This window comes from Bos indicus, chromosome 4 (assembly GCF_029378745.1).
Source record: "Bos indicus isolate NIAB-ARS_2022 breed Sahiwal x Tharparkar chromosome 4, NIAB-ARS_B.indTharparkar_mat_pri_1.0, whole genome shotgun sequence".
Lineage (NCBI taxonomy): Eukaryota > Metazoa > Chordata > Mammalia > Artiodactyla > Bovidae > Bos > Bos indicus.
The window spans coordinates 23,749,582-23,818,470 of NC_091763.1; the positions used below are offsets into that span (position 1 = coordinate 23,749,582).

Consider the following 68,889-nt stretch of genomic DNA (forward strand, 5'->3'; position numbering starts at 1 on the left):
TTGGAGTTTCAGCTTCAACAGCAGTCCTTCCAATGAATATTCAGGACTGATTTCCTTTAGGAAATCTTAAGGAATACTTTGAAAAAAATGAAGTGCTTTAAAGTATTTAAGAACAAATAGCTCTATTTGGCCTTTCCCACACTTTTCCGATACATTTTGTTAATGGGAAGAAGTTAAAAGTCTTCAGATCAATGCTTTTGCTTAGAGGAAACTTAACATCTTTATATTTGAATCTTGTAGACTTGTTGCAAATCACAGTAATAAATGATGTCAAACTTATACTTGTAATTAAATGTTCTTCAGGCCTGAAATATTATTTGCAGTTTATCCTCTGGTAAGTCACTATTTTCAACTCTATGTATGTGTGTGTGTTATTTCATCACACACACACATATGTATATATGCATTCATCCATAAAAAGACAGAATTGTCGATTAATCTACTAAAAACGAGGTGAGAGGAGATAATTATAATAATTTGCTTATTCCTTGAGTAAACGGAATTTGACATAAGAAATGATTTGCTTGAAATGTTGACACTTAGGCATTAGTTGGTAGCATTACTGATCCCACTGTCAACAATATGCTGGTTTACTAAAAATGAATATATATGAACCTTAAACTATTTGGTAAAAAACTACTTAGTATACTAATGGTCCCCTTTAGGCAAAGAGTCTGATAATTCATTCAGATAATGGAGAGTCAATGTTGAAAAAGCTATTTATTCAGATATCGGTAAAAAGAGTATGTTTGTTCTTAAATATATCAAGAGATAAAATCAGCTTTTTAGATAAAATAAATAGGGAAGGATAGAATACATTCAAATAAATTTTTTAGAACTCTTCTTTTAATTGAACTTTTATTACCATCTTAATATTTGGCAAAAGATACCACAATCCACAGAGTGGAAAAAATATTTGCAATATATATACTCTAACAAAAAACATATTTAAAATAAACTTATTATAGGAGAAAGACAAAAATCTAACAGAAGAATGTACAAAAGACTTGAACAGATATTTGCAAAAGATACCAGATATTTAAAAGCCAATAAATATCTGAAAAGGTATTCCTTACTGTTATCTATAAATGTTTAGGTTGACTAAAATGGAATATCCTTACAAAAAGATACTACACAGTAACAGGAATGAATGATTTGCAACTAAAGGCAAAAGCATGGATAAATTTCACAAGTAAAATGTTGAAACAAAGAAGTCAGAAACAGACGGGCACATAATGTATGATTCCATTAATAGCAAAAAGAAGCAGAACTAATCTAAGCTCTTAAGTCAGGACAGCAGTCACCTTTATCGTTAGGGTTATTAAGTGAAATGGGGTACTCAAGAAAGATTTTTGGTATCTTAATAATGCCCTACCTCTCAATCTGGGGGGCAGTTCCATTACTGTGTTCAGCCTGGTGAAGACTCATTGACTTTGACCCTTGAGATATGGTCTTTGCTTGACAAAATTTCAAAAATGAAAGTTTATCTCCTGAACACTTCCATGAGAAGAAAGAAAGATATGATATTGTGGACGAAATTATATTTATGAAAAATAATATATATAATAAAATATGAAACTATTCACCTATAACTCTTACTGTTTTAAAGATATATGTATGACAAGCTTCTTTAAACCATAAGTTTCTTTCCAAATAATTACCATTCATAATTAAAATAAAAAATGAGTTTTATTATACCTGTATTTGATTTTAGTTTAAAAATATATCAATATATAATATAGCAATGTATCTACATAAAAAAAGTGAAGGATTCACTATGATTGGCCTCCATTATATCCCCTTCTGAGCTTCCCTGGAGGCTTAGATGTTAAAGAATCTGCCTACAATACAGGAGACCTGGGTCCAATCCCTGTGTCAGGAAGATCCCCTGGAGGAGGAAATAGCAACCCACTCCAGTATTCCTCCCTGGAAAATTCCATAAACAGAGGAGCCTGGTGGGCTACAGCTCATGGGGTTGCAAAGAGTGGATAGGACTGAGCAACTAACACAGACAGACACAGACATATCCCCTTATATGTTCACTTATATGGCCTCTGGTTAAAACCATATGGATTACAGTAGATGATGATGTAAAGGGCTATAGTGTTATTAATATGGCAGTCTTAAATAAAACTACCATGTCTCATATGGAATGATTCATTTTCGCACATTCTTTGGCACTTATTCTGTAGAAATTGATTTGACAAAAATTTTCCTCTTCAAAGCTTCCACAAGCCTCTTATCCTTATCCATCAGAGGGCAGACAGAACGAAAACCACAATTACAGAAAACTAACCAAACTAATTACTTGGATCACAGCCTTGTCTAACTCAATGAAACTATGAGCCATGCTGTGTAGGGCCATCCAAGACACATGAGACATGGTGGAGAGTTCTGACAAAACGTGGTCCACTGGAGAAAGGAATGGCAAACCACTTCAGTATTCTTGCCTTAAGAACCCCATGAACAGTATGAAAAGGTAAAAAGATATGACATTGAAAGATTAACTACCCAGGTTAGTAGGTGCCCAATATGCTACTGGTGAAGAGTGGAGAAATAGCTCCAGAAAGAATGAAGAGGCTGAGCCAAAGCAAAAATGAAGCCCAGTGGTGATGGAAGTAAAGTCCAATGCCATAAGGAACAATATTGCATAGGAACCTGGAATGTTGCGTCCACGAATCAAGGTAAGTTGGAAGTGGTCAAATAGGAGATGGTAAGAGTGAACAGTGACATTTTAGGAATAAGTGAACTGAAATGGACCAGAATGGGCAAATTTAATTCAGATGACTATTATATCTACTACTTTGGGCAAGAATCCCTTATAAGAAATGGAGACGCCATCATAGTCAACAGAAGAGTCCAAAATGCAATCTCAAAAATGACAGAATGATCTCTGTTCATTTCCAAGGCAAACCATTTAATATCATAGTAATCCAAGTCTATGACCCAACCACTAATGCTGAAAAAGGTGAAGTTGAACACTTCTATGAAGACCTACCCAAGACCTTCTAGACCTAACACCAATAAAAGATGTCCTTTTCGTCATAGGGGACTGGAATGCAAAAGTAGGAAGTCAAGAGATACCTGGAGTAGAAGGAAAGTTTGGCCTTGTAGTACAAAATGAAGCAGGGCAAAGGCTAATAGAGTTTTTCCAAGAGAACACAATGGTCATAGCAAACAGCTTTGTCTAACAACATAAGAGATGACTCTACATATGGACAACAACAGATGGTCAATACCGAAATCAGATTGATTATATTCATTGCAGTCAAAGATGGAGAAGCTCTATACAGTTAGCAAAAATAAGACCAGGAGCTGACTGTGGTTCATATTATGAACTCCTTGTTGCAAAATTCAGACTTAAATTGAAGAAAGTAGGGAAACCACTAGGCCTTTCAGGTATGACCTAAATCAAATCCCTTACATTATACAGTGGAAGTGACAAATAGATTCAAGGGATTAGAACTGATAGACGAAGTGCCTGAAGATCTATGGACAGAACTTCATAACATTGGACAGGAGGCTGTGATCAAAACCGTCGCCAAGAAGAAGAAGTGCAAAAAGGCAAAATGGTTGTCTGAGGAAGCCTTACAAATAGCTATGAAAAGAAGAGAAGCAAAAGACAAAGGAGAAAAGAAAAGATAAATCCATTTTAATGCAGAATTCTAAAGAACAGTGAGCAGAGATAAGAAAATCTTCCTAAGTGATCAAAGCAAAGAAATAGAGGAAAACAATACAGTGGGAAAGACTAGAGATCTCTTCAAGAAAATTAGAGATACCAAGGGAACATTTCATGTAAAGATAGATATAATGAAGGACAGAAACTGTATGGACCTAAGAGAAGCAGAAGATATTAAGAAGAGGTGGCAAATACACAGAAGAACTATACAAAAAAGATCTTAATGACCCAGATAACCACAATGGTGTGATCACTCACCTAGAGCCAGAGATGGAGCACAAAGTCAAGTGGGCCTTACGAAGCATCCCCATGAACAAAGTTAGTGGAGGTGACAGAATTCCAGCTGAGCTATGTCTATTCCTAAAAGATGATGCTGTGAAAGTGAGGTACTCAATATGCCAGCAAATTTGGAAAACTCAGCAGTGGCCACAGAACTGGAAAAGGTCTGTTTTCAGTCCAATCCCAAAGAAAGGCAATGACAAAGAATGTTCAAACTATAGCACAATTGTACTCTTTTCACACACTAGCAAAGTAATGTTCAAGATTCTCCAAGCTAGACTTCAACAGTACATGCACAGAGAACTTCCAAATGTTCAACCTGGATTTAGAAAAGGCAGAGGAACTGGAGATCAAATTGCCAAGGTCTGTTGGATCATATAAAAAGCAAAAGAACTCCAGAAAAACATTTGCTTCTGCTTCATTGACTATGGTAAAGCCTTTGACTGTGTGGATCACAACAAACTGTGGAAAATTCTTAAAGAGATGGGAATACCAGCCCACCTTATCTGCCTCCTGAGAAATCTGTATGCAGGTCAAGAAGCAAGTGTTAGAACCAGATATGGAACAATGGACTAGTTCCAAATTGGGAAAAGAGTATACAAGGCTATATATTGTCACCTTGCTTATTTAACTTATATGTAGAGTATATCATGCAAAATCCTGAACTGGATGAAGCACAAGCCAGAATCAAGATTGCCAGGAGAAATATCAATAACCTCAGATATACAGATGACACCACCCTTATGGTAGAAAGCGAAGTGGAACTAAAGAGCCTCTTGATGAAAGTGAAAGAGGAGACTGAAAAAGCTGGCTTAAAACTCAACATTCAAAAAACTAAGATCATGGCATCCGGCCCCACCACTTTATGGCAAATAGATGGGGAAACAATGGAAATAGTGACACACTTTACTTTCTTGGGCTCCAAAATTACTGCAGATGGTGACTACAGTCATGAAATTAAAAGACGCTTGCTCCTTGGAAGAAACACTGTGACAAATCTAGACAGCATATTAAAAAGCAGAGACATTACTTTGCCGACAAATGTCCATCTAGTCAAAGCTATGGTTTTTCCTGTAGTCATTTATGGGTGTCAGACTTGCACCAAAGTGAAAGCTGAGCACCAAGCCTTGATGTTTTTGAACTGTGGTGTTGGAGGAGACTCTTGAAAGTCCCTTGGACTGCAAGGAGATCGATCCAGTCAATCCTAAAGGAAATCAGTCCTGAATACTCATCGGAAGGACTGATGCTAAAGCTGAAGCTCCAATACTTTGGCCACTTGATGCTAAGAACTGACTCACTGGAAAAGACCCTAAAGCTGGGGAAAGACTGAAGGCAGGAGGAGAACAGGATGACAGAGATGAGATGGTTGGATGGATGACTCAGTGTGCATGAGTTTGAACCATTACAGGATGACAGAGATGAGATGGTTGGATGGATGACTCAGTGTGCATGAGTTTGAACCATTTCTGGGTGTTGGTGATGGACAGGGAAGCCTGGCGTGCTGCAGTCTATGTGGTCGCAAAGAGTCGAACATGACTGAGTGACTGAACTGAACTTTCTTCTTGAGCTCCATGATAGGGAGCCCAAAAGCAGCTTACTTTTATATGTTAAAGCCAACAGTGCAACTTCAATGTAGAACTCAGATGAATTCTCTTCTTCTATCATAATATACACACATAGGCTTTGATTTTCTTTGATACGCCATACAAAATTACACATGATGTTCTTATATGTGGTCTACAGAACATCATAGACAATCTACTGTATTGGAGCAGGACCCTATGGGGCCATCCTGGGACAGGCCTTCTCCCATAATCTGCTTTAGCTCCTCTCTGAAGTACTTAGACAACAGTATTTGATGCAAATCTCCTGAACTGTTTTGCAGATGTGAAAACCCCCTACCAAAAGGAATATGTTAACTACCTGATGGGTGAGCACAAAGCCCCAGGCTTCCTAGAGCCTAAGGACTGATAATCTTAACCCCTGTGACACCACCCTGTTCCCTCATCATCAGTCAACCAGAGAAATGTGCACAATCTGATCATGCACCCGTGACCTCTTTCTCCCTCACCTGGCTATTAAAAAATGCTTTACCAAAACCCATGGGAGAATTCAAGGCTTTTTAGTGCAGGAGCCACCTCAGCTCCTTGTATGGCCTTGAAATAAACTTTTCTCCACTCCACACTCCCATGTTTCAGGCTTGGTTGGCCTCACTGTGTTGTCTGGCACACGACTTGTGTTAACAAAACCGTTGACCTCAGACTGAGACTTGAACCCATGTGCTGGGACTCAAATCCAGCCAATACGCAGGTTGAGACTCAAACCCACATGACCAGGACTTGAACCCAGCCAAGACCCACGGTGCCTGGTTTCAGGACCTATTGGACCTCAGGTTCTTGATGTCTCATCACAGAAGGTACTCAGTGACAGATAAAGTGGATTTATTCAGATTCAAAGACAAGCACACCCCACAGACAGAGTGTGGACCATTACAGAGGGCCAGTCTGGCACAAAATGTGGCATGGTTAGCTTTTATGGGCTGGGTAATTTTGGGCTAATGAGTGGGAGGATTATTCCTATTACTTTGTCTAAGGGGTGGAGATTTTCAAGAGTTGGGCCACTGCCAATTTTTGGTCTTTTGATGGTGTCTTGGAACTATCATGGGCTTCCCTTGTGGCTCAGCTGGTAAAGAATCTGCCTGTAATGTGGGAGACCTGGGTTCAATCCCTGGGTTGGGAAGATCCCCTGGAGAAGGGAAAGGCTACCCATTCCAGTATTCTGGCCTGGAGAATTCCATGGATTGTATAGTCCATGGGATCACAAAGAGTCAGACACAACTGACTGACTTTCACTCACTGAAACTGTCATGGTGCTTCTGGGTGTGTCATATACCTTGCTGATGGAGGATCAAGACAAGTTGACTGTCTTCCATCTTGGACTCACTTGATTCTAATCAGTTTATGTTGTGTTACTGGGCTATACTATTCTTTCAAAAGTTGAGCCCTGCTCAATGTTTTGTTGTTGTTGTTGTTGTCTGACTCCTTGTGACCCCATGGACTGCAGCATGCCTGGCTTTCCTGTCCATCACCATCTCCCAGAGCTTGCTCAAACTCATGTTCATTGAGTCTGTGGTGCCATCCAACCATCTCATCCTCTGTTGTCCCCTTCTCCTGCCTTCAATCTTTCCCAGCATCAGGATCTTTTCCAAAGAGTCAGCTCTTCACATCAAGTGGCCAAAGTACTGGAGCTTCAGTTTGGGCACCAGTCTTTCTAATGAATATTCAGGGTTGATTTCCTTTAATATTCAGGGTTGATTTTCCTTGGTTTGATCTTCTTGCAGTCCAAGGGATTCTCAAGAATCTTCTCCAACACCATAGTTCGAAAGCATCAATTCTTTAGTGCTCAGCCTTCTTCATGACTACTGGAAAAAAAACATAGCTGTTAACTAGAAGTAACACCACATTGATCCTGATGAGCAAAATGCTACATGTATCCTAGATCACCTAGTAATTCATTATCAGAATATAAAAGAGATTTCATGCAGCTGTCCTGCAACAGCTTTTGAGATCCAAATGTGTGTATCTCTTCCCAAGTATGGATTCTGAAATGCACTTTGATAATTTGAAATAAGCCATGGTGATGATGCTGAGTAGGGCCCTGTGGGACTCCTGGGCATAAAGGCCTTTTTGTTCCCCATCCTTGCAGGCAACACTCTAGCCTCCATGACCTTCTCTGAGTTCCAAAGGGCAGAACAGTCACTAATCAAAGGAGAAGCAACAAGGAAACCATATAAGACAAGGTAAAGTGACCAGAGAAGCACATCAAGTTTAGGAGACAACCTAAGATCCTGCAAACACCATAAGCTTGTCAACAACCCCACCCTTTCAAAATTTTGCAGAAAAGAAATGAGGATTATGACTGCCTTGATCCTTATCACATACCTCAGCTAGGGGAAGCACAATGACCGAAACCACCCACCCTGGTCAGGCACCATAGTAACCATTTGCATGAGTTATTTTATGACAGGAGGTCCTAGTGGCAGAGCAATTCTCCCAGGTTCCCTTATGTTACTGCTCCCGGGTGCTCCTTACCCAAAAAACCTCTTCCTTTATCAGCATGTAGGGCTGACATGCTTGGAAATGAATTGTCCAAGTGTTAGACAAGAGCCCACTCTCAGGCCCTGAAGGGATCCCTCTTCCTGCAACACTCCTGTTAGACAAGAGCCCAAGTGTTAGACAAGAGCCCACTCTCAGGCCTTGAAGAGGTCTCTCTTCCTGCAACACTCCTGCCTGACTCTATAACCTCTCCCTATTCCCCAGGAAGGAGGGCACAGTTTTTGAGGTGCTAGCACCCTTTGCCTGGCAAATTAATGAAGCCAATCTTTCCTTCTCCATAACTCTCTGTATTTCAGTTTGGCATTGGTGCACAGAGAGCCAAATTTTGGCAATAGTGGAAGTAGTTCTATAAAAGAATTTACATATCTAAAAAAGAGTACTTTTTTTTTTCTTTGCTAGAGAGCTAATTGTTAAACATTTCAGTTCAGTTCAGTTCAGCTGCTCAGTTGTGTCTGACTCTTTGTGACCCCAAGGACTGCCACATGCCAGGCCTGCCTGCTCATCACCAACTCCCAGAATTTACTCGTTGAGTTGGTGATGTCATCCAGCCATCTCATCCTGTTGTCCCTTTCTCCTCCCATCCTCAATCTTTCCCAGCATCAGGGTCTTTTCCAATGAGTCAGTTCTTCACATCAGGTGGCCAAAGTATTGGAGATTCAACTTCAGCATCAGTCCTCCCAATGAATATGCAGGACTGATCTCCTTCAGAATGGACTGGTTGGATCTGCTTGTAGTCCAAGGGACTCTCAAGAGCCTTCTCCAACACCACAGTTCAAAAGCATCAATTCTTCAGTGCTCAACTTTCTTTATAGTCCAACTCTCTCATCCATTCATGACTACGGGAAAAACCATAGCTTTGACTAGACAGACCTTTGTTGGCAAGGTAATGTCTCTGCTTTTTAATATGCTGTCTAGGTTGGTCATAACTTTTCTTCCAAGGAGTAAGCGTCTTTTAATTTCATGGCTGAAGTCAATGACTGCAGTGATTTTGGAGCCCCCAAAATAGTCTGTCACTGTTTCCACTGTTTCCCCATCTATTTGCCATGAAGTGGTGGGGCCAGATTCCATGAGCTTAGTTTTCTGAGAGTTGAGTTTTAGGCCAATTTTTTCACTCTCCTCTTTCACTTTCATCAAGAGACTCTTTACTTCTTCTTTGCTTTCTGCGATAAGGGTGGTGTCATCTGCATATCTGAGGTTATTGATATTTCTCCCGACAATCTTGATTCCAGCTTGTGCTTCATCCAGTCCAGCATTTCTCATGATGTACTCTGCATAGAAGTTAAATAAGCAGGGTGACAATATACAGCCTTGACCTACTCCTTTTCCTATTTGGAACCAGTCTGTTGTTCCATGTCCAGTTCTAACTGTTAAACATTTACCAACACACTACTGGAGAAACTCTATAGATATTGAGGGGTCTGGATGACAACTGTCTGTGATGTTCTTGGATATTTAAGATAAAAAGAAAGATTTTACATTGTATTGTACTTCCTGACACTAACAACTAAGACAACAGCTTTAGGTCTTTTGAGATTTCAGAAGTAGCATACAATATACTTGATAATAATATCCCAACTCATTTATTATTATCAGTTGTGAATAGTTGCTAGCTGTGAGTGGATCCCAGTGGAAAGGGATCTGAAGCAAGTTCAAAACTGCATCCATAATCTACATGTTACTGTGTTACTAAGTCATGAAAACATGGGTTATTTCAGAAAATCATCATGCAGTGGAGATCATCTAATCAGGACAGAACTAACAACATTCTAAAAAATATGAGAAAATTACATGAACAGGCAGTTTCACAAACAGACACATCCATTACCTCAGCCAAACAGGATACAAATACTATCTTTCAGAAAAGTATGGAAAGGGTAATTTAACTTATTTGCATATCCGTTATTCTGAAGAAGGGAATGGCAACCTGCTCCAGTATTCTTGCCTGGAGAATGCCCATGGGCAGAGGAGCCTGGTTGGCTACAGTCCATGGGGTCGCAAAGAGTCAGACATAACTGAAAGACTAACACTACTGTATCGATCATTTCACTCCCCCACACCTTCCCCCACCTCCAATGCTGGTCAAAGTCGAATTTCATGACAAGAGGAGCTAATATCCCTGATTTCAGGTGTATTACCTGGTCGTTCTCCAGCAATTGCAGAAGTCAACTTCTGGAGGAGGGAATGGCAAACCACTCCAGTATTCTTGCCTTGAGAACCCTAAGAACAGTATGGAAAGGCAAAAAGATAAGACATTGGAAGATGAGCCTCCTAGTTCAGAAGGTGTCCAATATGCTACTGAGGAAGAGTGGAGAACTAGCTCCAGAAAGAATGAAGAGGCTGGCTGAGCCAACGTGGAAACAACACCCTGCTGTGGATGTGTCTGGTGGTGAAACTAAAGTCCAATGCTGTAAACAACAATATTGCACAAGAACTTGGAATGTTAGGTCCCTGAATCAAGGTAAATTGGACATGGTCAAGCAGGAGATGGCAGGATTAAACATCAACATCTTAGAAAATCAGTGAACTAAAATGAATGGAAATGGGCGAATTTAATTCAGATGACCATTATATCTACTACTGTGGGCAAGAATCCCTTAGATGAAATGCAGCAGCCCTTGTAGTCAACAGAAGAGTCTGAAATGCAGTTCTTGAGTACAATCTCAAAAATGACAGAATGATCTTGGTTCATTTCCAAGGTAAACCATTCAATATCACAGTAATCCAAGTTTATGCCCCCAACCACTGATGCCGTGGAAGCTGAAGTTGACCTGTTCTATGAAGACCTTCAAGACCTTCTAGAAGTAACACCAAAAAAGATGTCCATTTCATCATATGGGATTGGAATGCAAAAGTAGGAAGTCGAGAGATACCTGGAGTAACAGGCACGTTTGACTTTGGAGTACATCTGTAAGTAGTGGGAGGATAATGAGACTTTGGGCTTCAGTCTCAAATGGGTGGAAGACCAAGGGCACATGGGTTAGTTGTCCTGGTAGCATCTGCTGGAGCAAGGGAACAGACCAGGAGGCAGGTAAGGATAAAGGGATCTGACATCCACCATGACTGAGATATGCCCAGCGTACATACATTTACAAAAACTGATAGTCTCACACAAAATTTAAATATATAGCTAAATTTTGCTTACTTGAAACAAAATACTACTGTCAAATACTTATATCAAGTACTTTTCTAAGTGATTTACATATATTAAGTAATTTACTCTGCATCAAACCTGTGTCATGGACACTGTTGACTTAGAAGCTTAAAAGAAAAGAATCTACATAAGAAAATCATGAAAAATAAAGAGGTGAATTATAATTTTTAAGCAAAGTAGCATGCACGGCAGAAAACAATAAATGTGGAAAGAAGTCACACTATAATATAAGCAAGTATGTATATTGCAAAGGCATAAGGATTAAAAACATATGCCAGCAATGGAGCAATAATATTATATACCTAGTGAAAATGAGCCCAAATTCAGGCTATATATGTCAAAACAAATCAAGTAGCAACAAATCAAAATGAAAAATTATATTCAATACAAATAACACCCTCATATAGTCTGATGACAGAGAATGCTAAGGCTTTAATACAGAAGGAGAAAAGTAATTCACCAGAGAGCACCATATAATCTTTCAGACTATCATGTCATTTCCTTCTCGTGGACAGGCTTATGGGAATGAAAGCAGATGATGAAAAGCTGTACCGAAGACAGAAGAAGGAGCCTAAGCTATGCGTGTTATAATTGCTTTCTAAAAGGAATTTTTAAGTCTTTCCTTACCACCAGTGCTTTCAAATGATTTATAGAGCAATGAGATTATCTAGTTTGAAGGACTGGTAGAATTCCTTTGTGAAACCATTTGAGCCTGGCACTTACACGATAGTTCCTTAATCATTTTCTTGATTAGGGAATTGCCCTGTTGAAGCTGTCTAACTCGACTAGGGTTATTTTTGTTAATGTGTATTTCCCTAAGAAATTATCCATTTCATTGAGGTCTTCAAATTTATTTTAATTGAAAATATACAAACTTATTTAAATTTAAATTTCTTATGTTTCAGTAGCCATCTCTACTTATTATTTCTTATTTTGAATGTTTATGCCTTCTTCTGTTTTTTCTTCATCAATTGAGCAGCTAATGGTAGGTTTGTTTTAATACCATATATTCATCATGAATGAAAAATTTACTGTAGTTGCCTTATGACAATTTTTTGCTGCTTTAATCTAGAAATTCATGAATACCTATCAGGAAATCTATGAATATGCTTCACTGCTTAATGGTTCAAAGGAGGAAAAAAATATGAATTAAAGAAATCTCAAATTTTATAAAATAAATCACCATCCATTTGTGATTTTAAAACAAATAAAATTCTTAGTAAAATATCAATAGAAGAGATATTTCTATTAACTGAAAAATACTACAATATATTAATATTAGGCAATATAACTATTTTATTTACCTGAAAATGTTAGCTAATATTCTGCTGGCTCAGATGATGAAGAATCTGCCTGCCAATGCAGGAGACGTGGGTTCAATCCCCAGGTTGGGGAGATCCCCTGAAATAGGAAGTGGCAACCCACTCCAGTATTTATGCCTGGAGAATCCCATGGACATGGGAGCCTAGTGGGCTACAGTCCATGGGATTGCAAAGAGGTGGACACAACTCAGCAACTAACACTTTCACTTTCAGGACTGCTTTTATTTACCTGAAAATGTTAGCTAATATTAAAAGTGAGTGAAAGTCGTTCAGTCCTGTCTGATTCTTTGCTGTAGAGTCCATGAAATTCTCCAGACCAGAATACTGGAGTGGGTAGCCTTTCCCTTCTCCAGCAGATCTTCCAGACCCGGGAATTGAACCGGGGTCTCCTGAATTGCAGGCAGATTCTTTACCAACTGAGCTATGAGGGAAGCCCTTAGCTAATATAGATTAGAGAAAAATAAGAGCTAAAATATTTAATCAATGGCGAAATTATTAAAGTCTCACAAAGCAAATCAGTGATTCTAAAAATTTTGTGCAACAGTCTCCCTTCCTGGGGGAAAAATGTCATATAATTGACAAAGTTAGAAAATTTTGCATGAAAATATTTTATACCTTTAAAATTCAGTTATTATCTACATATAATATACAGACAATATTATGAAGACACATTTCTCCTTTTTTTTAATCAAAAAAAAAAAAGGAGATTACCACTTCAGAAAAAAAAGGAAATTAATACAAGCTATCAGTCAGTTCAGTTGCTCAGTCATGTCCGACTCTTTGCGACCCCATGAATTGCAGCATGCCAGGCCTCCCTGTCCATCACCATCTCCCGGAGTTCAGTCAAACTCACGTCCATCGAGTCAGTGATGCCATCCAGCCATCTCATCCTCTGTCGTCCCCTTCTCCTCCTGCCCCCAATCCCTCATACCATCAGAGTCTTTTCCAATAAGTCAGCTCTTCACATAAGGTTCCAAAGTGCTGGAGTTTCAGCTTCAGCATCATTCCTTCCAAAGAATACCCAGGACTGATCTCCTTTAGGATGGACTGGTTGGATCTCCTTGCAGTCCAAGGGACTCGCAAGAGTCTTCTTCAACAGCACAGTTCAAAAGCATCAATGCTTCGGCGCTCAACTTTCTTCACAGTCCAACTCTCACATCCATACATGATTACTGGAAAAAACCATAGCCTTGACTAGATGGACCTTTGTTGGCAAAGTAATTTCTCTGCTTTTCAATATGCTATCGAGGTTGGTCATAACTTTCCTTCCAAGGAGTAAGCGTCTTTTAATTTCATGGCTGCAGTCACCATCTGCAGTGATTTTGGAGCCCAGAAAAATAAAGTCTGACACTGTTTCCACTGTTTCCCCATCTATTTTCCATGAAGTGATGGGACCAGATGCCATGATCTTCATTTTCTGAATGCTGAGCTTTAAGCCAACTTTTTCACTCTCCTCTTTCACTTTCATCAAGAGACTTTTAAGTTCCTCTTCATTTTCTGCCATAAGGGTGGTGTCATCTGCATATCTGAGGTTATTGATATTTCTCCCAGCAATCTTGATTCCAGCTTGTGCTTCTTCTAGCCCAGTATTTCTCATGATGGACTCTTCATATAAGTTAAATAAGCAGGGTGACAATATACAGCCTTGACGTACTCCTTTTCCTATTTGGAACCAGTCTGTTGTTCCATGTCCGGTTCTAACTGTTGCTTCCTGACCTGCATATGGGTTTCTCAAGAGGCAGGTGAGGGGGTCTGGTATTCCCATCTCTTGAAGAATTTCCCACAGTTTATTATTTTTTTTTTCTTTTTTTTTTTATATAGCAATAATCGCGCCTCGGATAAACCTCATTGGCTACGATACTGCCACTGCGCAAAGCTCCCACAGTTTATTGTGATCCACACAGTCAAAGGCTTTGGCATAGTCAATAAAGCAGAAATAGATGTTTTTCTGGAACTCTCTTGCTTTTTCCATGATCCAGCAGATGTTGGCAAATTTGATCTCTGCTTCCTCTGCCTTTTCTAAAACCAGATTGAACATCGGGAAGTTCACGGCTCATGTATTGCTGAAGCCTGGCTTGGAGAATTTTGAGCATTACTTTACTAGCATGTGAGATGAGTGCAATTGTGCGGTAGTTTGAGCATTCTTTGGCGTTGCCTTTCTTTGGGATTGGAATGAAAATGGACCTTTTCCAGTCCTGTGGCCACTGCTGAGTTTTCCAAATTTGCTGGCATATTGAGTGAAGCACTTTCACAGCATCATCTTTTAGGATTGAAATAGTTCAAATGAAATAGCTCAACTGGAATTCCATCACCTCCACTAGCTTTGTTCTTAGTGATGTTTTCTAAGGCCCACTTGACTTCACATTCCAGGATGTCGGGGTCTAGGTGACTGATCACACCATCGTGATTATCTTGGTCATGAAGCTGTTTTTTGTACAGTTCTTCTGTGTATTCTTACCACCTCTTCTTAATATCTTCTGCTTCTGTTAGGTCCATACCATTTCTGTCCTTAATTGAGCCCATCTTTGCATGAAATGTTCCCTTGGTATCTCTAATTTTCTTGAAGAGATCTCTATTCTTTCCCATTCTGTTGTTTTCCTCTATTTCTTTGCATTGATTGCTGAGGAAGGCTTTCTTATCTCTCCTTGCTATTCTTTGGAACTCTGCATTCAAATGGGTATATCTTTCCTTTTCTCCTTTGCTTTTTGCTTCCCTTCTTTTCACAGCTATTTGTAAGGCCTCCCCAGACAGCCATTGTGCTTTTTTGCATTTCTTTTCCATGGGGATGGTCTTGATCCCTGTCTCCTGTACAATGTCACAAACCTCCCTCCACAGTTCCTCAGGCACTCTGTCCATCAGATCTAGTCCCTTAAATCTATTTCTTACTCCCACTGTATAATCATAAGGGATTGATTTAGGTCATACCTGAATGGTCTAGTGGTTTTCCCTACTTTCTTCAATTTAAGTCTGAATTTGGCAATAAGGAGTTCATGATCTGAGCCACAGTCAGCTCCCGGTCTTCTTTTTGCTGACTGTATAGAGCTTCTCCATCTCTGGCTACAAAGAATATAATCAACCTGATTTCGGTGTTGACCATCTGGTGATGTCCATGTGTAGAGTCTTCTCTTTTGTTGTTGGAAGAGGGTGTTTGCTATGACCAGTGTGTTCTCTTGGCAAAACTCTATTAGCCTTTGCCTTGCTTCATTCCATATTCCAAGGCCAAATTTGCCTGTTACCCCAGGTGTTTCTTAACTTCCTCCTACTTTTGCATTCCAGTCCCCTATAATGAAAAGGACATCTTTTGGGGGTGTTAGTTCTAAAAGATCTTGTAGGTCTTCATAGAACCATTCAACCTCAGCTTCTTCAGCATTACTGGTTGGGGCATAGGCAATTCAATCAATTCAATTCAATTAAACTGTACTTAAAGTTAAAAAAATAATAACTTGAAAAATCAAGAAATCCTGTATAACTAAGAGCTAGTATGATACTAGAATCTTTTACATTAATATTAGAATATTGCTGTCAATAGTATTAAGTCCTTCATTTAAAACATCTGGTCAAAAAAATTTTTTTTCAAAGAATATTGTAGCAATGAAAAGAAAGAATCTATATTTTTGTGCTGTTTTGTTTATGCAAATCTATACCTGAATGAGTTCATCTAGAAAATCCAAGCAATGATTTGGAAAATTATAAAAATTAAAATTGATGATTTCAGTAAAGTGGATCATAATCAGGGTTGGCAAACAATTCTCTGCAGACCAAATCAGCCTACTGACCATATTTGTAAATAAAGTTTTCTTAGAACATAACCATGCCCATTCCTTTAGGTGTCATCTATGACTGGTTTTACAGGTAGAGTTAGAGTACTTATGCCAGAGACTCTATGGCCTTCCAAAGTCTAAGATATTAATATTTAGCCCTTTATAGAAACATTTGATAACCCTGATGAAGATAAATATTTGATAATCAAAAATTTTAACCAGCAATTAATAGTTCCAGAAAGAGATAACAAAGAAAGATACAGAGAGGGAGATTTCTTGGACCTGAATCCTATGGGTTTTCAGATTATATATAAGGACTGTCTGATTACTCCATAGAAAGAAAAACATCACAGTAAGCCAGCCAAGATCATAATGATACTTCAGACCTATATTCAGATCTTTTTTCCAGAGAAGGAAAAAGGTTACATATAAAATTTGCAGGGTATTTCAACCTACAGGTATTCAGTGTATTTCTAGAAGATCAACCTAGAAAATTAAAAGTCAATGAAATAATTCCAGCCTACAATTTAAGGTCAAGTCATGATTACACATATGAGGTCTTTAAATGCTTTACTCCTGATCTCTTAGAAAATACTCCACCTAAATTAGGAAGTAAATACCAAAATGGAACACATGAGATCCAATAGAGAAGTCAGAGGAAGAAAATTCTCAGGATGATGAAAACATGGTAATATTCAAAGCCATATGTGCAGTGGGTTTTGTGAATAAACAGGTCAGATGGGAGCAAGGGAAACAGAGAGATCCAGGAACGACATATCAAGGGAAAAATAGTAAAACTTACAGATGTATATTAAGTATTAGATCATATTGAAAATAATTTTACAGTTCTTTGAAAGCATTTGGGTGCTGAGTTAGTGTTAAGTATATAGCAAAAAGCAAATGAAGTGAGTGAGGTAACTCCAAGATAAAGAAAAACTCATACAAGAAATGAAGTGTTAGTGTCTTTAGCATAGAAATGAAGTGTGAAAGTTCTGACAATGACTCAACTGAGAGCAATATTTGCAAAACCATAAAAATGTAAACACTGAAATCTGACTTAACCAGGAAGTTGGATATTAGTATTTTAGGAGAATGGCTACAGAAGTGGAGTCCCAAAGGGAAGAACTCTACAAGGTAAATCCTCTTCTATAATGTAAGTCCATAAGTAAAGTTTAACAATGAAAAATAGACATGGTTCTGTAAACTACATTAGTTAGAAATGTGGAGACAATTTTTGAAAAGGAAGATGGAGGGCAAAGGGAAGTGATAATGGGTGATGGAAAAAAGGGGGGCATTGTTATCACTAGCTGGGTACTACTATTAGAGATTTAGAAACAGAACAGAATTTGTCAATTATGATTCAGTAAAGCTGGAGAAAAGTAATATAAAATGAAATAAATAAAACCCAAACAAAGTATTGCTTAAGAATGCATGTTCTATATTTAAAAGGCCTATGTATAAACTGAACTTGGCCAAATATTAACTGCAACTTTGAGTGACTAAATCTGTCTCAATTTTTTTCCTTTTTAATATAGGTATAAAAAAAGTAACTACACAAGAGACATAATAGACAGTATATGAGCTATTACAGGTAAGACTTTTATTTTAAAAACAGATTTTATTTTGCTAAAATAGCAATTATGCTTTTAAAATAATAGGTATAAATGAGAAAACAGTATCTTTACAGTAGATCTACAAAAGAATAATCTGTATTAGTATTATCTAAGACCTATACAGTGTTAGCAAACTGAAAGAGAGAAAAATTTTGAAAAATCCTGAATATGAAATCAGTCTATTTAAAATTGCTGTTAATTCTAATAATAAAGCTATATTTTCTGGTTGTTGAATCAGACTATTTTATTTTAAGACAACTGTATACAACATTTATGAAAAAGGTGAATAGAATAATTTTCATAAACTTTTATAGACTACTGGCCCTTAGAAATTTTTTCCTAGGAAGAAAATCTTAAACATAAAAGAAAGAGGTTCTATGAACATCAACAATTTAGGTAATTTTAGAAATGTTTCTAAGAACCTAGTTTTTTTCAATTTGGTCTCTTATAGATTTCATAATTTATTATGATATTTACCATTGCATATTCACAACTCTTTTATAGATGTCAGATATCATTCCCATTATACCAATAATATTTGTAAATTAACCAATAACTATAATTCCTGGTTACTAGCAAATATTACTATCCTTTTGATGAGATGGGGAGAACTGCTTTAAAAATGTATATACATAATCTAAAAGCTTGGTCCAGAGATAAACACTTAAAACTGTGTGAAATAGTCCTGAACTCAAAGGAAAATAAAATAGTTCAAAGATTTTTCTTCTCTCTAAATAGAATAATTATTTTGAATGGAGACTGACCTCATAGCAACCATTAACTTTCACTAAAAACTGAAGAATTTAACCACCCAGTGTGTGACATCAACAGGATTTCTAGTCTCAAAGTAGTTTGCCTAAATATACCCAGAAATACCACACCTGCACTTAAGAAAATGTCTTAGCATCATGGGAAAAAAGTCAAAGATCATGCGATCTCCTCTGCTGGTTCAATCCTGCACTCATTACTATTATATGCACATCCAGTTAGTAATGATCCCCTCCCTGGCTTAACTGCAAAAGCATCCCCTTTTTCCAAGACACATTTTAGGATTTTCTAGAAAAAATGATGTAAAATTCCACACTTTCTCCTGACTAGCTAATCTTTTAAAAGGGACAGTATCAACCCACTTATATGGCATTGTAAGAGCATTTTCAAAACTGTTTCTTTCAAAACAGTTTCAGAGAACAAAAACAGTTGCATACTAGGGATAACTGAATAGCTCCCTACCAGAGACAAGAGAGTCGGAGAAGGCAATGGCAAACCACTCCAGTGTTCTTGCCTGGAGAATCCCAGGGATGGGGGAGCCTGGTGGGCTGCCATCTGGGGTCACACAGAGTCGGACACGACTAAAGCAACTTAGCAGCAGCAGCAGCAGCAGAGACAAGAGAGTAACTGGACATAAAACAAGCTTCTTAGATAAAACTTAGCAGAAATGTATATACAGTTAATTGCTGGGGTGGACAAAATACGGTGGGACAATCTTGACTGGCCAGACACAAAATGGGGCAGCAGACATCTCACAGGTGGTGGAAATAGCATATCAGAATGATTACCAGCCAATGGCTCAGTGGGTAAATATTCGCCTGCAATGTAAGAGACACAGGAGACGTGGGTTTGATCCCTATGTCCAGAAGATCCCCTGGGGAAGGAAATAGCAATTCACTCCAGTGTTCTTGTCTGGAGATTCTCATGGACAGAGAAGCCAGGCTATAGTCCAAAGGGTCGCAAAGAGTCAGACACGACTGAGCAATTAAGCACACACCAGACCAGCCTGGAGCCCTGCTGAATGGATTTGAATTCCAGCTCTGCGTCTTACTAGCCAGGTACTGAACAACTGATCTATCCATTGTGTGCCTTAGTTTAATCATCTGTATAATAGACACAACCCTAACACCAACTTCTTAGGACTGCAGCAAAGAATAAATTGACTCCTGCCTCTATTTAGATCATAGCAAACATCGTCTTCCAACAAAACAACAGAAGGATCTACACATTGATATCACCAGATGGTCAACACTGAAATCAGATTCTTTGCAGCCAAAGGTGGAGAAGCTCTATACAGTCAGCAAAAATAAGCCCAGGAGCTGGCTGTGGCTCAGATCATGAACTCCTTAATGCCTAATTCAGACTTAAATTGAAGAAAGTAGGGAAAACCACTAGACCATTCAGGTATGATCTAAATCAAATCCCTTATGATTATACAGTGGAAGTGAGAAATAGATTTAAGGGACTAGATCTGATAGAGTGCCTGAGGAACTATGGACGGAGGTTCGTGACATTGTACAGGAGACAGGGATCAAGACCATCCCCATGGAAAAGAAATGCAAAAAAGCACAATGGCTGTCTGAGCAGGCCTTATAAATAGCTGTGAAAAGAAAGAAAGCAAAAAGCAAAGGAGAAAAGGAAAGATATACCCATTTGAATGCAGAGTTCCAAAGAATAGCAAGGAGAGATAAGAAAGCCTTCCTCAGCAATCAATGCAAAGAAATAGAGGAAAACAACAGAATGGGAAAGAATAGAGATCTCTTCAAGAAAATTAGAGATATTAAGGGAACATTTCATGCAAAGATGGGTTCAATAAAAGACAGAAATGGTACGGACCTAACAGAAGCAGAAGATATTAAGAAGAGGTGGCAAGAATACACAGAAAAACTATACAAAAAAGATCTTCACGACCCAAATAATCACGATGGTGTGATCACTCACCTAGAGCCAGACATCCTGGAATGTGAAATCAAGTGGCCTGAGGGAGCATCACTAAGAACAAAGCTAGTGGAGGTGATGGAATTCTAGTTGAGCTATTTCAAATCCTAAAAGAGGATGCTGTGAAAGTGCTTCACTCAATATGCCAGCAAATTTGGAAAACTCAGCAGTGGCCACAGGACTGGAAAAGGTCACTTTTCATTCCAATCCCAAAGAAAAGCAATGCCAAAGAATGCTCAAAATACCACACAATTGCACTCATCTCACACACTAATAAAGTAATGCTCAAAATTCTCCAAGCCAGGTTTCAGCAATATCTGAACTATGAACTTCCAGATGTTCAAGCTGGTTTTAGAAAAGGCAGAGGCACCAGAGATCAAATTACCAACATCCACTGGATCATGGAAAAAGCAAGAGAGTTCCAGAAAAACATCTATTTCTGCTTTATTGACTATGCCAAAGCCTTTGACTGTGTGGATCACAATAAACTGTGGAAAATTCTGAAAGAGATGGGAATACCAGACCACCTGACCTGCCTCTTGAGAAACCTGTATGCAGGTCAGGAAGCAATAGTTAGACCTGGACATGGAACAACAGACTGGTCAAGGCTGTATATTGTCACCCTACTTATTTAACTTATATGCAGACTACATCATGAGAAACGCTGGGCTGGATGAAGCACAAGTTGGAATTAAGACTGCTGGGAGAAATATCAATAACCTCAGATATGCAGATGACACCACTGTCAACCACAAATTGGCACTTACCAAGAGCACTGCCAGTGACTGAACAACAAATGCATTTGACATTTGTCTCTATGGAGACTGAATTCCATGCTGCTATGGCTGTTGTCCTTCAACAGTCCCTGAGGGAGTTCACGGTGGAGTGAGGCACACTGTGCTCCCCGGGAATCTGGTGGGACAGGATTAATATAGTTGGATGTTTTTAGGAACAGATTTTATGATCTCAATCCTTGCATCTACTCATATCTAGAGAAGCACTAAATCCCTTCATGGTGACATCAGACCCTCATGACTAACAAAAAACCTTTTGTAAATTGAGTGCTTCATGGTATCGAACTCCCCCCTTCACCAAAATGTTAGATATTGACTTTCCCCTACTGCCGCTTTGGAGCAGTCTCTCAGAGCTATCTGAGACACTGCCTCCTGGGCTGCAGTTCTCATTTTGCCCCAAATAAAACTTAACTTGCAACTCTCAAGTTGTACATCTTTTTTAGTTGACACCACCTTTATGGCAGAAAGGGAAGAAGAACTAAAGAGCCTCTTGATGAAAGTGAAAGAGGAGAGTGAAAAAGTTCGCTTAAAGCTCAACATTCAGAAAACTAAGATCCTGGCATCTGATCCCATCACTTCATTGGAAATAGATGAGGAAACAGTGGAAACAGTGTCAGACTTTATTTTGGGGGGCTCAAAAATCACTGCAGATGGTGACTGCATCTGGTGACTGCATCTTGTGACTGCATCTGGCTGGTGACTGCAGCCATGAAATTAAAAGATGCTTACTCCTTGGAAGAAAAGTTATGATCAACCTAGACAGCATATTAAAAAGTAGAGACTTTAAAGTAGTGCCAACAAAGGTCCGTCTAGTCAAGGCTATGGTTTTTCCAGTGGTCATGTACGGATGTGAGAGTTGGACTACAAAGAAAGCTGAGCGCAGAAAAACTGATGCTTTTGAACTATGGTGTTGGAGAAGACTCTTGAAAGTCCCTTGGACTGCAAGGAGATCCAACCAGTCCATCCTAAAGGAGATCAGTCCTGAATATTCATTGGAAGCACTGATGCTGAAGCTGAAACTCCAGTACTTTGGCCACCTGATGTAAAGAACTGATTCATCCGAAAAGACCCTGATGCTGGGAAAGACTGAAGGCAGGAGGAAAAGGGGATGACAGAGGATGAGATGGCTGGATGGCATCACCGACTCAATGGACATGAGTTTGAGTGAACTCTGGGAGTTGGTGATGGACAGGGAGGCCTGGAGTGCTGCAGTCCACAGGGTCACAAAGAGTCGGACACAACTAGTGACTGAATTGACTTGCTGACTGTGTTTAGAGTAAGAGTAGCTGGTAGAAAGAACATCCACATGGTCGACCAAAGGTATAATTTTCTTGTTCCTCAATTTGCTCCCGGTCTGTATCCGATTATTTCTTTTACCCTAGATTTGCTGCCCTGTGGCCTTTTTAGAGATTATTTCACATCTGTGTGAAATACTTCATATAAAAATTCAGGCAGAAAATTCATGTGAAAATTGACCTCCCTCAAACAAAGATTAACTGGTAAATGATTGCCAAGCACTTGGAACCCCTTAAGTGTTCCAAAAACGTTGCTTGTTAACTCTCCTCATCCTGAGAAGGGCCAGCTGATGACAATCCTAGGCTGAAGTATCTCATGTCATATAAATAGTGAATACAAAGTTTTTGTCAAATTTCCAATTTGCAAGCGGCCAGAGGGCACACTAAGAAGACAGTCACAGAAGAGCATTGCATTCTGCACCTGGCATGAGATTAGTGGCTGCTTCAGGGAGATGTTATTTCCAGCATTTGGTTTTCAATTTGACTTATTTTTTCACATTTTTCACATCTGACTATTTAAGGGAGCCTCACATAGCAATCTTCTTGTCATATAAGAAGATCATATGGTGAAAGACAATATTATCTGAGAAAAATCTGGACTGAGACTATGGAAAAAAATTAATATTTTTTGTGTGTTTAGTAAGTCTTGCAGATGACATCACATTGACAATTTTTATTGTCTTATAATCCTTTAGGAGAGATACTTAATGGTCCCAATGGTATCTTCAGCAGAAGTACACAGTGAAATCTGAAAGCAAGCTGTTTCATGGTATTGTGAATTGCACAGGAGAACCATCGAGAGATAAATATTCATAAGTCATTAACAAATTCCAGATAAGTTCATGATTATTCATCATAAGTGCACATGTACTCAATTTTATATGAATTATTCATTGGCTTTGTTTATGAACATCTTTAACTGATTAATGGTAAATCTTGATGAATATTCCTGAATTGTTCAAACCAAAGCACAGATCATAATGAATGAAGTCATGCATTGCTTTTCAGGAGTGTGAGATGAATAGCTGATACTGGGAAAAAAAAAATAAGAAATTTCAATGGTTTTGCAAATATGTCTGGTTTGGAAATCTTAGGGCTTAGCTTTTGATTAGTAACACATTGACAATCAACATCCTACTCTTTAAGCTATGAGTTTTGGCTTCAGACTCAGAAAAGGTGATGCAATATGGTGCCAGGAAACATGCCTCAAGCACTTTAGACTTTCTTTGGTCCAGTTTTCTGAAACCAGGCCTCAGCTTTTCAATAGGTAGATCATCTGTTTAAGTAGCTTCTTCAACTATGACATTTAATTCTAATTTATCCAATAATGTTAATTTTATTTGTGTTTTACTGTGGCATGAATGCTAAGTTGCTTCAGTCATGTCTGACTTTGTGCAACCCTGTGGACTGCAGCCCTCTAGGCTCCTCTGTCCCTGGGATTCTCCAGGCAAGAATATTGGTCTGGGTTGCCATACCCTCTTCCAGGGGATCTTCCCCACTCAGGAATAGAACCCAGTCTCCTGCATTGCAGGCAAGTTCTTTACCATCTGAGCCACCAGGGAAGTCCTTTACTCGTGTAGTAACTATAGAAATTACTATGAGTTATACCCTCCTAACAGATCTTTAAGTGTATAATGCAGAACTGTTAATTCTAGGCATGATAACATACAGCAGATCTCTAGAATGTATTCAGCATGCATTACTGAAACTTCACACCCACTGCTTAGAAGCTCCCCATTTCCCCTTCTCTCCTAGCCCTGGCAACCACTATTCTGCTCCCTACTTGTATTAGTTTAACTATTCTGGATATCTCATATAAGTGAATTCATGCCATATATATCCTCCTGTGGCTGGCTTATTTCACTTAGTATAATGTTTTTACAATTCATCCATGTTTTTGCATATTGCACAATTTTCTTATTTTTTAAGGCTGAGTAATAGTCCATTGTATTTTTATATCACATATCCACTGACGGATATTCAGGTTGGTTTCCATATCTGGCTACTGTGACTAGTATTGCAATATGGAAATGCTACTATCTCTTCGAGACCCTAATTTCAATTATTTAAATAAATACCCAGAAGTGGGATTGCTAAATCATGAGGCAGTTTTGTTTTTCATCTATTGAGGATCCCCATACTATTTCCCAAAGTGGCATCACCATTTTTGCATTTCATCCAAAAGTTTACAAGGGTTGCAATTTCTCCACATCCTGGACAATACTCATCTTTTCCTTTTAATATCCATCCTAACAGGTATGAAGTGATACCTCATTGTAGCTATAATCTGTATTTATCTAATGGTTAATGATGTTTAATGCCTTTTCAAAAACCTGTTGACCATCTGTATGGCTTCTTTGGAGAAATGTTTATTCATGTCCTCAGTTCATTTTTAATGCTATTGGTAGTTGTTTCAATCTATTCATTGTTTCTTTTTCTCTGAAGAGTTTTAGTTTGACTGAAAGACATAATATTGTTCAGTTCAGTTCAGTTGCTCAGTTGTGTCCGACTCTGCGACCCCATGAATTGCAGCACACCTGGCCTCCCTGTCCATCACCAACTCCCGGAGTTCACTCAGACTCACGTCCATCGAATCAGTGATGCCATCCAGCCATCTCATCCTCTGTCGTCCTCTTCTCCTCCTGCCCCCAATCCCTCCCAGCATCAGAGTCTTTTCCAATGAGTCAACTCTTCACATAAGGTGGCTAAAGTACTGGAGTTTCAGCTTCAGCATCATTCCCTCCAAAGAAATCCCAGGGCTGATCTCCTTCAGAATGGACTGGTTGGATCTCCTTGCAGTCCAAAGGACTCTCAAGAGTCTTCTCCAACACCACAGTTCAAAAGCATCAATTCTTTGGTGCTCAGCTTTCTTCACAGTCCAACTCTCACATCCATACATGACCACAGGAAAAACCATAGCCTTGATTAGACGGACCTTTGTAGGCAAAGTAATGTCTCTGCTTTTGAATATGCTATCTAGGTTGGTCATAACTTTCCTTCCAAGGAGTAAGCATCTTTTAATTTCATGGCTGCAATCACCATCTGCAGTGATTTTGGAGCCCAGAAAAATAAAGTCTGACACTGTTTCCCCATCTATTTTCCATGAAGTGATGGGACCAGATGCCATGATCTTCATTTTCTGAATGTTGAGTTTTAAGCCAACTTTTTCACTCTCCTCTTTCACTTTCGTCAAGAGGCTTTTTAGTTCCTCTTCACTTTCTGCCATAAGGCTGGTGTCATCTGCATATCTGAGGTTATTGATATTTCTCCCAGCAATCTTGATTCCAGCTTGTGCTTCTTCCAGCTCAGCATTTCTCATGATGGACTCTTCATATAAGTTAAATAAGCAGGGTGACAATATACAGCCTTGATGTACTACTTTTCCTATTTGGAACCAGTCTGTTGTTCCATGTCCAGTTCTAACTGTTGCTTCCTGACTGTATATAGGTTTCTCAAGAGGCAGGGCAGGTGGTCTGGTATTTCCATCTCTTTCAGAATTTTCCACAGTTTATTGTGATCCACAGAGTCAAAGGCTTTGGCATAGTCAGTAAAGCAGAAATAGATGTTTTTCTGGAACGCTCTTGCTTTTTCCATGATCCAGCAGATGTTGGCAATTTGAAAGTCCATACTATCCAAAGTGATCTATAGATTCAAAGCAATCCCTATCAAAATCCCAATGGTATTTTTTATAGTAGAAAAAACAATCTAAACTACATTTGGAAACACAAAATATCCAAATAACCAAAAAATTTGGAGAAGGAAGAACAAAGTTGAAGGCATCACATTTACTTATTACAAGATGTACTGCAAAGATACAGTAATTAAAGAAGTATGGTATTAACATAAGGAAAGGCATTCACATCAATGGAACAACATATAGAAAACCCAGAAATAAATCCATGTATCATATGGTCAATCGATCTTTGACAAGGGTGCTAAAAACGCACAATAAGGAAAGATTAGCTTTTTAGAAAAATTGATATCCACATACTGAAAAGTGGATTGGGCCTTAATCTTACATCATAAACAAAAATCAACTTAAAATTGATTAAAGACTTAATTCCCCAGACTCTAAAGCTTCTATATGAGTACACAGACATAAAAGCTCATGACACTGGTCTGGCAATGTTTCACAGATAAAACACCAAGGCAAGAGCAACAAAATGAAAATAGACAAAAAGAGGGGTATACCAACAAAATTCTTGAACATCAAAAATAACCTTATTTTTTCATAAGAATTGAAGTTTCTAGATGAGAGATTATTTTAAAGCCAGTCAATGAAGCAGATTAAAAAATGGAAAAATTTAAAGAGAAAATAGTCTGTTTTTTTCTATGTTAAAATCTTGTAGAGTTCTTGTACATATTTATGTGTATTCATGAGTCAATTTTCATATATATTTTCTTATTTCAGTATTTTTAACCTGACCTTTGATATTTTACTACAATAACATTTTATGATGGAACTGGAAAATAACATTCTGGTATTAGTAATTCAAATGGCACTAAAATACTAAAGGCAGAGTTATTTTGTGGCATAGACTTTAGTCAGAGTTTACTACTAAGCTATTATTAGAAAAGTCCACTGAATCAGAGCAAGTCTGAGAATGAAGGCAGATCCTTTGGGAAGTCTGGATAAAGGAAAAAACTGGATTATAAAATGAAATAAGTAGAAAAACCAAGTGAAAACATGAAACAGGGAATCTAGGAGGAACATTTTACTGAAGTTAGATATTTATTATTCTTGATTTTTATATTTTAAAAAGTAAGCACAAGGGATAAATCACAAGCCCTAGAATGAAATTTTCCTTTGAATAAATGGCTTACTTCTAAAGTTTCTGTGGATGCTCTGAACCAGATAAACTGCTTGACTGTTCCAAAAATATAAGTACATTCTTCTTAGACCAACCAAATTGCCACACCATATCTCTTGGTATTAATTTTGTTAAGCTAGTGATCCCCAATCAGGTGTATATATTCCAATCATCTGTATGGCTTTTTGAACACATATACACTTTGAGTGAGAATTCTGAGGGAGAGGTGTATGTCTAGGTTAACATGTTCCACAGATGATTATAATCCCTACAGCAGTTTCCAATGTGTTCATATCACATGTGGTAGACTATTTCCATTACTGACCTTCTTCTGCTCCCCACCTAGTGTTCATGTTTTTTGACCTAAAACCAAACAGAACTCTCCCACTATTACTATGGATTTAGGCATAAGACTTGCTTTGGTCGATGGAATATTGGCAAGTATTTTAAAAGCAGGGCCTTGCAAAGTATTTGGAAGCTCTCCATTGTGCCCTTGCATCTCTGTCCTCACTGAGAGAATATGCTCAGCCTAGACATTTAAGGGCGAATGCTGAGAGCCAGCTGCACCAGCTTACCACAGCTAACCTACATCACTTTATAGCTGGTTGATTACTAGATCTGAGAATAAGTCCAGCCAGAATGAACAGAACTGACCAGCTAAGACCAGGTTAAATCAATGAACTACATGTTCACGGGCTAATAACTGCTTATTATTTTAAGCCACTCAGTGTTCATATATTGCATAATTCAGCATTAGACTCTCAAAAGAAAGTCAGTATACCATTTTAAGCAATAAATTATTTTAGCTAGATTCCAATTTATATTTCCAATTTCAATTCTTTGGAAAAGTCCAAGGTAGAACGGGAGAATTATGGAAAATAGAATTAGATACTGAGCATATTTCACGAGAAATATTTTAACTTAGTGATTTTGGTCATATGACCCACCAAATCCGATGACCACATGATATACGCAAATACTTTAATCCCTTGTTATTCCATTATAAATGCCACATAATATCCATTGAGTCTATTAAAATCTGTATCTAAAAATAAGCTACATAAACATTAATGGAGTAATATGTAAAATTTAAGAATTATTTTATTCATTGATCTATTACTTTTTAAGAATAATGTTTTTGTTACTCTACTATATACAAATATATGTTAATTATGATACACATATACTATATATGTGCAAATATATAAGCACATGAAAGAAACCACATAAGACAACAATAAAGATAAGAAAATTACTTATCTTACCTCTCAAAAGATAAACAATCTTAATATTAGAAAGCATATTCTCCATTGTATATCATGCTATTTGATCACAGTTGTTTTCCAAGTTTTTAGAAAATAATGTCATGAATCTGTTTGGCTATAATTATTAATATTCCATTTTTTCAATAGCACTTTAATGACTCATACATTTGTATGTATGTAAAGAAGATATACTGTGTATTAAGAGATGCATTATACAGAGATGGCACATTGCATATGGGGAGAAAATATATTATCATGTACAGATAATTATGTATATATCACAGAAAAAAGAAAGATTCAAATGTAGCCTAATATATTCCAGTTCAAGAGTACAATGAGGAACAGAAATCAGCCTAAAAAAAGGAAAAAATCTGAGAAGGGAAAGTCAGAGAAGTAAGAAGAAAATCAGAAAAGTGTGATGTCCTGTAAATTGCAGAAGCCAGTGTTCCAAAAAGAGGGTGCAGTCAACTGGATTGTCTGTTGCTATTCATGAAAGTCATTAACCTTCATGGAGCCACCATGAAAGAGGTACTCACTTCTCCACTATGGGAAACATAACACAGAAGACATAAGAGAGAATAAGGAGACTGAAACACTAAATATAGTGGAACATACAGAAATCTATCAAAGATAACTTCCTCTGTCTCCAATAGATTATCCAATTAGCTCCAGTGTCTTGGCCTACATAAACTGGGGATGGCGAAGAATGGTAGTACTAAATGGTCAGCAGTCACATGTGGATTTAAAATGTGAGAATCCAGAAATCTGGGATAAATGGAGACAGCAGAAGGTGCAGACAATACCAAAAGAGAAAGAAAGAAAAAAAAAAAGGAATGAAGGAAGGAAAGGGGGAATCTTAAATGTAAATATCAAAAATGTTACTGTGTCTTTCAGTTTATAGACTTAAAGTGTGCATTATATAATGTGTTATGTTATAGTGATGGAAAGCAGGGGTGATCTTGGAGGTGATCTTGAAAATTTTCTTAGAAATTTTGGTTTTTGACCTGAATTAGAAATAGTACTTAAACTACCTCTATAGCTTTCTTGCACAGAAAAAGCTGACACAAAACTTTATTTGGTGAGCTAGTCATATTTTTTTTTTTTTTTTTTACTTTATAGCTCCTACAAAAAGCAGAGTTCAAATTCTAGTAATCCAGAGTGTGCAGAGCATTTTGTGGAAACTATATGTGGCATCAGAAAAAAAGATGATGGAAGTGATAAAAACCTGTATCACAAAGAGTAGAGAATTTGAGTACAGCTACTTAGAATGCACTCTCCTACAAGAATTATGAACCCATGCCTCAAACTTGGATTCCTGAATTTTGGGTTTCAAATCATTCCAACTTGTCATTCAGTTCTGTAACTTTTTTTTTTTTTTAATCAGTAATGATATTTGAAATTATAGACTTTAGAGATCTCAGGTTTCCTTATAACAATGCAAAAGAGAAGGAAAAGAGATGAAGGGTAAGAAAAAGGTATTTTTACAGCTAGCTAGGGCTGAGTGATATTTAAGATTTTACTTAAATGGCAGCTCCTATTTTATATATATATATATATATATATATATATATATATATATATATATATATATACAGTGCTCACCTGCACTGTTGCAGTAATGTTGGTAGACTCTGGGAACACCATTAAGTACTGGTAGATGAAAAATTATTGAAGCATCAAGTTGAGATACATAATCTTTTAAGTCAAAGAGAACGTCACTTCATCATCAGTGACAAGGGACAGAGAGACCATGTCCTGGGCAACATTTTCTGTCCAGTATCATCATATAAGAATAATCAAGCCATTTTCCTTTTTAATCTAATTTAACGCAGGTTTTAAAACAGGTTTTTGTTTATTTTTAAATTTTGTTTTAGGACAGACTGCTGTCTCCATTACATTTAGACTGATGTAACCGAAGTATTATGAGTCTGATGTACCGGTGGTATCAAGCTCTGACTGCCCAATTTCATTTTGGGATTGTCTCCTCAGGGCTATACATTTTAGACATCAACCACTATTGCAAATTGAAGCAGAAAGGTTAAGAGGCAGCAGAAAAAGTAAAGTGTAGGATGACATATATAAACAAATGGTAGAAGTGCAGTTACACTCAAGCCAACAAAGTCATGGTCAGAAAACCATTTATCTGGCATGTAGTTGCTTATTCAATAGACAATTTTTCAAAGCAGGTAGATCTGTGGAAGAACTACTGTTAACTGTGTCTGAGAGCAAATAATGATGGAATTTAGGGAAACAACACTGTTTTCATCTCCATATATGCTCCTCAATAATTCTTTCCTATAAAATCCCCAGCTATGGTTTTTCCAGTAGTCATGCATGGATGTGAGAGTTGGACTATAAAGAAAGCTGAACACAGAAGAATTGATGTTTTGAATTGTGGTGTTGGAGAAGACTCTTGAGAGTCCCTTGGACTGCAAGGAGATCCAACCAGTCTGTCCTAAAGGAAAGCAGTCCTGGGTGTTCATTGGAAGGACAGATGCTGAAGCTGAGACTCCAATATTTTGGCCAACTGACGCAAAGAGCTGACTCATTTGCAAAGACCCTGATGTTGGGAAAGACTGAAGGCAGGAGGAGAAGTGGATGACAAAGAATGAGATGGTTGGATGGTACCACTGACTCAATGGACATGAGTTTGAGAAAACTCTGGGAGTTGGTGACGGACAGGGAGGCCTGGCATGCTGTGGTTCATGAGGTCGCAGAGAGTCAGATTTGACTGAGCAACTGAACTGAACTGAACTCCTTTTATTTCACTGATTGTCCCAGTATGAAAATTTTCAAGTTTTTGTTTCAAACTTTCTTTCAAGCTCTCTCCTTAATTTTGATTTTTAAAAATGTTTATTTCAGGATTAGTAAATAGCAATGCTTCAAAGAACTGTATATTTGTGGGCAAACAGAATACACGGGCATGTGCTTTTAGTGGAAAAGATGAATTATCACAGTATAAGCTTGCCATGTTCTAATGAACTCAGTTGATTCAATCCATTGTTTCTAAATTATCTGGGCTATTATCACTTTGCTCATGTGATAGACACCCAAAAGTTCCCAAGTTACCATGACTCTTTTCTTGGATTCACTGGATTATCCATACTTAGATATGATCATACTTAGGTTATTCATACTTAGATATGATCTTCATGGCTTACTTAATGCTTCTTTCAAGGTTATTAGAGATTCTTGCAGCCTGTGGTGGTTTAGTCGCTAAGTTGTGTCTGATTCTTGCAACCCCATGGACTGTAGACTCCCAGGTTTCACTGTCCATGGGATTCTCCAGGCAAGAATACTGGAGTGGGTTGCCATTTCCTTCTCCAGGGGATCTTCCCAACCCAGGGATCAAACCCAAGGCTTTTACACTGCAGGCAGATTCTTTACCAACTGAGCTAGCAGCCTATTCTCTTTTAAATCATTGTCTTGCTCATATCCTTTACAAAACAGAGCCACATCTGAAACTGAGCTGGAGTCCAGGATCAAGGTAAGAACTGAAATGTTTATGGAATCTAACAATGGTGGCTTAAATTCTGCAGAGTTTTATAGATTGGAATGATATACAATTATATATTTTTATGGAAAATTAAGTTTATTGAATTTTGCGCATGACTGGATAAAGATTCTTCTATCCTGAAAATAGTTTAAGAAAAAAGCAAAAAACATTTTGAAGCAAAATAACATAAGCTATATTTGAGAAACACTAAAATGCTCTTCCCAAAAAAGCATAAAGTTGCTAAAGTTCAATTATCACTTTTATAAGGTTTATAATAAATATTATGCTTTTTAGATATTTAAAGATCTCTATTATTAAAAAAAATAAAATAAAAAACTTCTACTACTTAAAAACATGTACCCTCCCAGTTGTATTATTTACAAGTCAGATGGCCTTGGGAAAGTTATCTGACTTTTTCTTTATCTCTACATGTGTAAAAGATATACACATGTATATATATATATACTTGTATACATATATACAAGGATATATACATGTCCTTATATCAGATGAAATAAAGCTAAATGTGAAATTCTTCATAGTTGAGCTGAATAAATACTACAAAGAAAGCTGTTTTGTGCCAATAGGGTCAAAGAAGCACTGATGATAATACCTCTATTAACAGTGACATGAAAACCATTTAGATGGTTTATGAAAATGGTTCACTGGGCCTTTTATCATTTGACTTGTTACTATGTTGTCAACATTTTAAATCAATTTTATGCTGTTTTTTGTCATTTATTTACAGAAAATGACATTTTAAATAACACCAGAAGGAAGGAGATAAGTGAGTTCATATGAACCTGAAGAAAAAAGCTGTCTAGAAGGGGGAACAATAAAGAGTTAAAAGTGTACACTGGAGCATGCTGGTATATTTCAGAAACAGCACAAATGCAATTGTTGCCGGCACAAGTAAAAGAAGAGGAGCTTGGTAGGACATGAAAGAGATTAGGGAGGCTATATCATATAGAGTCTCATTGGCCTTGATAAGGAAATTATAGTACTTTGAGGAAAGTATGTAACTTTCCTTATATTTAACATGAATAATTGATTTATGGCAGTCTGAGATGCTGATATATACGTAAAAAAAATTAAACATATTAAACTACCACTTCTAAACCAGTGCTCAAAACTTCTAACTAAAACTCAAATCATGCAATTACTTTATTATTCTGTTATAATTTTAAACTGTTCCATTATAGACCACATAGAATCTAAAAAGATATTCATCTAAACTCTTAGCAGTATAATATACAAATAAGTGTTAATTGCTCAATCATTATCTGACTCATTGTTACCCCTTGGACTATAGCCTCCAAGGCTCCTATGTCCATGGGATTCTCCAGGCAAGAATACTGGAGCAGGCTGCCATACCCTCCTCCAGGGGATCTTCCTGGCCCAGAGATCAAACCCAGGTCTCCAGCATTGTGGACAGATTCTTTACCATCTGAGCCACCAAGGATGCCCCAAAGAAATAAACACAATTTTAAAATCTTAATTTCAAGACAAATATAGTGAACATGCTATTTTTTTAAAGTGGGCAATAACTTTAAAAGTTATCCTTAAATAAATTTTTATTTTAAATAAAATTTAAATGATACCACAGGTATATGACTGCCTAATATCAAAAAGAACTGAGTCAACATTAGAAAGCTTTTTTCCTCTTTCCACTATGATAGCACCATGGACAGTGACTAGCCAATACCAAGAGTTAAACCAAGTCTGTTGGTTAATATCGAAAATTCACAAATACCACCAAGTTTTTAAAAGTAGACTTAACTACCTAACAAGGCTCTAAGGTAATAATTAAAATCAGATATATGATTTAGTTCCTAAGCTTCATGAAAGAGCATAGTATAACACAAAGAAAATTGAATCAAGAATAAGGACAAGTATTTAAATATAGCTCTAAATACAGAAAACCAGACTGTCTTTGGTAGGCCAATGAATGTTTCAGGAGTTCACTGTATTTGTTATAAAATGGTGAGGTGGAAAGGAAATTTACAAAATGTTATCTTAGGTCCTCTCTGTTCTAAATTTTAACAATATTACCTAAAAGTTGTCCTACAAATTTGGATGAATGCAACCCTAATTGATACATCCATCCCATTGATACAAACTTTCAATGCTTTCAAATCCAATCAGAAAGAATGTCTATCACAAATAAGTGCTTCAATATATTGAATACCAAGCAGAGACCAGGGTTCATTTCCCTGGGTCAGGAAGATTCCCTGGAGAAGGGAATGGCAACCTACTCCAGTAATCTTGCCTGGGAAATCCCATGGACAAAGGAGCATGGTGGGCTACAGTCCATGAGGTCGCAAAGAGTCAGACATGACTGAGCGGCTAACACTTCAAGCATCAACTATATGCAAGTTAGAGAAGAACCAAAACAAGCTAACTTGGCAGTATAGAAATTTCATATTGCAGCTAAAAAGATCAGAGTCAGAATGACTGGCTAATTTAGTGGATACATTACATCATAATGAGTCATTCTTTCTATGATTTTTCTCTGCCTACATGTATGTTGACTAAGTCTTTTATGTTGGCTCAAGTCATGCTCCCAAACAAGTGCCAAAGTTTCAGGTGTCACAAAGGAATCCATCAGAGAGAAGACTTATTTTGCCTCTACTTTTTCTTGCTATCAGTGAGAATAAGTCTTTTCCAGAGCCCTCCTTGCAGATTTTCCCTCATGTCTATTGAGCCAGAAGTCAACCACATGTTTCAGCCATCAGCATGAAAACTGAATTATAATCATAGGCTTAGCTGAACAAAATTAGCCCCAGGTACATACACTCTGAAATATATGACCTTTAGTATTTGGCTCTCCAGTGCCTGAACAAAAGTGGCGTTCTGTTAAAAAGAAAAAATGAGAAATGGCTATAAAGTCTACATTGTTTAATTTAAAAAGAAACACACATTCTACCCTACCCTGTATTCTTCTCTATATGCAAGCTGACATTGACAGACATGTACAACTGCTTTGCAATGAGGTATCATTTAGGAAATGGACCATTTCTTAATAGAAAGACTCTTCATCCATGACTTTTCAAACTCTTGACTTTTATCAATTATAGCATCACTATTATATGATTTTTAGATTGACAAATTGTAATGTCTTATTAGTACAGCACTTATAACTCTAGTTCAACTGATAGGTTTTTGACGAGTATTACAACTACCTTGTTTCATACAATTATCCCATAAAATTTATCCCAAAAGCTTATTAATAAAGCATGACCATTTCCAGTCATTCTCATTTCCAATTTGACACTAAACTATACTGAAAAATTTTACTAAATTACCTTTTACCAGATATAATGTAACATTATCTTACCTAAAACCAAATCGTTTTCTTAAAACTGCATTTTACCATTTCCCTCAATCTTAATACCCTTAATATCTACATTTTAATTTTTACTGAATGCTAATAACCCTAAATATTATGATATAAATATGATGTGCAATTGACTTAAAATATTAATGTAATTATTCACTTAAAATCTTCTTCAAATCAGGACTTCCCTAGTGGCGGTGGATAAGAATCTGCCTGCCAACGCAGGGCTCATAGGTTCGATCCCTGGTTTGGGAAGATTCCACATGCCGTGGAGCAACTGAGTTTGTGGACCCAAACTACTGAGCCCAGACTCTAGGGCCGATCAGCCACAACAAATGAGCCCCAGTGCCACAACTATGACGCCTACACGTCTTAGAGCAGGCAAGTCACAACCACTGAAGCTTCGTGTTACAACCACGGAAGCTTGTGCACCTAGAGCCTGTGCTCCACAACTAGAGAAGCCATCAACATGAGAGTCCCTGCACTGCAACTAGAGAGCAGCCCCTGCTCTCCGCAACTAGCGAAAGCCCACGAACAGCAGTGAAGACCCAGAGCAGCCAAAAATAAAAACAAATAATAAAGCGGTATAGACATGTCAAAACAAAATCTTAAGAAAAAAAAAAAATCTTTAAATCATCCTAAGAGGGTATGCTTTAGTTTTCTTTGCCAGAGAAAGCCATTAGCACCTAACAGTATAAAAGTTTTCAAGTTAACATGCAAAATGTGAAATTTTACTTTCCAAAGCCCTAAGCCAATGAGGAGGTATTAAGCATGATTAGCCTTACTTTATCAATGACACAATGCACAGACAGGTTAACAGATTTCAAACACCAAAATGAGAGACTGAGAACAAGGTCAACCTGAGTATATTAACCAACTCTATTCTTAATTCTCTCCGTCACAAAAATATGATTAATACAGCAAATGCAGGCTTGTTACCTGATTATTATCCCTTCTGGGTATGACATAATCCTGCCTGTCTCTTTACAAATATATTCCATGTGTGATGTTGATCCAGTGCTCTGCAAAACACACCAGGAAGGCATTAAAGACTCTTTGCTCAAGAGAAAAAAATCATTAGATTTATGCGAGCACTGAAAATGGAGATTTATATTGTTAAATGCCATATGCCATTTTAGCAGGGCTCTGGTTTTTCCAAATACGACATCATAATTATCCTATGAGGGAGACAAAGAATGGGAAAAATAGTGATTAGTTGATCCTTCAAAGAGCAATGGCTTTTGGATCTAAAAAAATAGATTATTATGTATCAATCTTCTGATAATGTACTTTAGGCTTCTTTTCTTGAACATATGCAATATGAAAGGTCATATTTCGTCCCATAAAGCATTGGGCTGGGCTCTACTCTTTGTGTCAAAGCCTAAAGTCAATGGATAATTGCCATGAGAATGCTGCTTCTAATCTCTCCTTCACAGACTGCATTTAATATGTCATAGTTTCTGAAAATGAGGGAAATGACAAAGGCAGAGGTAATGAAGTCTGAAGACCCACTAGCTCAGAAGGTATGCACTATCTCTTTATTTATACTGCTTAATATTTGGTGATCACACTTTTTGAGTAGCTCAACTGCCCTGTGAAATGTCAACTTGCCACAGACAGCAGCATCCTTATGAGAACCTAGTGTTTAAAGACAAGTGGTACACATTGGTGGAATAATACTGAAGGGTGGACTATTATCACTTGGAAGCATTTCTCAGAATATTAAGGTCAGGTGGTCTTGCTTTGTGAAATCTCTGCTTATGCATTTAAGTTGTGCACCTTATAAAATCTGCACTTATGGATTAAGAATTGCCTGTAAAACTTTTCTGTATGTAAACTAGGATTTATTAGAATCTTGAAAATAAATTCCTCAATAAAACAGTGAGTAACACTTTATAATGAACAAAGCCTTATGATTGCATAATTAGGCAGAAATACATTATTTTCAGGAAAAATATTTGTAGAAAATTGTAAACATGGAGGTAAAGTAATATTTCTGTTTTCCATAAGAGATTAAAGGTCACAGGTTCAGAGGTCCACAGCCATACTAAAAAGGCAATTAAAGTTCAACAAAATCTATGAAGATTTCATAGCGGTTGTCCTTCTGACTTTAACAGGTCACTAGAAGGCAATGGCACCCCACTCCAGTACTCTTGCCTGGAAAATCCCTTGGATGGAGGAGCCTGGTAGGCTGCAGTCCATAACGTCTCTAAGAGTCAGACACAACTGAGCGACTTCACTTTCACTTTTCACTTTCATGCATTGGAGAAGGAAACGGCAACCCACTCCAGTGTTCTTGCCTGGAGAATCCCAGGGACAGGGGAGCCTGGTGGGCTGCTGTCTATGGGGTCGCACAGAGCTGGACATGGCTGAAGCGACTTAGCAGCAGCAGCAGCAGGTAGATATTGTAAGAAAATCAAATGGATTTGTTAATGTACATAAGTGTGAAGTCAAGATCTTTTAAAAAAGAAAAAAGTTGCTTTATTTTGAAATAAAGCAACAAATGAATAAATGGACAAACATAATTCTTATAAACACTGAAATAATGCAATTAGGTGGAGTTTGCTTTATTGAACACTTATTCTCTGTCAAATCAAATGTTCCTGTAAATCAAATTTTCTGATATTACATGTACTTTTCCTACAGAAAGTTTTAAATTAATTTTGCTTTAGATTTTTTTATTGCTTTCTATTGATTTTTTATAAAATACAGACATAATAAATAGATATGAGGGAGAAAAGATGAACCACCCACAACAGGTATATAAAAAACTGCCTTTTCTCTGATTATCCTGGAGGAAACTTAAAAAGTACACTCAGAAAAATGTAACATTAACATAACATTAATCATTACCCTTTTGTTTTAGCACAAGACTGCCCTATCCAAACATGTGGGTTTTTTAATTATTTTCTTTGGTAGATGTTGAGGGTTTTAAAGAGTTCAACAGTTAATAAACTCAGTTAATTTAATTTACATTTATCAAGTCATATACTACATTTCAGCATCAATAAGTTGCAATTGGAAGTTTATCTCATTTAATAAGATATGAGAGAATTGATTACCAAAGAAGAAAAGCTGGAAAGTATGTGACTCATGAAGACATTTGTTAAATTTTCAGTTTTCTAAATAATTTAGATGGTATAAATTTGCTATGAAATTTTTAACTGAAATTACTATTCCAAATGGGAAAGAAACACAATAAATGAAAATCAACAGTTATTTAAAAATAACTAAAAATTAAAGAATTAAAGTATTGTTTACTCCCTAGAGTAAATGAGATTTACTTGAACAATTTCAGATCTATTATACTAAGACAGTATGTGGAACAATTTTTACACACTTGTTTTCAGGTCTTCAAAATTGTCAACAATTATTTTTCATATCTTGTTGTGGCAAAACGTAGCTACAACATTTACATCAATCTATGTGTTTTTACATTTATGGCAAAACCATAGGATAGTTATCACCTGATGCTTTTATTAAATTGAATAAAACACTCAATTATTAACTAACATTAATAACAACTATTCGCCCAGGATATTCTATGACAGAATAAACTAGATACTTCACCCACAGTTGAAGTCACAATAAACGAAAGATACGGATAGTATAAGAGGAAACTAGAGTTCAGAGAGGTGAAGTGGCTCACCCAAAGTCACTCAGTTGGTCAGAAACAACCAAGATTGAACCTATGCCTATTTGATTCCATTTTGAACTCAGATAGCATATTCAAAAGCAGAGACATTACTTTGCCAACAAAGGTCCATCTAGTCAAGGCTATGGTTTTTCCTGTGGTCATGTATGGATGTGAGAGTTGGACTGTGAAGAAAGCTGAGTGCCGAAGAATTGATGCTTTTGAACTGTGGTGTTGGAGAAGACTCTTGTGAGTGTCTTGGACTGCAAGGAGATCCAACCAGTTCATTCTAAAGGAGATCAGTCCTAGGTGTTCTTTGGAAGGAATGATGCTAAAGCTGAAACTCCAATACTTTGGCCACCTCATGCGAAGAGTTGACTCATTGGAAAAGACTCTGATGCTGGGAGGGATTGGAGGCAGGAGGAGAAGGGGACAACAGAGGATGAGATGGCTGGATGGCCTCACCGACTTGATGGACGTGAGTTTGAGTGAACTCTGGGAGTTGGTGATGGACAGGGAGGCCTGGCATGTTGCAATTCATGGGGTTGCAAAGAGTTGGACACGACTGAACTGAACTGAACTTTTAATAGCAATTATGTGTCACCTTGACAGCTAATATTCTTGTCACTTGCATATCAAGCAGTGCAATGGATTATAAAGAAAAAAATTAGGCTAGAAACCTGTTTAATGGAGTTGGTTTAAATTTAATTCAAAATACTTTGTTGGCATAACCTGAAGCCATACTCTCAAATTGTTGATAAAAGGTTTTTATACAGAAGAACCAGCTATGTAGGGCTAACATTTCTATCATTTATTATTTATTCATTGCTTTCCTCCAAAAATGATCTGGGGCATTTCTAAAATTGACAATACATTTATAATAGCTTTTAACACCCTAAATAATGTGGCAGAGTAAAGACTGGCTGATCCTGGAATTTTCTAACTCAAAAACTAACAAAAGTAATTGATAAGGATATCTGGGTTGTGTGTTTTCCAAAAGCAAAAGGATCCAAATGCACTGGGGAAAAATTCAAAGCTCAAAAATATCTCTAAAAAGGACAGAACATATTCCAACCAGGTGGTGTAAGCCCTGTGACAGAACTCCTGACTAACTGCCAGTTCCCAAACTGAATACATAGTTCTAACTCAGCACTTTTGACCCTAACCCACTCCCACCTTCCCTTACACAAATACTGGCATATGTTCAGGCTCCTGGAAGACCAAAGAGAACATACAATTTATCCCTCTCAGATAAAATGTTAGATGTGGAGACAAACAAGTCTTAGATAAAACAGTAAGAAGAGTTAAGGAAAATTTAACTAAATCACATGAGAAAAACAAAATATAAATACAATTGTTCAAATTAAAAATGAGTGTAACTAACTAAAATAGATAACTAATGAGAACCTATTGTATAGCACAGGGGACTCTACTTAATGCTCTGTGGTGACCTAGTGGGGGTGTCAGTCGCTCAGTCGTGTCTGACTCTTTGTGACCCCATGGACTGTAGCTCACCAGGCTCTTCTGTCCATGGAATTCTCCAGGCCAGAATATTGAAGTGGGTTGCCAAACCCTTCTCCAGGGGATCTTCTTGACCCAGAGATCAACCTGGGGTCTCCTGCACTGTGGGCAGATTCCTTACCATCTGAGATACCTGGGAAAACATTGGTGATATAGATACGAAGAAAATGTTTGGCCCCATAGGAGGCTGGTCATCTTGAGACAGAGAGCAAGATACTTATTTCGCAATCAGTGCTACTGATGTATGGATCATTTATTTTAAATGCCTATAAAGATCAACATTTTGTACGAAAAATGTGTGTATAAAAATTATGTGTTCTCCTTAATTCTGGTGCTTTGGGACTTGTAAATGGATTATTATTATTATACTTTTCACAATAAAAATATTTGTAGATAAATAAAAAAAGAGGAGATGGTATGATCATTCACCTAGAGCCCAACATCCTGGAATGTGAAGTCAACTGGGCCTTAGGAAGCATCACTAAAAACAAAGCTAGTGGAGGTGATGGAATTCCAGCTGAGCTATTTCAAATCCTAAAAGATGATGCTGTGAAAGTGCTGCACTTAACATGCCAGCAAATTTGGACAACTCAGCACTGGACACAGGACTGGAAAAGGTCAGTTTTCATTCTAGTCCCAAAGAAAGGCAATGTCAAAGAATGTTAAAACTACCACACAATTGCACTCATCTCAAAGTAATTACTTTGAGCAAAGTAATGCTCAAAATTCTCCAAGCCAGAATTCTACAGTACATGACCCTCTGTGAACTTCCAAATGTTCAAGCTAGTTTTAGAAAAGGCAGAGGAATCAGAGATCAAATTGCAAACATCTGTTGGGTCACTGAAAAAGCAAGAGAGTTCCAGAAAAACATCTACTTCTGGGTTATTGATTACTCCAAAGCCCTTGACTCTGTAGATCACAACAAACTGTGCAAAATTCTTAAAGAGATGGGAATACCAGATCACCTTACCTGCCTCCTGAGAAACCTCTATGCAGGTCAAGAAGCAACAGTTAGAACTGGACATGGAACAACAGACTGGTTCCAAATCAGGAAAGGAATAAGTCAAGGCTGTATGTTGTCACTCTGCTTATTCAACTTATATGCAGAGTACATCATGTGAAATTCCAGGCTGGTTGAAGCACAAGCTGGAATCAAGATTGCCATGAGAAATATCAATAACCTCAGATATGCAGATGTGCTGTGTTAAGTCACTTTAGCCGTGCCCGACTCTTTGTGACCCCATGGACTGTAGCCCACCAGGCTTCTCTGTCCATGGGATTTTCTAGGCAACAGTACTGGAGTGGGTTGCCATTTCTTCCTCCAGGGGATCTTTCCAACCCAGGGATCAAGCCAGCGTCTCTTATGTCTCCTGAAAAGTTCTCCTAAAAGCATCCAACTATCTAAAGACCTGTCCCACCAGATTCCCTGGAGCACCTCACTCCACCTTGAACTCCCTCAGGGGTTGTTGAAGGTCAACAGCTATAGCAGCTTGGGGCTCAATCTCCTATAGAGGCAGATGGCAAATGCCTTTGTTGTTCAGTTGTTGGCAATGCTCTTGGTAAGTGTCAATTTCAGCCCCCTAGTGGTCATAAATCCGAGCATACTTTGGGGGGCCTTTCATGACCATTTTGTCCCATGTTGCTGGGAAGGCTTGTCCCCAGTTCTGAAGAAGGTTTTTGTTGATAGGCCACTCAATGTGTTATTTATTACTGGACTAGGCCTTAAAAGTCAAAGTTCTCTGGACACCTGTATTCTAGTTATGGTGCAGGAAAGTATTCCCTTTTGTTACATCTTCCTATATCTAGAGTTACACTATTACAATCATTGATCATATATCGAGCTATACATTTGATCAACTGCTATAAGTCTAGTCATTATTATTTTTGTTCGAGGCTCAGTCATACATTTGGTAATACAAGAAACAATAATCTTGTGAAACGGGCAAAACACAAATAGTATAGTTAATATTATTAGCAGAATTAAAAGTAAATACTTTAGCCATGAACCTCCCACATCAAACCAGTTTTTTAAAAGATCATCAAGATGAGGTAATGGGTTACTTAAAGCAGAAATCTGATTTTTCATATGGTTCATCATATGTGTTACATACATTAAAGGATTTTCAGGAATGAAAATATAGTATTCACTTTGAATGGTAGCACAGATATCTCCCTGAGATGCTGTAAGGTGTCAAGGGCCTTGCAGTTGTGTAGCACTGCCTTTCTCAACAGAGAGATCTCAGAATTCAATAGGCTAATAGCCCAGTTACTATCATTTAAAGCTTATGAAATTTAAGGCTTCGATATGGCCAATTACATCCTCTAACCCCAATGAAGTCACACACACATACATAAAGCTGCTAGATGGTCATACCAGTAGAATACAGATCTTTGACCCAATGGGATCATACCATTGGTAGATTGGTTGGGATTACCTCTAATTTGTTAACATGTATGACCTTAAATTCATGGGACTCCCATCCTACACCTTCATATTCGTCCCTGTAGATGTCAGGGCCATAAATTAGTGCCAGAAATCCACTGAGTTCCATACCAATCACTCTCTCTAAGGGGAATAATAGGCATATGTCATAAAGCACCCAGCCTTGTCTCGTAATTATCAGGTTGATCATATTTTTAGTATGATTTAACCATTCCCAGCATAGAGGGGGAGAAGGCAATGGCAACCCACTCCAGTACTCTTGCCTGGAAAATCCCATGGATGGAGGAGCCTGGTAGGCTGCAGTCCATGGGGTCGCTAAGAGTCGGACACGACTTAGCAACTTCACTTTCACTTTTCACTTTCCTGCATTGGAGAAGGAAATGGCAACCCACTTCAGTGTTCTTGCCTGGAGAATCCCAAGGACGGGGAAGCCTGGTGGGCTGCTGCCTATAGAGTTGCACAGAATTCAACATGACTGAAGCGACTTAGCAGCAGCAGCAGCAACACAGAGGAGCTTTTAAACTTAAATGACCATAGCCTGGTGTTAACCATGTAGATTCACCCCGTAATTGTGGGAGTTTTCCCACAATTAACAGATAAGAGGTTAATTTTTTATTCAGACTTAGCTCATCATTCCGATTGAGTTTGAATGACCCTAAGAGAAAACTTAAATCTATGGCCAGCATCAGAGCAGGTATGTTAATTGGCCAGGTGAGGAATCCCATCTAGTAATATCATGAATAGATAGAACAGGACTGAACATTCATCTGAAATAAACCTTAAAAGCTTCTGCACATCAAAGGAAACTATCAGCAAGGTGAAAAGACAGCCTTCAGAATGGGAGAAAATAATAGCAAATGAAGCAACTGACAAACAACTAATCTCAAAAATATACAAGCAACTCCTACAGCTCAACTCCAGAAAAATAAATGACCCAATCAAAAAATGGGCCGAAGAACTAAATAGACATTTCTCCAAAGAAGACATACAGATGGCTAACAAACATATGAAAAGATGCTCAACATCACTCATTATCAGAGAAATGCAAATCAAGACCACTATGAGGTACCATTTCATACCAGTCAGAATGGCTGCGATCCAAAAGTCTACAAATAATAAATGTTGGAGAGGGTGTGGAGAAAAGGGAACCCTCTTACACTCTTGGTGGGAATGCAAACTAGTACAGCCACTATGGAGAACAGTGTGGAGATTCCTTAAAAAACTGGAAATAGAACTGCCTTATGATCCAGCAATCCCACTGCTGGGCATACACACTGAGAAAACCAGAAGGGAAAGAGACACGTGTACCCCAATGTTCATCGCAGCACTGTTTATAATAGCCAGGACATGGAAGCAACCTAGATGTCCATCAGCAGATGAATGGATAAGAAAGCTGTGGTACATATACACAATGGAGTATTACTCAGCCATTAAAAAGAATTCATTTGAATCAGTTCTAATGAGGTGGATGAAACTGGAGCCTATTATACAGAGTGAAGTAAGCCAGAAGGAAAAACACCAATACAGTATACTAACGCATATATATGGAATTTAGAAAGATGGTAACAATAACCCTGTGTATGAGACAGCAAAAGAGACACTGATGTATGGAACAGTCTTATGGACTCTGTGGGAGAGGGAGAGGGTGGGAAGATTTGGGAGAATGGCATTGAAACATGTACAATATCATGCATGAAACGAGATGCCAGTCCAGGTTCAATGCACGATACTGGATGCTTGGGGCTAGTGCACTGGGACGACCCAGAGGGATGGTATGGGGAGGGAGGAGGGAGGAGGGTTCAGGATGGGGAGCACATGTATACCTGTGATGGATTCATTTTGATATTTGGCAAAACTAATACAATTATGTAAAGTTTAAAAATAAAATAAAATTAAAAAAAAAAGAAATATATTTCCTAGGGTGTATCCAACAAAGCCCTAGAGAACAGAAATCCCCCAAGGTAACCCAGAAGTACTAGACACAGGTATTTGGCCACAACCAAACAATCGGATTGAGTTTTAAACTAGCATAGAATCATGTCCATGAAAGAAAATATTTGATTGATAGGCATAGGTCCAAGGAATCACAAAAACATTATAAATGATCATAAAGGTCAGATCAGCATCTTGGGCAAGCTGTCTGCTTCTGATGTCATCTTCTTCTCGTCCTGGTGTAGTGCAGTTTCCTCTGTTTGAGCACTGTTTTAAGCTGAGTTTGAAGTCAGCAGCATTCTCTATAGACCAGTCCAGCTTAGGGGCCTTTGGAAGTGGGAATTAACCCAGGAGTCAATTTCCCTTCAGTTTCATTGGGTATGAGCTAGTTAAGAGTACCTGATAGAAAGGTCCTTCCACCCAGGTTGGAGACAGTTCCTTAAATTATGTCTTCTTCCAGTCTTGGTTGCAGGTCATGTGTGAGGCACCTGATCTTCATCCAAAGAAAGATTACTGAGATAAATGTCAGAAACAACCCTAGGGTGTCCCAAATTCACCTGCACCCACCCCCGACCCCCCGCCAGAGGAGGCAGATGGGCACAAGGGGCCACTGCTGGTACCAAAGCTCCAGTTCCTCGTGGAGTCAGGTGGAAGGAAGTAAGTCCTCTCTGGGTCACTTCGTCGCTTGCCATAATTATCGACTAAAAAATGATGTACAACTTGAGAGTTGTGAGTTAACTTTTATTTGGGGCAAAACGAGGACTGCAGCTGGGGAGGCAGCACTGCAGACACTTTACCATCTGAGCCACCAGGGAAGCCCACATGCAGATGACACCACCCTCATGGCAGAAAGCGAAGAAGAACTAACAAGCCTCTTGATGACACTGAAAGAGGAGAGTGAAAAAGCTGGCTTAAAACTCAACATTCAGAAAACTAAGATCATGGCATCTGGTCCCATCACTTCATGGCAAATAGATGGGGAAACAATGGAAACAGTGAGATACTTTATTTTGGGGGGCTCCAAATCCACTGCAGATGGTGACGGCAGCCATGAAATTAAAAGACGCTTGCTCCTCGGAAGAAAAGCTATGACCAACCTGCTGCTGCTGCTGCTAAGTCACTTCAGTCGTGTCCAACTCTGTCTAGACGGCAGCCCACCAGGCTCCCCCATCCCTGGGATTCTCTAGGTAAGAACACTGGCATGGGTTGTCATTTCCTTCTCCAATGCATGAAAGTGAAAAGTGAAAGTGAAGTTGCTCAGTTGTGTCCGACTCTTAGCGACCCCATGGACTGCAGCCTACCAGGCTCCTCTGTCCACGGAATTTTCCAGGCAAGAGTACTGGAGTGGGGTGCCATTGCCTTCTCCCATAACCAACCTAGAGAGCATATTAAAAAGCAGAGACATTACTTTGCCAACAAAGGTCCGTCTAGTCAAAGCTATGGTTTTTCTAGTAGTCATGTGTGGATGTGAGAGTTGGACAATAAAGAAAGCTGAGAGCTGAAGAATTGATGCTTTTGAACTGTGGTGTTGGAGAAGACTCTTGAAAGTCCCTTGGACTGCAAGGAGATCCAACCAGTCCATCCTAAAAGAAATCAGTCCTGAATATTCATTGGAAGGACTGATGCTGAAACTGAAACTCCAATACTTTGGTTACCTGATGCAAAGAACTGACTCCTTGGAAAAGACCCTGATTTTGGGAAAGATTGAAGGCAGGAGGAGAAGGGTATGACAGAGGATGAGATGGTTGGATGGCATCACTGATTCAATGGACATGAGTTTGAGCCAGCTCCAGGAGTTGGTGATGGACAGGGAAGTCTGGCATGCAGTCCATGGGGTCACAGAGTCCGACAAGACTGAATGAACTGAACTGATGCACACTTATAGCTGATTCACTTTGCTCTACAGCAGAAACTAATACAGCAATGTGAAGCAACTCTACTACAATAAATTCTTTTTTTAAAAAAAAGACATGAATGAAAGGAGAAATGAGGCAAAATGACTTCTATCCATGACACTATAAGAAGATACACTAAAGACATTAAAATCAGAGTGATGAAGTGTTCAATTCTGACGTTAAACAAAACCCAGACACACAAAATAACTTCACTAGTATTATAGGTGTTTCCATAAAAGAATTTCAACACAGCATACTTTGAACAAAATGAGATATTAAACATGAGATGATTAACGTGAAAAACTAAACAAATAGGAGGATTTTTGACTCAGAGGAACAAAATCATGAACCAAGCAACAATACTACAAAAGTAATGAGTTTGAGAAAGTGAATAAAAATATCCAAAATAAAATGACATAAAGGACTTAAAAATCACAGTTAATACCAAATACTAGAAAAAGAACCAATACAACAGAATAATATTTTCTTCCACTGAAAGAAGAATTAAATAAGTACACTGAAAATGCATGTTGTATTACTTAATTAAAAAAAAAAAAAACTGTTTGGATTATTCAGGGAAAATGACACACTGAGACACACCCTGTTTAAAGTGCTGTATTTTCAAGAAAAAAATTTTTTTCAGGCAATCAATACAAAAATAAAGGGGAGAGAGTTTATGGGAGTGGAGGAGAAAAAACTGGACTGCTCTCAGACTTCTCATCAATATCCAGTGTCATGAGATAATTAAAGACTGAAATATTCCAGGAAAAAATAATGTGATTTAATTTTTTTTTTATCCTCAGTTTATCTGTCCTTACAGTATAAAATTTATGGGCAGATATTGCTAAACTGAAATAAGTCAAGGTAAATAGAACACATGGTCCCTTGCTTAAAAGATAAAATGTGATAAAATTCAATTTAGGAATTAAACTTTAAGAGCCAGAGAATGGCTCACCAGACCCGATTTCTTTCCATTTTCCCCATTCAGCAACAGAAATGTACCAGATTGGGGTCAATAAACTTTTCAAAAAGGGTCACATAGCAAGTATTTTAGGCTTGGCAGGCTTTAGGGTTGCTGATACAGGTGTTTTCCTGTGCTGTCTTAGTTAAAAGTAGAAAAAATGAGTATGTAAATAGACAGGTATGGCTGAATCTCAGTAAAAATGTATTTACAAAAACAGGGAGTATGCTGTTATTTGGCCTGTGGGCTGTAATTTGTCAAAATGTGGCTTAGATGGTCACTTTCCTATTAGCCTCAGGCCTGCAGTGAGGTGAGCTAGAGGAAAACCTACAGTAACCCACCAAAGAAATGTCATGAAGAGAAACAAACATGCTTTTTTTCTTTTTAATTGTAGGATAATTGCATTACAACATTTGTTTCTGCTGTACAGCAATGTGACTCAGATATAAGTATACTCCACCTGGTTTTAAACTGAGATTTTGGTATTTTTGGTTAAGTAAGCATAACCCACTATGTTCTGCATGACAAAAATGACAGAATTTTAGTAGACTGAATTGAAACATTTAGTAGACTAAATTGAATCTCAAATAGAACTAAGCTAGTTCATATTTGTGAGATAATAAATCCAATGATATGCTAAAAAAGTGAAAGTGAAGTCGCTCAGTCGTGTCCAAGTCTTTGGGACCCCATGGACTGTAGCCTACCAGGCTCCTCTGTCCATGTGATTTTCCAGGCAAGAATACTGAGTAGGTTGCCATTTCCTTCTCCAGGGAATCTTCCCGGCCCAGGTATTGAACCCGGGTCTCCCTCATTGCAGGCAGACGCTTTATCATCTGAGCCACCAGGGAAGTATGCTAAAAAAGGATTAAAATGCTAATCAACAGACAATCTGTAAATAACTTCTTATGCCTCCATACAGGTGACCTACAACATGAGAATTCTTTACTAGGAGCATGAAAGACTAGCTATCTTTGAAATATCCCGGCGTTAGTCATGGTTCTCTCTTACTCTCTCTCTAATACCTATGTATATATTATGTGTGTGTGTGAGTGCACACTTGTGGTCCGTTGCTTCAGGTGTACCCAACTTTTTACAACCCATGGACTGTAGCTCACCATGTTCCTTTATATATATATATCTTTCCTCTATAATTGCATAATTCATGTATATGTGTGATTTATTGTAAAGAATTGGCTAATGCAATTATTAAGGCTGAGAAATACCATGACCTGCCATCTGCAAGCAGAAAACCCAGGAAAGCTAATTGTATAGTTCTAGTTCTAATATAGCTCCAAGTACAAAGGCCTGAAAACCAATATAATCAGAACTGATGGTATAAAATCTAGTCCAAATGCACCAGGATCGCTTATGGTATAAGTCCTAGTTGAAGGACAGAAGACTAATGTACCAGCTCTACAGCCAGGCAGACAGAATACATTCTCCTCTCCAACTTTTTGTTCTATTATTCAGGCCCTCATAATTGGATGATGCCCACCCATACTGAGGAGAGCAATATCTTTACTCAGTCTACTGATTTGAAAGCTAATTTCCTTCTGAAACACCCTCACAGACACACCGAGAAATAATATTCAATCTGGGCACCCCATGGCACAGTTAAGCTGACACAGAAAATTAATCATCACAGTTCTTCTGCTCAAATAGTAAAGATAAAGGATAAAATCTGGAGCCTTTGTGGCTCAGACAGTGAAGAAGCTGCCTGCAATGCAGACCTGGGTTTGATCCCTGGGTCAAAAAGATCCACTGGAGAAGAGAATGGCAACCTATTCCTGTATTCTTGCCTGGAGAATTCCGTGGACAGAGGACCATGGCGGGCTACAGTTCATGGGTTTTCAAAGAGTCAGACATGACTGAGTGATTAACACTTCACTTCAAAGGATAAAATATTTTTAAAAGCCTCTTTTACAAATAGTTTAATTCATCCAACAGTAAAGAGAACAGAAATCCAAGAGGTGAAATAAGATAGAATGACAGGTGTATACACACTGCGTACTTTTAGTAATTACAAGCGGTCCATTTTCATCATCAATGTATGTTACTGAAATCTGCAGTAGAAATTATAATTTTAAAAATAATTCTAAATTTTTATGTTATGATTTTCTGTAATTTCCAGCTATAAACTGCACATCATTACAATTTTTAGCCACCTGGCCAAAGGTGTATCATTGTGATGGTTAAATTATAAGGTGATATATTGAAGAAAATCTGAATCACCGAAATTTTCATCTGTTGTGTCATTAATAATTTCCTACTACATTGAAATACATATGATGTGCTAAATATAGTAAGTATTCTCTTTTACTGCAAGGAGATCCAACCAGTCCATTCTGAAGGAGATCAGCCCTGGGATTTCTTTGGAAGGAAGGATGCTAAAGCTGAAACTCCAGTACTTTGGCCACCTCATGCGAAGTGTTGACTCATTGGAAAAGACTCTGATGCTGGGAGGGATTGGGGGCAGGAGGAGAAGGGGACGACAGAGGATGAGATGGCTGGATGGCATCACTGACTTGATGGACGTGAGTCTGAGTGAACTCCGGGAGTTGGTGATGGACAGGGAGGCCTGGCGTGCTGCAATTCATGGGGTCGCAAAGAGTCGGACACGACTGAGTGACTGGTGTGATCTGATCTGATCTGATTCTCTTTTACTAACTAGTCAAGGATATGACTATTGTAATATATTTAAATGTATTTGCAGCTTTCCTACTGACTTAAATTTTTTTCATTTTAGACTCGCTTTTATGGGCTTTATAATTAACTTGATTTTTGTGTGTTTCTGTGGGATTCTGGTAAATAGACATCCAAATACTTAAATGTGAAAAATCCTATTGAAAATATCAGTTTTCTCCCAGTTGCTCATTTAAAAGAGATGTTTTTATATTGAGCTGTTCTTATTCTCCTCTAGGAGTGTTGATATGATTGCCTTGTTGTTATTTAGTTGCTAAATTGTGTCTGACTCTTTGCAACACCATGAACTGTAGCCCAACAGGCTCCTCTTGTCCATGGGATTTCCGAGGCAAGAATACTGGAGTGGGTTACCACTTCCTTCTCCAGGGGATCTTCCCAACCCAGGGATCAAACTCATGTCTCCTGCATTGGCAGGCAGGTTCTTTCCCAGTGAGCCACCATTTTCATTAGCATTCTGCTCAAACTCATGATTACAAATTGTATAAATATGTGCTTCAGTTTTAATTTGTGTTTTCACCTATATTCACAGGAAACAGAAGTGGAGAGTCCATGTCACTACTAAGAAAACTAATAAAATGGTGATCTAGTGTGGCTGGTGGAAATAAATTCTCTCTTTAATTGCTTAATTCTTCATTTACTTTCCTTGTTTAGACACAGCTAAATTACACATAAATGAGATGGACAGTCATGACAATGTTAAGGACATGTGGTTTTGCTTGCTTCTTCAGGGTAAATTACTGACATTCAGAATTAGCTGCAATATAAACAACATTGGGGAAGCAATTACTAAACAATTAATTTTTTTTTTAATCAAGCAGGGTACCCTCCAATGTTATTGATGGAGGTTGCTCATTCTCATGCTCCCTCTGGGGACTCTCACCAAATAAGATGTGTTCAATATGTCTTCAATCCATTCTTGGCAACAGCAATAAAGGATATATCAACCTATGACATCTCCATAAACAGATCAATGAACCAGAGGCCTCAAACAAATTTGTATAGACCTTGTTCCCATAACACATTTCACTGGCTGTGCCTTCAAGTATCTCATTAGCCGTCCATTTAGTTTAAGACATTCTCTTTCCCCCCAGGGGCTTCACTCTGTGTGCTCTATGGTGACAGAATGTCATTATCAAGCTTGCCTGGATGCACAGTCTTCATCTACAGTGTCAAAAAGGTGTTCCTGATAATGCAAGGGGCCATTCAAGTAAAACCTTAGAATTATTGGTTTTCCTGTGCAAGTTCTGAATCATTATCAGTCTAACCTTTTAGCATAATGGAAAGATTACCTGATAAAGCATTGGCTTTCTTCTTTTATAGACTGATCATCATAAATTTCAATACTAAAAATCACCCTAATGTATAAATTTGTTACAAGTAAAAAATTACATGTACTCAAGGTAATTTTCACGGGATGTTCTCAGTTTTTTTTTTTTTTTTTTCTCTTTTAACATGAGAATTGATGCCCATGAAAGCAGCAATAGAATTATAATTATCAGTCTAGCTCCTCACACATAAAAGCCAGTAAAGATGTAAATATTAGAGATGGCGCCATTATTACAGTGTGTCATATAAGAGCATGGGTGGGTATGCAAATTAGATGACAAGGGGCAGGAATCTTTTATTTCATATTTTATTGCAGGATGAGCAGGCATTATTGTCATTAAACTGAGAAAATCATTATTCAAATATGTGTTCTAATCTCTCCTTTTATTTCAAATGAAGATAAGAATAGGTCCAGGGATGCCAGAGGATTATGTGATAGAATTTATATAATAAACTTTCCACAGAACATGTCAAATAGTAAGTTCTCAGAAATGTTACCTGTAATCAGTAGCAGCAGCAAGAACAACAGAAACAATCATCAGTACCATCCTCATCATCATTTGAATCTATTCCTACCTCTCTACTCATACTTCCTCTGGCTTAATCTGATCTCCAGCTCCTAACCTAGGTTGATATGATACATTCCTTATTACTCTACCTCTTTTCAAATTTATCAGTCTTTGACAGTAGTGTTTTTTTTTTTAATTTGAATGAAAATTGATCATGTCTCTCCACTACTTAAAACATATCTACAGCAAAATCCAACTCCTGAATATATAAGTTTTGATGATTTGATCATCATGTGTCCCATCTGACTCATCTCATACAATCAATCCATCTATTAAGGAAACTATACTCCAGGTGTTTCAGAAGTGCAAGCACTTCTTAACAGAAAATTCCATCCAGTCACAATCCCACATTCACCTGGAAAAAACATGCCATCTTTTCCTCTAGAAAGCTCTCCATGTCCCCCCAGTACAGATGTGTGCTTCTGTGCTTCCAAAGCACCTCATTCATACCTCTCTCATATACGTTACTGTCTTAGGGTTAATATCTCTCCACATAGATGTTATGCTTCATAGTGTAGAGGCTACACATTCCGTATGTTTAGTCCTTGCACAGTGCCTCATGCATAGCTGAAATATACACGAATGGGAAATGAATGCTATTTTTTTTTTCAGCCTTCCTTTTTGTAAAGACTTCTTGTTGTACATGATCTTATTGTCTCCAATAAACTACATCAAATTATTACAACCTCCAGAAGTACATTTCTCAGTAATTTACACAGCCAATCCCAATTCCTTCTGATGCCACAAACTAATATTCATCAGCTTCCAATTATTTGTTCTCTATTTTTTCCTTTGTCTAGTGCACCTCTACATTGTTTTCGAATTGATCTTCCAAAGGGAGAGGGGGAAATGAATTTACTCTCAAACTCAGACTCACCTATCAGACCACTCATATTTTCTCTAAACATATTTCTGTTTGAATTTCCACTGCATGCACTCATACACACACACACACAAACTTCCTCTTCTCTGATTTGACTCCCTCTTAAATCTTTGGCATTCTTCACGGTTGCTTTAAGTTGCAATGGTCTTACTCCACCACCTCAACTGGTCAAACTATTACCAATAAGAGGCACAACCTTTAAACTTACATGCTCCCTCCTGAAATCAACAACAACAAAAGTTTTTCTATTTATATTCCAGTTATGTAATTGCAGTTATATAAGTTCCTTAGGATCCTCAGAGAACTTTGTTATTCTCCTAAGATACCTAATATGTTCTACTTCTCACATGAACTTTTCAGCCTAAATTATATCTATTTAAACTAACTCCACCTTAAAAAGAAGGCCAACAGTGTTATTGCCCTTTAGATCATATAAATTAAACCCTGTATGTTTTTTAAATTTGTATTTTAATGAAAGCCATGGATAAGCAACTTAGCTTATTATTGGAAAGCTGATGTAAATACTTCAGGTATTACCAGGCTTCTATTCAGAGTAACAGAATATTTTCATGGCTTTTCTCTTGGTATTTTGGAGGTCAACTTTTTTTTCTAATAATACTATAATCTTGCTTTTCTGTTGTTAGTGGTAATTTTTCATTGTGTCAGTATCAGGATGTAATTGCTTTGTGGTCAAGGTGTCATTTTACTACTCATAAATCATGACAAACTTATCTCTCTCTTCCATGTTAGAATTTTTATTTCATTTAAAAGTGTACATTGTACAAATGAACTTATTTACAAAAAAGAAACGGAGTCAACAGATGTAGAAAACAAACTTACAGTTAACAAGAGGGAAAGGGTGAGAAGGATAAATTGGGAGACTGGAATTGACATAGAGACACTACTATATAAATACTGATAACGAATAAGGACCTACTATCAGAAAACTAAGATCATGGCATCTAGTCCCATCACTTCATGGGAAATAGATGGGGAAACAGTGGAAACAGTGTCAGACTTTATTTTTTGGGGCTCCAAAATCACTGCAGATGTTGACTGCAGCCATGAAATTAAAAGACGCTTACTCCTCGGAAGGAAAGTTATGACCAACCTAGATAGCATATTGAAAAGCAGAGACATTACTTTGCCAACAAAGGTCCATCTAGTCAAGGCTATGGCTTTTCTAGTGGTCATGTATGGATGTGAGAGTTGGACTGTGAAGAAAGCTGAGTGCAGAAGAATTGATGCTTTTGAACTGTGGTGTTGGAGAAGACTCGTGTGAGTCCCTTGGACTGCAAGGAGATCCAACCAGTCCATCCTAAAGGATATCAGTCCTGGGTGTTCACTGGAGGGACTGATGCTGAGGTTGAAACTCCAATACTTTGAAACTCCAAAGTATTGGAGTTTCAGCCTCATGCGAAGAGTTGACTCAATGGAAAAGACCCCGATTCTGGAAAGGATTGGGGGCAGGAGGAGAAGGGGACGGCAGAGGATGAGGTGGCTGGATGGCATCACCGACTCGATGCATATGAGTTTGGGTGAACTCCAGGAGTTGGTGATGGACAGGGAGGCCTGGCATGCTGCAATTCATGGGGTCGAAGAGTTGGACCCGACTAAGTGACTGAACTGAACTGAACTGATATAGCACGGGGAACTCTACTCAATACTCTGTAAAGACCTATATGGGAAAAGAATCTAAAAAAGAGTGGAGATTTGTATATATATAACTGATTCACTTTGCTATATAGCAGAAACTAACACAAAACTGTAAGTCAACTGTATGTTAATAAACATTAATTTAAAAATTAACAAACACCTGCTTTTCACAGCAAAAACAAACAAAAATGTATACGTTTAAATAGTTGATGAATATCTAGTTAAGCAAGGGATCATGTTTCACTTGAACGAACACAGGCTGAAAACCTGAGGCCATTTATAAATATTGGCTCATGAAGGTGCAAATTTTCTTGATTTAGATTGCTGTAAAGAGGAGTCTGAGTTCAGTGCAGTTGCTCAGTCCTGTCCGACTCTTTGCAACCTGATGAATCGCAGCATGCCAGGCCTCCCTGTCAATCACCAACTCCCAGAGTTTATTCAGACTCACACCCATCAAGTCAGCGATGCCATCCACCCATCTGATCCTCTGTCGTCCCCTTCTCCTCCTGCCCCCAATCCCTCCCAGCATCAGAGTCTTTTCCAATGAGTCAACTCTTCGCATGAGGTGGCCAAAGTACTGGAGTTTCAGCTTTAGCATCATTCCTTCCAAAGAAACCCCAGGGCTGATCTCCTTCAGAATGGACTGGTTGGATCTCCTTGCAGTCCAAGGACTCTCAAGAGTCTTCTTCAACACCACAGTTCAAAAGCATCGATTCTTCTGCACTCAGCTTTCTTCACAGTCCAACTCTCACATCCATACATGACCACAGGAAAAACCATAGCCTTGACTAGACGGACCTTTGTTGGCAAAGTAATGTCTCTGCTTTTCAATATGCTATCTAGGTTGGTCATAATTTTCCTTCCAAGGAGTAAGAGTCTTTTAATTTCATGGCTGCAGTCACCATCTGCAGTGATTTTGGAGTCCCCGAAAACAAAATCTGACACTGTTTCCACTGTTTCCCCATCTATTTTCCATGAAGTGATGGGACCAGATGCCATGATCTTCGTTTTCTGAATGTTGAGCTTTAAGCCAACTTTTTCACTCTCCTCTTTTACTTTCATCAAGAGGCTTCTTAGTTCCTCTTCACTTTCTGCCATAAGGGTGGTGTCATCTGCATATCTGAGGTCATTGATATTTCTCCCTGCAATCTTGATTCCAGCTTGTGCTTCTTCCAGCCCAGCATTTCTCATGATGGACTCTGCATGTAAGTTAAATAAACACGGTGACAATATACAGCCTTGACGTACTCCTTTTCCTATTTGGAACCAGTCTGTTGTTCCATGTCTAGTTCTAACTGTTGCTTCCTGACCTGCATATAGGTTTTGCAAGAGGCAGGTCAGGTGGTCTGGTATTCCCATCTCTTGGAGAATTTTCCACAGTTTATTGTGATCCACACAGTCAAAGGCTTTGGCATAGCCAATAAAGCAGAAATAGGTGTTTTTCTGGAACTCTCTTGCTTTTCCCATGATCCAGTGGATGTTGGCAATTTGACCTCTGGTTCCTCTGCCTTTTCTAAAACCAGCTTGAACATCTGGAAGTTCACGGTTCACGTACTACTGAAGCCTGCCTTGGAGAATTTTGAGCATTACTTTACTAGCATGAGATGAGTGCAATTGTGTGGTAGCTTGAGCATTTTTTGGCATTGCCTTTCTTTGGGATTGGAAAGAAAACTAACCTTTTCCCGTCCTGCTGAGTTTTCCAAATTTGCTGGCATATTGAAAGCAGCACTTTCACAGCATCAACTTTCAGGATTTGAAATAGCTCAACTGGAATTCCATCACCTCCACTAGCTTTGTTCGTAGTGATGCTTCCTAAGGCCCACATGACTTCACATTCCAGGATGTCTGGCTCCAGGTGAGTGATCACACCATTGTGATTATCTTGGTCATGAAGATCTTTTTGTACAGTTCTTCTGTGTATTCTTGCCACCTCTTCTTAATATCTTCTGCTTCTGTTAGGTCCATACTATTTCTGTCCTTTATCGAGCCCATCTTTGCATGAAATGTCCCCTTGGTATCCCTAATTTTCTTGAAGAGATCTCTAGTCTTTTCCATTCTGTTGTTTCCCTCTATTTCTTTGCATTGATCCCTGAGGAAGGCTTTCTTATCTTTTCTTGCTATTCTTTGGAACTCTGCATTCAGATGCTTATATCTTTCCTTTTCTCCTTTTCTTTTCACTTGTCTTTTTTTCTCAGCTATTTGTAAGGCCTCCCCAGATAACCATTTTGCTTTTTTTGCATTTCTTTTCTATAGGGATGGTCTTGATCCCTGTCTCCTATACAATGTCACGAACCTCATTCCATAGTTCATTAGGCACTCTATCTATCAGATCTAGTCCCTTGAATCTATTTCTCACTTCCACTGTATAATCATAAGGGATTTGATTTAGGTCATACCTGAATGGTATAGTGGTTTTCCCTACTTTCTTCAATTTCAGTCTGAATTTGGCAATAAGGAGTTCATGATCTGAGCCACAGTCAGCTCCAGGTCTTGTTTTTGCTGACTGTATAGAGCTTCTCCATCTTTGGCTGCAAAGAATATATCAGTCTGCAGCTGTGACCGGCGCACATAGCATGGGCGGTTGCGACCAGTGCACATAGCGCAGCTGAGAGGAGCTACCCCACGTCCAAGGTCAGGAGCAGTGGCTGAGAATGCCAGGCTGCGATGGTACAGGAACGTCCGAGAGTACCTACCCCACGTCTGAGGCCAGGGGCGGTGGCCGGGGGGAGCAACCCCACGTCCAAGGAGTGGTGGCTGCATGGGCACAGGAGAGCCTAGAGGAGCTAGGTCAAGGTCAGGAGGGGCGGCGGTGAGGAGATACCCCTCGTCCAAGGTAAGAGAAATCCAAGTAAGACAGCAGGTGTTTCAAGAGGGCATCAGAGGGCAGATACACTGAAACCATAATCACAGAAAACTAGTCAATCTAATCACACTAGGACCACAGCCTTGTTTAACTCAGTGAAACTAAGCCATGCCCTGTGGGGCCACCCAATAAGGCCAGGACATGATGGAGAGGCCTGACAGAATGTGGTCCACTGGAGAAGGGAATGGAAAACCACTTCAGTATTCTTGCCTTGAGAACCCCATGAACAGTATGAAAAGGCAAAAATGACAGGATACTGAAAGAGGAACTCCCCAGGTCAGTAGGTGTCATATACGCTACTGGAGATCAGTGGAGAAATAACTCCAGAAAGAATGAAGGGATGGAGCCAAAGCAAAAACAATACCCAGTTGTGGATATGACTGGTGATAGAAGCAAGGTCCAATGCTGTAAAGAGCAATATTGCATAGGAACCTGGAATGTCAGGTCCATGAATCAAGGCAAATTGGAAGTGGTCAAACAGGAGACGGCAAGAGTGAACATCAACATTCTAGGAATCAGCAAACTAAAATGGACTAGAATGGGTGAATTTAACTCAGATGACCATTATATCTACTACTGTGGGCAGGAATCCATTAGAAGAAATGGAGTAGCCATCATGATCAACAATAGAGTCTGAAATGTAGTACTTGGATGCAGTCTCAAAAACGACAGAATGATCTCTGTTTGTGTCCAAGGCAAACCATTCAATATCACAGTAATCCAAGTCCATGCCCCAACCAGTAACGCTGAAGAAGCTGAAGTTGAACGGTTCTATGAAGACCTACAAGACCTTTTAGAACTAACACCAAAAAAGATGTCCTTTTCATTATAGGGGACTGGAATGCAAAAGTAGGAAGTCAAGAAACACCTGGAGTAACAGGCAAATTTGGACTTGGAATATGGGATGAAGCAGGGCAAAGAGTAATAGAGTTTTGCCAAGAAAATGCACTAGTCATAGCAAACACCCTCTTCCAACAACACAAGAGAAGACTCTACACATGGACATCATCAGATGGTTAGCACGGAAATCAGAGGAGTCCTCAACCACTTTAATCAATTTAAACATATTGGACACAGAAGCAGAAAAGCATATTACTTTTGGTATTTATTTCACTTTGTCAAGGATTTCTACTCATTTGATAGCTGTGGAATTCCTTTTTACTTTAAAAATCTACCTCTATTATTTTGAGTCCTATATGTCATGGATGGGCTTCCCTGGTGGATCATCAGTGAAGAATCTGCCTGCAATGCAGGGGACTCAGGTTTGATCCCTAGTTTGGAAAGATCTCCTGAAGGAGGAAATGGCTACCACTCCAGTATTCTTGCCTAGGAAATTACACGGACAGAGGTGCCTTGCAGGCTATAGTCCAGGGGATCACAAAAGACTTGAACACAAATTAGCGACTAAACAATAACAGCAGTGTCAAGGATATCTCTTGAATATTCACATGAATTTAAATAATTTGTTTTCAGAATTTTAGTGGGAGAAAAAGAATAAAATTTTCTCTTAAAGGATGAACATCAGTATTTTCTAGGTATAAAAAATACATTTTCTGAGATATAATCTCACTAAAAATGATTATTCTGCTTTTTAAAAATTATAGATAACCTATTTCTTTTCAAAAAGGATTCTGAGGTTACTTGATCACATTGAAGCCATACCTGCAAACATGACTCTGCTTTAAGTATGTTTTTAGTAAAACTCCTTTTACTCTCTTCTTTAGGGTAAAAGAATCTGCCTGCAATGCAAGAGACCCAGGTTCAATCCCTGTGTTGGGAATGGCAACACCCCCCAATATTCTTGCCTGCAGAATTCCATGGACAGAGGAGTTTGGCGGGCTGCAGTCCATGGGGTCACAGTCGGACATGACTTAGTGACTAACACTTTCACACTTTGGGGTAAATGCAATTTTTTTTTACTCACTATAAGATAGCATGCATTCATTTATTCAAATAATTTTAACTGTATGCCTTCCATGTACTAGGTATATGTTAAATGCTATTTCAATAAATGACTGAGACTATAAAGTAAGACACTGGTTAAAGGGTACACTCTTCTATTGTACTTTTTATCTAAAGGGACTCTTTTTTGTGGATCTTTCCTAAAGTGAATTTTCCAATAGAAAACTTAGGAAACACCAACCTCAAATCTCAGCCAAACCATATGTGTAACAATCCTTTATTTGTATAATAAAACTTCAGGGAATATTGGTACAGCTTTTCTAAAACTCAAAACTACAAAGTACACAAATAGAACCACCCAATTCTATTGGGTAATGTTTGAATTTTCAATAATGAAGAATCTTTCATTTTGCTTAATGAAGATTAAGATAATGTTTAAAAACATATTTCTTAAGAGATGCCCTAAGATATAAAGTCATGCTGGTTCTGTTACTTTTTACTCATGTGCTTATTACTAGCCATATTTTATACATGATTCTTTCTCCACATAAGACAAAACATGTCCCAGAAATTTCCTCAGGGCAAATTTTGATAGATGAACACAGTTTCTGCTCTGGTGAGGAATTATCACCAGAGTAGGGAAGTGAGGAACTGAGAACATTTTTTACACATCATAATTTTATCTAGATCTGTTCTTGGCATAACAACTTATTTATATAGACATCTCAGAAATGTTCTTACAGCTGCATTATCTAAATTAATCCAATTAACTTTCCTGAGCAGGGCATTATAAAAGAGCTTTGTTTCCTAAAGGCTAAGGATAATATACAAATGTGTACCTTCATTCAAACACATTCATCAAATCAAAGGCAAATACAGTTAACAAAAATACCAAATATTTAAATAGGAACTGTCATCCACATACTTGGACTTCTCTTTAAGCCAGAAGCGAAACAGTCTGTTTCATATCCATGAAAATTGCTATGGGGATAAATGCAAAGCAATTCAGGAGTCAACTTTTAATTAGATTCCCTCACTTTTTATTCCTTTCATACAAGACAGTTCATTATTTTTCCCATGTGTTTATACATTCGCTATGCAATTCCTTTATATTATATTTTCTTTCCTTTTTGTTCTACTTTCAATATCTTTAGTAGGCTTTCCATCTCTTTTTGCTTTGTTTATGGATCTGTCAGGGGAGTGTAATCTCCTCGGTTCTGTCTCGTCACAACAAAGATTTGAAGTGATGGACATTAAAGCCCTCAGCGTGTCACAGCTCTCAGAGAGACCATGTTATAGCTCTTAGACAGATCAGTGTTACAGCTCCGTGTTACAGCTCAGTTTTATTTAGAAAATAGCAGGAAAATGCATCCTCGAGGCCTGAGGGCATGCTGACCCAAAGACGCAAAGAGAAGAGAGACAGCCTGGCCCTTTGGCTCCTCTTTTTATGTTTTTTCCTCCCCCCTGGACCTGCCCGATGTAAATTGGGATAGCCAGGAGTGCTGTTTGTTCTACCTGAGGTCTTCACTCTGGTCCTCAGACCTTCCTTTGACTTTCCTTTGTTCTATTTTCAAAGGGTTTTCCCTTCCTTGTCTTTTAGCCACCACCATTCTGGACTCCTGTTTCCTATTCTAACTACCTAACAGATCCAATTTTTGTAGTTTGTCTTTAAGTGTAAAGATGGCAATCGGTTTGGGGAGCACTGAATCTTGTAAATTTTGCTACATTAGAGTAATATAAAATTATGGATTTAGTAATTCAGTTTTATTAAAGGAAAAAATATTTTAAAGTATAATACTTGAGTGTTTAAAAATTCTAGCTATAAAATTCAAGGTACATTTAGATATAACTTCAAATTTTATTCAATTTTATAATGTTTTGAAAACAGACCTGGGAAACATGGTATTCTGGATCATCATTTTATAATCTTCAAGTTGTTTGGAATTTATCTATTCCTCATCCTATGTGATGCACAAAAATTTACTTCAGGCTTTGATTAGTTGCTAATTAAATATCTGGAGTCCTGGTAATTGTCTTATTATGCTTAGAAACTGTGATAAAATATTTTGATGCATATCTTAAAATTCTTATTCTAGTCCCCACCCCAACTCCACCACGAGTAACTGAGGATACCTAGTAATACTTCAGTAGACTTCTACAGATTATAAAGCACTTCATTTGCAGACTATTTATCTGGTCCTCAATAACCTTGTCAATTTTATAAAATTTCAATTACATCTGCAAAATTTCCCCACAGCAGTAGCCAGTGTTGGAGAGGAAAAACAGATTTCCCTTTACTCTTCTGAATTCTTGGTTAAGACACCACTGTAATTAAAGACAGATTAACAGGAGAAAAATAAACAGAAGTTTCATAACATGTATAGCTCTTGTATACATGGGAGAGACAGGAAAACTGAATAACTCTCAGAAATGGCCTAAGCCCACCACCTGAAATACCATCTTTAACTAAAAACAAAAGAAGATGTTTGAGAGGGCAGTTATGGGAGGTTTTCAAGCAAAGCACATAAAACAAGGGTATGTTTGTCATGCAAATCTAAGTCCATGTATTTTCCATGATACATTTCTAAACAGTCACTCATCCTTCTCTTCCTGGAACAGAGGAGAAACCTTTGCAAATGGAGATTTCCCTTATAAATATTTTTTATGAAAGAGTAAACTACTAGTTTTCAGAACTTCCCTCATGTCTCTTGTTGTTTTTTTTCAATAATAGGCTCAGGATAATGCTTATGCCAAAGCAGCATATTTGGGGTTGCACATTCTGCTGTCCTTCACTAGATTCATGTTTTGTTGAATGAGCAGAAAGGCAAGTCTTGGGGGATGAAATTTTGTTCCCCTTTTATTTGGATTACCCAAGCATCTCTACTGCTTTCTGGTAAGAAATTTTATACCTTCAATGTGTATATTTTATATCCATCTTCTCTTCCTAACAGTGTGTCTCTGTATAAGGCCAAATATCTGTAACACATTTCTTATTCTAAAAAACTGTAGATCTACAATAGCTTATCTATATCTATATTCAGTCTACTTTTCTAATTGAATGGACCAAGTATGATTCCAAATGCACAGAATTTTAAAGATGGCTTCAGTGAATTGGTTCGGGGTTATGCCTTTGGTTCTCTGATACGATGAAAGTCAATAATAACTCTGCTTCCTAGGATAGTAGCAATCCATGGCTGCAGTTGCAAAACAATTAAACAAATTGCGTCTATGGAAACCTTAATCAAATATCTAAAGACATAACTGCAGGTGACCAAGTATTTGCTGCTGTAGAGATGTTAGTGAAAATGAAAATAATGGGGTTGTTTGCTTCCTTCTACCTGTACTGAAGAACATGGATAAAAGAAAATAAGGAGCTGAAGGATTTAAGTTTTTAGCATAAGGACCACATATAATAGACCTCAAATTTTCTGTGACTCCTTTTATTTCCTATAACCATCAAGATTTCCAAAAACCAGACCCAAAGTCTCACTTTATAGATGGATGAATTACAACACAAATTCAATTCTCAACCTCTCAAAGCTTCTTTTGTTAAAGTTATCATCATGGCTTAGGAAATAAGACCCTGAAAACTGGGACAGTGGCTTATGTACAAATTTCACTGAAGCTGCTACTGCTTCACGCTTCAGTCGTGTCCGACTCTGTGCGACCCCATAGATGGCAGCCCACCAGGCTCCCCGTCCCTGGGATTCTCCAGGCAAGAACACTGGAGTGGGTTGCCATTTCCTTCTCCAATGCATGAAAGTGAAAAGTGAAAGTGAAGTCACTGACTCTTAGTGACCCCATGGCCTGTAGCCCACCAGGCTCCTCCATCCATGGGATTTTCCAGAAAAGAATACTGGAGTGGTGTGCCATTGCCTTCTCCTCCACTGAAGCTAAGGACCTTGAAACCATAAATTCTATGGTGACCACTTGGCCAGCAGAAATGGCTCTTCGAACCCTGCAGAAGAGATTAGTTTTCCTGACCTAAAAAATATGTAAGGTCTATCCCAGAAGTAGTTGTCTTGCCAGAGGTGCTTATGTTCCTTACAGCTACCACTAACTCTTACTTCTTACTTCTAGACATTATAATCAAACTCCAAATTCACTGATGCTTTTCAGTCATGGTGCTGGAAAAGACTCTTGAGAGTCCACTGGACACCAAGATTAAACCAGTCAATCCTAAAGGAAATCATCCCTGAATATTCACTGGAAGGGCTGATGCTAAAACTGAAGTTCCGATACTCTGGCCACCTGAGGTGAAGAGCTGACTGATTGGAAAAGACCCTGATGCTGGGAAAAATTGAAGGCAGGAGGAGAAGGGGACAACAGAGGATGAGATGGTTAGATGGCATCACTGACTCAATGGACATGAGTTTGAGCAAGCTCTGGGAGATGATAAAGGGCAGGGAAGCCTGGCGTGCTGCAGTCCATGGGGCTGCAAAGAGTTAAACACAACTTATCGACTGAACAATGACAACAAATCTTATTAGGCACCAAAAGATGAGATACAAAATTTGATGAGACAGTGCAAAGAAGAGTTGCATGATTCTACCATGTATATTTAATAGAAACATAGGAATATGTGTAAGATTAGGGTAGAATATAATATAATGTTTGATTAGGGTGAATTTATTGACATGCTTATTCCAGATCAAATGTATCCATTTCAATGGTTCAGAATGGTCTGTTTGGTTGGTTGACTAAAATATGAACAAAAGACAGTCTATATCAAATAAAACTAAACTTCTGCATTTTCCTTATTAAACTGTAAAGGCAGTTAACCAAAGGCTTAGTGTGACTGGAATGGTAAAGTGAACTTAATATGTAAGACATCTTACTCACCCCAAACCTTAACTATGCTCCCCAGAGTCTAAAAAACAATGTCTTAACCAAGCTTGTGAGAAAAACATGAAGGGAGCCCCTTGCCACCATTTTAAAGTAGCTCTATTGTGCCTCTTCTTTGTAAACTGTTTATAGAGGAAAGTGCTATGATCAATTTCTAGTTCAGTTCAGTTCAGTTGCTCAGTCGTGTCTGACTCTTTGCGACCCCATGAATCGCAACGCTCCAGGCCTCCCTGTCCATCACCATCTCCCGGAGTTCACTCAAACTCACGTCCATCGAGTCAGTGATGCCATCCAGCCATCTCATCCTCTGTCATCCCCTTTTCCTCCTGCCCCCAATCTCTCTCAGCATCAGAGTCTTTTCCAATGAGTCAACTCTTCACATGATGTGGCCATTAAAATCCTGGAGGGTTTCAGAAGCCAGGTGGTAGCACTTAATTATCAAGGACATGGTGAACAAAGTTAATTGGCTGACATGGAGTTAAGAAATTAATCGGAATAGTCTGATCCACAGAGATCTTTTTATTGACTAGGGGATCATGGTATCCCTACAAGTTAAACAGATGGGCAGCTTATTAACATTGGACTTGATTCGTATAAGTGGAAAACTCTAGCCCAGATCTTTACCCCTACCCCCATCACTGCAAATATTTTGATTTGGTCTGAGACAGAGCCCAGGTGTCAGTCATTTTTAAAGCTTACCAAGAGATTCTGTCATATATCTAACAATGGAAAACACCAAGTTAAGCTATTGATTTTTTTCCTTTGACCTTTATAAGAACTGAATAAGAGGAAAAAATTGGCTGATATGAATGTCACTAGAGTGATTCCTTCCACTTGCTCTAAGATAAATGAATAAGAAATGAAAGAAATCTTGGGCATCTAAGATATAAGGATGAAATGTAGATATATAGATAGATGGATAAAAACATTGATTTACATTTAGGTATAATTACACCTTAGAATTTGAATACAGCCCCATGGATGAGGCAGTTGGTATCCCTGACTTGTATGGCTATATCCAACTACAGAGATGTTTTGATTATATACAAATAATGGGTACTATATGTATATAATTTTAAAATTTTACCTCATATATTATAGTATATATACATATATAATAATATAAATGTGGCCATGTTTAAAACCTTAGAAATGGTGACAAATGAAATTTAAAAATAGAAAACATGATGGCAAATGATTAAAATGTAAGAATATAGTTGGAAAATTGGTTTGTAATGGTTACTAAACTTAAGACAAATTAGGAATACTGCTACCTAACAATATATAAATAAATATACATATATTTTAAATTGATTTATAATAATGCCTGGCATGAGATGTTCTCACCCTGTCTTATAGAATATAATCACATCAAGTGAGGTATAATTTTAATGATTATATCAAGAATGAATATTCTGATTCATATAAACAATTTTCTCTAACTTGATAGTTCTAATTTCTACAATGTTAAAACTTACCCCACCATCATTTCACTACCCTGCTTTTTTCAATTTCTATCAGCCTTCCTTACCTACCTTAATTTCTAAGGTCAGTCAATATAAACACTCCCTTACATATGCCCTGAGTTTCTTTGCACCTCTCTGACATGGTCAAATTTACCTGGATTATTACACCCAATTTATGAACCCCTGAACAGATGTAATTGAACATGGCTGGAGGGAGGCACATGACCTATTCATGATTCCACCTATAAAAGAAGACTATTAACCTCAAATACACTGGCCCTTCATGCTTTCATACCATTATACTATACTTCCAAAGACAAATATCTCACGATTTCTTAATTCCCAATACTTCCCCACCAGCCTCAATCTAAGATATTAATTATTTTGTATTCTACAGAGAAAATTAGTGGCAGCTGCGCAGTGCTAGAGCAATGCTGGAGCATTGCCTTTCTTCGGGGAATGCTCAAACTACCACATAATTGCACTCATCTCACACCCTAGTAAAGTAATGTTCAAAATTCTCCAAGCCAGGCCTCAACAATACATGAACCGTGAACTTCCAGATGTTCAAGCTGGTTTTAGAAAAGGCAGAGGAACCAGAGATCAAATTGCCAACATCCGCTGGATCATGGAAAAAGCAAGAGAGTTCCAGAAAAACATCTATTTCTGCTTTATTGACTATGCCAAAGCCTTTGACTGTGTGGATCACCACAAAATGTGGAAAATTCTGAAAGAGATGGAATTACCTGACCTGTCTCTTGAGAAATCTGTATGCAGGTCAGGAAGCAACAGTTACAGTTGGACATGGAACCAAATAGGAAAAGGAGTACGTCAAGGCTGTATATTGTCACTGTGCTTATTTAACTTGTAAGCAGAGTGCATCATGAGAAACGCTGGGCTGGAAGAAGCACAAACTGGAATCAAGATTGCCGGGAGAAATATCAATAACCTCAGATATGCAGATGACACCACCCTTATGGCAGAAAGTGAAAAGGAATTAAAAAGCCTCTTGATGAAAGTGAAACAGGAGAATGAAAAACCTGGCTTAAAGCTCAACACTCAGAAAACTAAGATCATGGCATCTGGTCCCATCACTTCATAGCAAATAGATGGGGAAACAGTGTCAGACTTTATTTTTCTGGGCTCCAAAATCACTGCAGATGGTGACTGCAGCCATGAAATTAAAAGACCCATATTCCTTGGAAGAAAAGCTATGGTCAACCTAGACAGCATACTAAAAAGCAGAGATATTACTTTGCAAACAAAGGTCCATCTAGTTAAATGGTTTTTCCAGTAGTCAGGTACGGATGTGAGAGTTAGCCTATAAAGAAAGCTGAGCACCAAAGAATTGATGCTTTTGAACTGTGCTGTTGGAGAAGACTCTTGAGAGTCCCTTGGACTAGAAGGAGATCCAACCAGTCCATTCTAAAGGAAATTAGTCCTGAATATTCATTGGAAGGACTGATGTTGAAGCTAAAACTCCAATACTTTGGCTACCTGATGCTAAGGGCTTACTCATTTAAAAAGACCTGATGCTGGGAAAGATTGAAGGCAGGAGGAGAAGGGGATGACAGAGGATGAGATGGTTGTATAGAATCACCGACTGAATGGACATGAGTTTGAATAAATTCTGGGAGTTGGTGATGGACAGGGAGGCCTGGCGTGCTGCAGTCCATGGGGCTGCAAAGTTTTGGACACGACTGAGCGACTGAACTGACCTGAACAAGGAATATGGAAACAATCAGAAAAATTACTTCCACACATTACCAACACCACATCCCAGCATCTGCTCCCACGTTCTCTGCTTTAATATCTTCTTCCATAGATGAATAATAATGGAACAGGTTAAACAAGGCCATTCTGCTTTTAAAAAAAAAATGGGTATTACTTCAGTACTGTTCAACTGGAAAAATAAGCTAACCAACTTAGGTTTTAAAAACCTTCAATGAGTTCATTTAAAAACTGTGATGTAAGAAGTAGTAAAATCAAACAATTTATCATAATAAAGTAGATGTATCCTTTGCTAGGGGCTTCCTTGGTGGTACAGTGGTAAAGAATCTGCCTGCCAATGTAGGAGACATGGGTTCAATCCCTGGATCGGAAAGATCCCCTGGAGAAGAAAATGGCAACCCACTCCAGTATTCTTACCTGGAAAATGCCATGGACAGAAGAACCTGGTGGGCTATAGTCCACGGGGCTGGAAAGAGCCAGACATGACTTAATGGACTGAGCATGCATACACACTCTTTGATAAGATACTTTTCTTACTCAACTAACTTTCTGTAGCTTTTCTATTAAATCTGCATCTGATCCAACCTCAAATCTTCTTGTGAAATGTCTCAAATCAGTAACTCATAGCACAGTCTGAACTAAAAAGCTCAGAGTTTCACTATATTGCGATGAAGAGCTTCAGTGGAGATAGTATAACTGATTGGAACACTAACTGCACAGCCATTGTTTCACACATATAGTTATGGGTGATAAGTGGCAGGCAAAGCAAGATCAAAACCAACGAATCAAAAGTCCATTAACAGTATTGTCCTCTGCTTGCTGGTGGCTGATCAGCTTTCTCCCTACCTTTTTACCTGAGCCACTTATCTCTGTGGTAGCTATGGAGTCTCCTTGGTAATGCTCTTCTTGTGCGACCCAAAAGGCACAGCCCAGAT

The 68,889-nt window shown here is 38.2% G+C and overlaps 2 long non-coding RNA genes and 1 pseudogene across 4 annotated transcripts; 1 reads left to right on the plus strand and 2 right to left on the minus strand.

The window, feature by feature from the left end:
* Positions 1-6,382: 6,382 nt before the first annotated feature.
* Positions 6,383-10,342, minus strand: LOC139182672 (uncharacterized). The gene is made up of 2 exons (XR_011566184.1): positions 10,209-10,342; positions 6,383-7,379 (listed from the first exon to the last, which is right to left on the minus strand). It is a non-coding gene; the product is annotated as an uncharacterized lncRNA (long non-coding RNA).
* A 133-nt stretch (positions 10,343-10,475) lies between these two features.
* LOC109558071 (uncharacterized) lies at positions 10,476-54,832 on the plus strand. 3 transcript variants are annotated; one of them, XR_011566183.1, is made up of 4 exons: positions 10,835-10,980; positions 17,843-17,898; positions 23,411-37,147; positions 50,337-54,832. It is a non-coding gene; the product is annotated as an uncharacterized lncRNA (long non-coding RNA). The 3 variants fall into 3 exon arrangements; XR_011566182.1 differs by lacking the exon at positions 50,337-54,832 and adding an exon at positions 45,615-50,329; XR_002180600.2 differs by lacking the exon at positions 50,337-54,832 and having other exon boundaries at positions 10,476-10,980; positions 23,411-44,852.
* LOC139182865 (U4 spliceosomal RNA) lies at positions 14,312-14,424 on the minus strand (annotated as a pseudogene).
* Positions 54,833-68,889: the final 14,057 nt, after the last annotated feature.